The sequence below is a fragment of the Rosa chinensis genome, chromosome 1 (genome assembly GCF_002994745.2).
Source record: "Rosa chinensis cultivar Old Blush chromosome 1, RchiOBHm-V2, whole genome shotgun sequence".
NCBI lineage: Eukaryota > Viridiplantae > Streptophyta > Magnoliopsida > Rosales > Rosaceae > Rosa > Rosa chinensis.
In genome coordinates this window covers 2,155,164-2,226,490 of record NC_037088.1, presented here as the reverse complement: position 1 = coordinate 2,226,490, position 71,327 = coordinate 2,155,164, and the positions used below count along the sequence as shown (strand labels likewise).

Here is a 71,327-nt window from a genome sequence, read left to right as displayed (position 1 = left end):
GCGGCTCGTGACACTTGTGGCTGAAGTGGATAAAAAGCAGATTCCATATATTTTTTTTTTTCGATTTGAGGATGATGTAATTGGATTAAGAGTCATAAACAAACAAGCATTGAGTTTGGTACTTTGAAAAGTATGAGAACAAACTTTATAATTTGGATTCAGTTGGGTGAAGGTGATTACCTGGGAAACATATTCTTTGTCTAATAATACAGGTCTTTTTACTTACTAAACGTATTATTTTTCCTTCATTTATAGGTAAAAAAAAAGAAAGAGGTAAACACCAATAACTACAATAGTTATTGATTTTTTACCATATGCAAGATTTAGAACGTGAAGCCCACGCGGTCTATTAAAATTAACGGGCCGTCAACCATTATAAGGCCCAGTGACAGAAAGCGCAATATAGTTTTCAACAAATTACGTCAAATGCCATCGACGTTGGCTCGACCCATTTCATTTCAGTTAATCTCATTTCAATTTCAATCACAAGGAAGCTAGGGCTTGGTCACGGTAGCGAAGCAAGAGAGTGAGGCTTTGGCGGCGAAGTAAGATAGCGAGGCTCCAGCGGTGAAGCAATAGAGTGAAACTTCGGCGGTGAGGCTCCTGCGAAGTTAGGGCTTGAAGGTCAGTAGAGAAATTTCTAGTTATTGAGGGTCAGTAGCTATAGTCTGAATTTTTGTACTTTTTTTGTTGAATTTTGTATAGGTGAGTATAGCAACATGAAGTAGGGCTTCGATCACAATCATCGGTTCTCCGCCTTCGTCAAAATCAACGGCCTTGCATTCAACACTGTCAAATCCTTCAGATCCTCCAGTTTCTTTCAGTTTCATCTTGTCACACTCTCTCCCTTAGGTAAAGGATTTTGGTTTAGAAATTTGATTATGCTCAGTTTGGTTGTGAATTCTGTTATTGTTTTTCTTAGTGTGAACTATTTGATTTGTATTTGGAAATCCTTTGTTTGATTCTTGTCTATTTAATTTGATGGTGAAATTGAGAGTTCTGCAAATTTTTTGCTTGAAAATTTATGCAAATCCTTTATGTATCATTTTATTTATGGAGATATTTATCTCTGTTAGTAGGGTATTAAGGGTCAGTAGCCTTAATCAATGGGCTTTTGAGTGAAGGTCATAAATATGAAGAATCCTGTTTTTGTTGCTTGCTGCTCTTTATGAATGCTATGGTCTGTCTATTACTGAATTGGTTTTTCTTTACTTAGTGAACCACTTTTTTTTTTATGTGCTTCTTCATAGACAATAATTACTTTCCTCCATGTAATACCCTTTGCCATTCTAGTTTGCAAATTCCATTGTTATCTAGTTCTTGTTGTAACATTTTAATATTTTATTTATTATTGAAATTAAATTTGGGTGAATTTATTTTGTGTTTAATTTATGAATTTATTTGTGTGTTTAAATTCAGAATTTATTTTGAATTTTATTTTGTAACTCATGGTGTTTTATTTTGATTTATTTTGGGTTTTAATTTTTGTAACCTATGGCATTTGGTTACTACCCTATTAATTGTAGGGAGTGTCCTAAGAGCCTATAAATAGCACCATTTGTTGCATGCTAAAACACATCAAACTTTTACTCAACTATTCACCCATCAACTTTCTTTCCAAAATCCCCCAAAGAGTCTTGTGTATTTTTTGGCCAGAGAAAGGTGTTCTTTTGGTGGAGCTTTGGGTTCCTCCAATTTGTGCAGATTGCTGTGAGCCACACAACTTGTTGTTGGGCTGTTGTATCCTGGAGGGGACAAGTCAAGAGATTTCTGGTGCACCGGCATTGTTCCGCAGAGGGCTTGAATCTCCTTAAAGAGAGCGAGATACCCGCGCCTCAGCCTTTTGTCAACGAGTTTCTCATATAGAAATTATAATTTTATTGTAATTTCACCAACAGTTCTCTTTTGCTATATTAAATGTGATTCTAATTCTATGATTTCTTGTTCTTTTTAGTTGCTTGCATGGCTTTTTAGGTGCTCTAGTTTCTTAGTTTTGACTTCTCAATCATTGCATCTTAAGTTAGGTGAATAGCTTGTACTCTTTTGCAATATGATTGGCAAAAACTACTATTTAGCCTGATGGTAACGAAACTAGTGGTTGGTAATGGAATTAGGTGAAAAATATCTGTTCTCTTTAAGCTACCACTTTCCAGTATGGAAGTCATTCTTATAAGCGATAATGGTTTATTAATCCCATTGAGTGTCAGCAAACTATTGAGGGTCAGTATCCTATTGAGGGTCAGTAACCTCATTTTTATGTTTATTTATGAGGATCAATAGGTTTAGCTTCATGATTGCATTCGCTTGATTGCATGAGGCATTCAACTCAAATCTATTATCGGTTCAATTGAGCTTGCATTTTTAGACAGATTTCTTAGCTTTACTTTATGGGAGGGTCATTGCAATTATGTTTACCTATAGGCTATGTGGATATTTGATTTTATTACTATTGTTAGTCTTTATTTTGTGCTTGAAATTCTGGTCATTGATCTGCTGCAACTCTAAGGATCTTTTGATTAGGTCTTTTACATTCTTATAAGCTATGATGGTTTCTTAATCAAATTGAGGGTTAGTAAACTACTGAGGGTCAATACTCATATACTTGCATTTATCATATACACAAATTAATCGCAATGGCAAAGAGGAAGGTAGCTACAATAGATAAAGAGCATGGGCTTGGTTGAGCTGTGCAACGAAGTTGTGCGTCTTCAATTTTGCTGGAGTTGTCAGAAACTCTGAATTGATCTTTCAATTAGTTAAATTGTGAAAAAGGCAATTTAGTAATTACTTGTTAACTGAAAGAAATTCAAAAATGAATGAACTAGGCCGCATGAGCTTAGGCGTGAAGCAGAAACTATACCGCATGAGAAAGCAAGAAAACAGGCTTGTTAGAGCATTTTTAGCAGACTCTCTATTTTGACTTCTTAGCTATTTTGGAGAGCATATTTAGCTTTTTTATCTATTTTAACAGATGCACCAGACTCCTAAGTGGCTCTCCATTATAACTTTTAGCTATCTCGCTCCTAAATATAGAGAGCGAGATGAAGTTCTGTATAATTTAAAATATTCATTTTGTGATATTTTATGTAATTATAAATACATTTAAACTATTTAATCTCCATGTAAAAAAAATATAAATTCAAAATTCACTCAAATAGAGAGTACTGATGCAGACGTATTTCTAAAATGGCTTGCCAAAATGACTTTTTAGCTATTTTGGCTAAAATTTGACTCAAAAATGGCTCCATTGCTAAAAATGCTCTTAGTGGTAAAATGTGGGCTAAAAATGTATTTAATGGTAATTTACTAAAAAAAAATTGAATTATTGTATAATGATGTTTGATTCATGATTAAATTGCCAAATAGAAAAAAAAAAAAAAGATTTACAAGGGAGGGTAGTTAGGGTAATTTATAAAAAAGATTGAATTAAAGTAATAGAAAATTAAAAGGGGTGTGTGAATAGAGAAAAAAGGTATGTAAATAGCACCACCCTAAATGATAGTTTAAATAGTGATTAAGAAAATAATTGGTTTCAATCATTACGTTATTGTATGAAATATTTTAAATTTTATAATTTGGCGTACACCTTTCGAAAATATCAGAAATAATATGTGATCAAAATACACATTGGGCGTAGGGCCCAAACACAACCACCACCTCACTCTTTAATCGCCATTCTCGTCACCTGGTCTAGAGTTGAACTTCCTATATAAGAATTTTTCAAGTTATAGTTCATGACAATGTCAATTCTTGTTTTTGGAATTTAGCATTGTTAATTAAGTCTATTGTACTAATGAGAGTGCTACATGCTTTCTTAGATGTGTTTGCTGTTCTCGTACCACAATTGCATGTATGCCTAAACAGAGTACTAAGTAGACTAGTATTTCTTTTCAAGGCGATTTTCTTCTCTATTAGGTTCACTAAATGATCGATTTAGGATCACTTGGTGAGCAAGATAGGCTTATTTGTTTGAGCATCAATACTTTTGTAATGAGTAGTCTTTCTACTATTTTAACATTTGGTCTTTTTTTATTTTATTATTTTTTATTTTATTTTTTTATATTTTTTAAAGGAAGCGGAAATAGGACTAACTCCACGTCCTACCCTGAAAAATTATTAATAAAAATAATAAGGTTACAAAGGAGCTGGCGGACCAAACCAAACCAAGCTCAAGAGAAAGAGAACAAAAGCAAAAGGAAGCGGGGGACTAGGCCAAAACTGCAGCCGATACAAACAAAGTAACAATAATACAAAAAAATAACAGGCAATACAAAGTGGGACTCAAACCAAGAGACAAATAAAGTAACTAAGAAAACCGATAGCTAGTATGTGAAGAGTAATCATGACCAAACTCGGAAGTAATAAAGGACGGGAGGGCAATCCACCATACTGCTCCATCATGCAAAGCACCATAATTAGCCAGCTTGTCTGCTACTCTGTTCCCTTCCCTAAAGATGTATGATACATGGAAAGTCATTTGCCGAGACTTGAGTACACAATTAAACCAACGAGTTCTGAGCCTCCAAGGAATAAGATTTGGGTTTTTGAAATATGTAATTATTAGGGTGCAGTCTGTCCTTTGGTCATTTTCATTAATACAATGAATCTTTCACCCATAAAATATATATATATATATATATATATAAATAAATAAAAACTGAAAATTAAAGAAGTAATATACAAACAGAAGAGTACATACATTTCTATATAAATGACTTATTCTCCACAAATTTACATACCTAAAGTTAGGCTCTTGGGACGTGATTAGATATTGAAAACACCAGATGGAACAAAAACTCAATGACGTGAATAAATGACAAGACTAGATAATCAACCTGTTTGGACCCAAAATGAGCATTTTGGCCTGACAAGGCACGTCTTGGAGAAATTGAGCCAATGTCAGTGACTCAAGCTATATATTGTCGACAAGTTCAAAATATATATTTAGAGGCTAAACAAAGCCTACTGTGGAAGCATGGAAATGGAAAGTCAACTTTAGCACATTTTCCTACTTCGGCTAGGAGAAACCGAGCTAAACAGAAGGAGCGGCCGCCTGACCAAATGAACTCTAAATGGGCTGAAACTCTGCAGATCCATTCTAGACATCCTAAGAAACATTTCTTATGAAGAGTGCAAGATCCAGATAGAAGTGAAAGGCCTTCAAAAGATCAGTCCAATGTTCTGCAGAAGTAAAATTGGAAAACTGGACCTGTAAGGGGTCCAACAGCATTTCCGGCCCAACCACTATACTAAAAGCTCTGAAATTTTACCAACATGATCTACACTCATATTGGAACATTTGTTATGAAGACATCACGGCCAAAATATGAATTCCTGATGGAGATATACATGAAGGAATAAAGGAGCCGAAAGTGCTTCCTTATCTCCAAAATTCATCATTCCTTATCTCCTTATCTCCCAAATTCATCATTCCTTATCTCCTTATCTCCGAAATTCATCATTTCTATCTCCATTAATGCTCCATCTCCACCTCCCTTATCTCCAATTAGTGCTCCACTTTCATTTGTTTAATGCCAAAGTAGTTGGCATGGTAGCCTATAAATAGAGGTTACATTGAAACACCAAAACACACATTCACAACAACAACATCTCTAAGATGATCTAAGTTCTCTCTAGAGCAACCTCTATAAGAGCAACTCCTCTCCTTCTCTTTCTCTTACCGGTGATCACACTCCTAGTCCTAGTCTTCCCAGAAGCCGACTTTCAGTGCCACCAAACCCTCTGTCAACGTACTTCGATCCTAATCTCCTCGGGAGCCGACGGTAGTGCCGCGACCACAACGGTTACAGAACCAGCCAAGCAAGGGTAACGCCCTAGCAACCCAGCCAAGCTAAAGTCACGCTTTAGCAAGTTCTCCTCATTTCCCAGTGGTTCTCGCTCTGCTCGATCTACAACATCGAGTATCGATTGTGATTTTCAAGAAGCTCAGCAAAAGTCCTCGCCACGAGGCACAAAGAATCCCATGATGAGGTTGGTGCTCTCCTCGTCCACAATCTCTTGAAAGAAGTCAGGTCAAGGGACACCCCCGACGATCGCACCAGAACGGTGCTGGCACGCCCGCGCAGAAAAGAGACTGTTGACCAGCTGCAACAAAATTGGAGCCAAACATTTTGGCACGCCCAGTGGGACATACCGTGAGCTGTAAATCACACCACTATTAAGAAATTGAGGTTAGTAAGGAGTTGTGAATCATAACGGAATAGGTGAAGTCTCTTTTGTTAATATTGACCTAAACTCCTTATTGGTGCCTAGTTCAGGTCCCTTAAGGTTAAGGGCGGTTTTTATTAACACTTGTTGAACTGTCTTCACACTTATGATCTTTCTCATCTTAGTAAGTATAGCCTATGTGAAATGGTGTCTAGAAAGGGGACAACGTTCATAACAGGTTATTGAATCCAGAAGTGCGTGCAAATGGGCCTAAAACCACTATGTGGAAGTAGTTCATGCCAAAATGGATTCTGCCTCTTTTGTTCGCCCTCCCCCATCTGGCCATTTCAGTAAGGTTGCCCAAAGGATTTGAAAGAAAGTTTGTGTCTAGGCGACTATACTTGGGCCGCAAGTCTAAACCTTGATTCACAGTGTCTTATTGAATTTAGCTACTTTTAATTCAGACTTCCAGAAGTCATTGGGAAGTCAAGCGCAAACCCTTATCAAAAGGTTTACGTTAACTGCCCAAAACATAAGACCTCCAGTTACAAACTGCACTCGCGTGCAGATTGTCGTGGTCTTTCTGAAGAAGAAGTAATCCAAAGATTTTCTCCCCACCCTCCATCGACAGGGATGTCAACTGAACGAGGAGGAAATCAACATCCTACTACTAAAGGCGAGAAAGTTCCTACCGCCCAGCCTAATCAGGCTGGCGATACATCTAGCATCACCCAGGTAGCCGCGAGCGCAGTTACAACTATTGACTTGGTGCCTATTCTCGTTCCAGAAAATGTGACCATAGAAGAGCGGCTTAATATCCTTCAACAGAATTCTGCTGCATACCATGAGAAGATGGAAAAAGCCCTTGCGGAGGACCGTCGACGGCTTGATGAGTTCACGATCTCGGTCAAGAGGCTTGAGATAGGGGCACAACAAACACAAGGTCAATTAGATGGCATGAACCAAAAAATGCAGAAGAACCATGAAGAGCTGTTGATCGCAAGCAAACACATCGCTTCAGAAGTCGCGACGATTCGCAAAGAAGGATCCAACGTCGTGACCCAGGTGGCCATGCAGAAGGCTGACCTTGATCAGGCTAGAGAGGTTCTACATAAAACACTGGGAGATCCTAGTGCCATTCTAGGCTCTCTAGCTCAGTCCCCCATATCTGGCAAGTACATACCACCAAATGCTCGAGAAAAAGCAAGCGGCGGTAGTACAGCCACATCCGTTCCTGCTGTATCAGTCAGAGGTAAAGAGACTACTGTGGCAACAGGTGGGAAGAACAATGCCGCGTCATCAGTCACGCAAGGGACCTGGACTTTGAAAATCAATGAAGGGCCTCTGTTGATCATAGCCTGTTTCCCCAATATGACAGCGACGGAGATGAATACGTGCACCACGATCCACCTCCAGCAAGTCATTATGGTATCGACGGGGTTGAAAGTCCAGCAAAGGTCACCGCAGCCACAAAGGGTCAGCTAGCAGTGGGTTTTACGTCGCAGACGTCAACCCGACACAAAACGACCCATGGAGGCGGCATATCTTTGGTTAATCAGGCTTCACAGGCGCCACCGCTGATCTGGCCAGTTGATGATACAGTGGTTCACCCACCTCCTCCTGATCCAAGATATATAAGAAGAGAGGAGGTAGAAGCAATGATCAGGGCCGCGAACCAGAGGCCTAACCTGGAGGAGGCCTACCAAGGGCCCTTCCCACAGCATATTACACAGACACCTTATCCTAGGGGATATAAGAACATTACGTTCTCTACTTTCTCGGGAGAGGAAGTCGAAAATGCCGCGGCCCATTTGGTTAGGTTTCGAGTACAGTGTGGCCAGTACCAGAACGATGACAATCTAAAGTGTAACATCTTCGCTACTTCTTTATCGGGGTCTGCCTTCACCTGGTTCACTAAGCTGCAACCGGGATCAACTGCGAGTTGGCCCGCGATGGAGAAGCTGTTCAAGGAAACCTTCGGGACTATCGAGCCGGAAGTAGATCTGGCTTCACTCACTCAGATGGCTCAGTAGTCAACTGAATCCGCTGTCATGTACCTTCAGCGCTTTCAGATCCAGAAAGGAAAGTTGAACGTGATTCTGCCAGAGAAAGAACTGGTGAAATTGGCAATCAAAGGCTTAGAACCACGCCAACGCAAAAAACAGCATGGAAGCATGTTCAATTCCATGGGGGAACTGATCACAGAAGTAGGAAGTTTCGAGCACTTGCTCAGGGAGATGGACGCTTTGAAAAATGCCTCGAAGGGGACATACATCCCAGGGAAACGCCGAATAGTGGCTGTACTCAGCCATCAATCCAGTTCCTTTGATCCTTACTACAAGAGTGAGGAATCTAGTACAACAGAGGCTGATGAGTCTGAAGAAGATGAAATAGCTGCCCTGGAGCTCACCGGGAAAAAGGCTTCAACGTTAAAGCAACTGAAGTTGTGCAAAGAGCCGGTGAAGCTCAAGTCGGTGGTTTTCACCAAACCAGAATTCGCAAGTTATACTTACGATGCGAACAAAGCGCATGAAATCTTGGATGAAATGATTGCCGCGAAGATGGTGAAAACCGACTTCGGCCCATTTCCCAAACCAGAGCAGCTAAGGGGGAAGAAATACTGCAAACTCCATAATATGTGGAATCATAATACAGCCGATTGTGTTAAGCTGAAGGATCAGATCCAAATCTGGTTAAATAATGGTAGTTTGCAAGTAGAGGCACCGACAACAGCGACAGCATTGGTGGACCTAGATCCCTTCCCAGATACCGGCATCAACATGGTGGATGTGGCATGGGGTGAAAAAGATCAGCAGAATCAAAGTCCAGACCATGCTGCTAAGGATTTAAAATCCAAGACTCGTTTACCCATCGTCCTATGCTCGCGGTGCAAGGAAGAGTGTGACACTCAAGCCTTAGATGAGGAAACATACCAAACTGTTCACTTTGGATCTCTGCCTCCAATACGGTTAGCATCATCCTCTAGAAACTTCCAACCATGCAGCCCAAGAGTATACAGTGGTTCAAAAACTCTTTCTCCAAGGGACTCAAACTTATTCAAAAAGTTGAAGACCACGAGGGAAGAAGCGCAAGTAGATAAGCGGCAAGGGGTTTTGACTAGACCTTACATTCCACCAGTGTCAACATCCTCCATCAAAGAAGGGAGATGGTATACACAGAAGAAGGGCAAGGCGGTGGAGATGAGCTCTTCAAGGAAGAGAAAACTCCAGCGGAGGTTTGGAGAAGCAAAGCGAACCTTGGAAGCACTAGATCAAGGACTGATCAAACCATCGCAATTACTGAAACCTCCAGAAGAGTATCAGAGACAATTGGAGGTACTGGCTTCCAAGAGATTCGTTTCCCCGCAACTTTAGAAACAGCAGCCTAAAGTATGGCACAAAGAGCAAAAGCCACGTGCCCCCAAGAGCAGCGCTCAGGAGAAGTCCCTAGTTCCAGCGAGGCTAGAACCGCCGCCAGCTCGTAAAGTCAATATTTGGCGGAGAGTATCTCGTGAAGAAAGAAATAGCGAGCCTTCCATCTTTGACAGGCTGGGGGGCAAAGACAATCGGTCCGCAATTGTGAAGAAAGTTCAAAGCTTGGTGGTCGCTCTCCCAGAGGAAGTGCCAGCGGCAAAACAAATTTTTGAATCACTGAACCAGGTTTCCATGGTACAGGAGCACGAACAAGCCAAGGTGGTGATCCCCGCAGAGGAATCATTGGTTGCTTTCATGGTTAAACGGTTCAACGCCGATATCCCAGCAGATGAACCCAAGCTCAATCTTGATGATGACATGGACGAAACAGAAATGGTGGATACCTCTTGCAATATGGTTTATGTGCTCCCTGCTAAGTATGCCTTACCAGTCGCTGCGCAAGAATGTGTAGAAACTGACGCGATTGGAGAACAGCAGTTGCAGATCACTTCAGTCGCAACAACGCAGGTGAAAGAAACAGTGTTCCTTGAGACTAAAGATGCTAACAATAAGGGTTTCTTCATGAGCTTCACAAGACCCACACCCGCCATGGTGCAACACATGCGACCTTTGTATATCACAGCAGAAATTAATGGGACTAAGGTCCGCAAGATAATGGTTGATACCGGCGCGGCTGTGAATGTCATTACTACCAGAACCATGCATCTACTAGGGATCAAGAAAGAGAAGATCCAATCCACTTCCCTTACGCTAAAGAACTTCGCGGGGACTGTGACCAAAACATTGGGTTTGATTTTCTTACGAGTCAAGGTGGGTCCGGCAGAAGGGGTTTACACTTTCTTTGTTACAGATTGCTATGCGGCATATAGTGCAATTATGGGCCGCGACTGGATCCACAGGAGTTATTGTGTCCCATCCACCCTTCATCAGGAGCTAATCATATGGGACAGAGTCGCGGATAAGGCAGAAATTATTAAAGCAGATCCCCGACCTTTTTCAGTGTCTGCCAACTACTTGGATGCAAGGTATTACCTAGAACCAATCTCTCCTTTACAAGTCGTTGGTATTGATGATAAGGGCCGCCCCACAGGGGTGACGACCTCTGATTGGCACAATGGGGGCTCGCGGTCGCAAAAAAGGACCTCGAAAGGCCTGGATATGCAGTGTCATCTCCAAGTGTTAATTAATGGATCACGAACTCATGGAGGAAGAGGTAGAGGCCGTCCATTCCTTGTACGAGAAGCTATCCTCATACTTGGTGGAAAAAGAGGCCTATGATAGAATCGCGACCTTAGAAATTGTTAATGAAGAGTTCACGGACCAAGAAGAGGAGGAAGAAGAGATTCAGCTTGCTCCAGCAGCATTGGATGACACACCTCCGAAGGTTAGGGACCCTACTGAAAAGGTTAATCTGGGAACAACTGATGAGCCTATAGAAGTGGCTATCAGCACTTACTTAGAGCCTAGAGAGAAACAGAGGCTCGTCGAATTATTGTTGGAATTCAAGGACTGCTTTGCGGAAAAATATGAGGACATGCCAGGCCTATCATCAGACTTGGTATGCCACCAACTACCAACGTTTCATGATAAGAGGCCTGTGAAGCAAGAACCGCGAAGAATGAACTCGGAAACCCAAGTTCTTGTCAAAGAGGAAGTTGAAAAGATGCACAAGTCAGGCATTATAAAAGTAGCCAAGTACAATCAGTGGCTATCCAATAGAGTGCCTGTTCGCAAGAAGAATGGCAAGATGAGGGTTTGTGTAGATTACAGAGACCTTAATTTGGCTACACCTAAAGACGTCTACCCCATGGCGGTTGCGGACATGTTGGTAGACGCAGTTGCAGGGCACGAATTGTTGTCTTTCATGGATGGCACAGCGGGATATCACCAGATTCCGGTCGCTGAGGAAGATAGACACAAGACCGCATTCCGCTGCCCTGGGTTTGCAGGAGTTTTCGAATATATGGTCATGCCTTTTGGACTGAAGAATGCCGGAGCAACATATCAAAGAGCCATGAACTTGATCTTCCACGACATACTTGGGAAGATCTTAGAGGTTTACATTGATGACGTCGTCGTGAAGTCTAAGAAGAGTGGAGATCATTTCACGGATCTCAGAAAAGTTTTCGAGCGCATGCAGCTACACAAGCTTAAGATGAATCCCGCCAAGTGCGTTTTTGGAGTTCAGGCAGGAGATTTCCTGGGATTCATTGTCCATCAAAGAGGCATTGAGGTCCCTGAGGATAAAGCAAATGCGGTCATCAATGCATCTCCCCCGCGAACGAAGAAAGAATTACAGCGACTATTGGGTAGGATCAACTTTTTGCGATGATTCATTTCTAACTCTTCAGGCAAAATCCATCCGTTTTCCCCACTGTTGAAGTTGCAAGGACAGAACGAGTTTGTGTGGGAACCTAAACACCAAGAGGCTTTCGACAAAATCAAGGCCTATCTGGCAAGCCCGCCAGTGCTTGTTCCTCCTAGAGCGGGATTTCCATTAAAGTTGTATGTTTCAGCAGCTGAGGCTTCCATTGGCAGCCTCCTCGCTCAGGATGATGAAAATGGTGTTGAACATGCCATCTTTTACCTCAGTAGGACACTCACAGATTGCGAAACAAGGTACACTCCAATGGAAAAGCTGTGTCTTACATTATACTTCTCAGCATGCAAGTTGCGGCATTACATGTTGTCCTTTACTACTTGCATCATTGCTCAAACCGATCTAGTCAAATATATGCTATCGCGACCTATCTTGAGAGGCCGTATTGGCAAGTGGGTGCTCGCCCTATCAGAATTCTCACTACAGTATGTGCCACAGAAAGCAGTAAAGGGGCAGGCCATCGCAGACTTTCTGGCACATCACCCTATGCTGGATGTCCCCGCGGTTAGAGATTTAGAGGTCGCTGCCACAACTTTAGATCGCCCGGATTTAGCGTGCTTGCCAGAGTACGCCACGCTTTATCAAGCCACAGTCTCACTCCAGCCTTGGGTGTTATATTTTGACGGGTCAAGAACAGATACGCTAGCAGGAGCAGGGGTTGTCTTGGAAAACCCGGCCGGCGATCAATTTTCCTACTCTTTCCAGTTGGAGTTCCGGTGTACCAATAACCAAGCAGAGTATGAGGCCCTCATTATAGGCCTAGAGGTACTACTGGAAATGGGAATCAGAGATGTACAAATACTTGGCGATTCTCTCTTGGTTATCAATCAGTTGTGCAACGAGTTCAGATGCAATAGCTTCACGTTGGTTCCTTATTGGAACAGGGCATTAGACTTGTTGGACCAGTTTGATAACATGCATCTTGAGCACATTCCTCGTGAGCGAAATTTTGCAGCGAACGAGTTGGCCCAGCTGGCAACAGGGGTAACATTGAGATATGGCGTGCGGGAGAGAATCCTTAAAGTCGAGCGTCGCACGCTTCCTTCATGGATGGCGAGAAGAGATCCTCCAGATGATACCTCAGTCGCGACCCTGGAACCTATTGACGTAGATTGGCACATCCCTTTGATCGCTTATCTCAAGCAGCCAGATCCCACTGCCGAAAGGAAGATTCGTTTTCTTGCACTAAATTACTTTCTTAGAGGTGACGAGCTGCGACGATGCGGCCAAGATGGCATAGACTTCAGATGTGTTTATGGCTGCAAAGCGAAACAACCCATGCGCGAAGTTCATTCCGGCATTTGCGGTGCTCACCAAGCAGGTCCAAAGATGCGATGGTTGCTCAGACGACATGGATATTTTTGGCCCAGTATCTTGAAGGATTGCATCGCATTCGCTAAAGGTTATTTGGACTGCCAAGCTCATGGGCCGGTCCAGCATGTCCCTAATGTTCCAATGCAACCCATTATTAAGCCTTGGCCCGCAAGAGGATGGGCGCTAGATTTAATTGGGATGATTCACCCACATTCATCACTTCAGCACAAGTTCATCATTGTCGCGACCGATTTCTTTACAAAATGGGTCGAAGCAGAACCTTTGAAAGAAGCATCTGGTGGTACGTTGCGACAATTCCTATTTAGGAACATCATATGCAGATTTGGTATCCCAGAAGTTTTTGTTTCGGACCGGGGGGCAGCTTTCATGGGTGGTGAAGTTGATAAACTGGCAAAGGAATGGGGAATACAGTTCGTCCATTCCAGTCCTTATTATGCTCAGTCTAATGGTCAAGCGGAGGCCAGCAACAAAATCATCATCACTTTGCTGAAGAAAATGTTGGAAGCTAATCCGCGACAATGGCATGAGACCCTTTATGAGACTCTTTGGGCCTACCGCACATCAAAGTGAAATCCCACCGCGACTACACCTTATGCTTTGATGTTTGGCCATGACGCAGTCTTACCTTTGGAAGTCAACGTCCAATCATTACGAGTCCAAGAGCAACATCATCTCATTGGAGAAGACTACGTTCAAGCTATGTGGCAGGAACATGAAGACCTTAGCGAACAGCGATTGGAAGCTTTAGATAGTTTGGTCATGGAAAAGCAACGAGTTGCTCGAGCCTATGACAAGCGAACAAGGGGAAGGAATTACAGTGAAGGAGAGTTGGTTTGGAAAGCAGTTCTCCCGCTTGGAGAAAAATTAGATGGTCGCGGCAAATGGACTCCAAGATGGGAAGGCCCGTACATCATTTATAAAATCTTAGGGAAATGAGCTTTTCATCTCAAGGACCTGGATGGAGATGTCCATCATAACCCTATCAATGGGAGATACTTGAAGAAATACTTTCTCAATGTTTGGGACTCAGAGGAGTCGTAGATAGTTTATTCGCATAAGACATGGGGGACAATTCTAGTGTTCCTACTCTTGCAAAGCCCATTCATGAAGGCCTGTTTTTGAGGCCCATAATCATTTCTTCGCTATGCTTAGCAACACTAGGGGGGCAACACTATGCAATACTAAGCCCATTTACCCTAACAAAAACAAAAAAAACAAAAAAAGTCATAAATACAACTCTTCGGGGGCAATTCTAAGTGTCCCTACACTCGCGAAGCTACTAAGCCGAGTCAGCGGCTCCGGAAACTTTTTCCAGCTTTGCCCTCACAGGAAAGGCTGAGCTCAAGGGAAATGTGAGAGCCACCACCGTGACCGCCACCTCCATCGGAAGTAGTCTTCATGTTGCCACAGATGTCCTCACCATGCACGGGAAACAGTGAGAGGGTGTCAATCTCCTGGTGATCTTCTCCTCTTTGTTCCATGAAAGTTTGTTCTACATTCATGTCAAAGAAAGTAGAACTAGTTTCCCCTCCAGCTGAGATTGAACAATCCCTAGCACTCTTCTCCATGTTCATGGATCCATAACCGCCATAGTTCCCCATCTGCCCGTTAAAAGCAATCATCACACCAGCAGAAGAAGCAGAAGCAGGTGCAGAAGATCCAAAGTTAATATACTGATCCTCATGTTTCCAATTGGTAACATTGTCATCACCAACAAGCCCTGATCTTTGCATGGGAACATGAACATCCGAAGTGGACCTCTTCTTCTTCTTCTCCCGAGCCCTTTGGTTCACGAACCAAAAATAGACGTTCTTGAACTCGATCTTGCCGTACCATTTCAGCTGGAGACAGATCCTCTGAGTCTGCTCTATAGTTGGGGATCTAACTCCCTTGTTGTAGAAAAGCTCCTTGAGGATTCTTATATGATCTGTAGTGGGAATCCACCTAGTACAGCTCTTCCTGCGAAGCATGTTAGCACTACTCCCGACTGCTTTGTTACTTCCATCCTCGGTTGGTTGCTGGGTTTGTGGTTCCATTGGTGAAGGGTTGAGAGAGTGCGAGAATTGAAGAATGGTGATGACAAGTAATTAAGAAAGATTGTTGTTGATGAATTGGTTTTGGGATTGGAAATTTGAGTTTATAATATGGAGGAAGATATAGGCATGCAAATATCCACCCTTTGATGAAGCTCAATTTCAAAACCGATGTCAGTAAATCGAGATTAGTGATTCCAAATCTCGGGAAAAAAGGGACTAGCAGCATGTGAGGAGCGGTTTTTGAGGAGTTAGCTATTATTAGAGGACTAGCAGCATGTGAGGAGACCGAACGATTTTCGAGGAGGTAACTGTTCTATTCACGAGATTATTTTTCATGACCGTTGTTTTTCAACGAGTGATTAGTGCCTTAAAGCTCGGAAAAGAAGGAATTATTGGCGCTAAGAGTTTTGAGTTGGGAGCCAGCAAGTGGATCCAAAAGATACATATGTCCTCAAAAACCTCGCCGCAAGGCTCTTTTTGATGAGGAGCATATTTTAAAAGTTCATATTATTTTCAATGTACAACTATGGGGGCCTATATTTGAGGCTTTGCGGGAAACAATTATTGGCTTCTCACGGATATTGGAATATCAGGATAAGAAAATATTATTGTATTCATAAAGTGGCTGTGCGGCCAAAAGCAGTACATTCATTACAAAGCCAAAAGTGGCTAGAATACAAAACAGGAATCTTCGGATATCTTCTGAATCTTTTCTCAAGTGGAAGCAGCTATGGAATCCAACGTCGGGTTGAGCCGCGCCATTATCTCAAGGAGGGCAGACTTCAAGGAAGGAAAAAGAGGAGTAACGGAGCCCCTGCGCCCCCTTTACATGGAAACGGCAGAGGAATACAAACATAGGCTTGGCCAACGCCAGTATCCATGAGAAGGGGAGACACCTATAAAAGAAAATGGAGCCTCCAAGCCCCCTCAATTTGAAGCAGCTATGGAATCCAACGTCGGGTTGAGCCGCGCCATTATCTCCTGGAGGGGCAGAGAGTGAAGGAACCGAATATCAGCTTGAGTCTCTGCACCCCCTCTAGCCTTGGTAACCACCATTAGATGGACGTGAAGTACAGGAACAGCCATTTTGTAGCTTGAACCCATTCCTTCAAAGAGTCCATCCCTTCTTATCCCTCCAAGATTCTATCAAGAAGAGAAAGGGGGAGAAGGAGGTGAGAACCAAAGCCCCTTCCATCTGGAGGGCACAACACAGGCCGGGTTCAGAAGGAAGGAAATAGAGGAGGAAAGACGAACCTCAATTTGGCTTCCCTCCCTTCCCCTATTTGCTCCAAGTGGGGGATCCTAATAAAGATGATCTCGCATGATCGTGGATCTCACACTCGGAGCCCCCTCGTGTTTCTAAACCAATCTGAAGCCTGGCATTGTTGTTGCAAAATTCCAGAAAGGCGAAACAAGGGGTTGCCTAAGATTACGCCATAAGGCCTAACCCAGGCTTAAGATTACGCCATAAAGCCTAAAATTTAGAGGCTAAAGGTCATTTCATGAGGGGAAGATTTGTGAAGAAGGAGAAAGAGAAGCAAGGACTGAAAGGCCATTTCTTGAATGTTTCAGAAAATTTGTTGTGAGTATTCCTTGCCCAAAATACAACTATTTAAAGGGACTTCAGGAAAATCCCCACCCTTGGATGGATGGTCAAAAGTCAAACCGATATCAGTAAATCAAGATTAGTGATTCCAAATCTCGGGAAAAAAAGGGACTAATAGCATGTGAGGAGACCGAACTATTTTCGAGGAGGTAACTGTTCTTTTCACAAGATTATTTTTCACGACCGTTGTTTTTCAACGAGTGATTAATGCCTTAAATCTCGGAAAAGAAGGGATTAACAGCATGTGAGGAGACTGAACGGTTTTCGAGGGGGCCTACAGAGATTGGCCCGCAAAGCTCAATTTCAAACAAAGTTCCTCCACGTGGCGTTTCGCCGCAATGGCACCAGCTTCGGCCTGAGTGGCCCGATCTCTGATACGGGCCAGGTTGCGGCCCATTTCTTCAGAAGCAGCCAAAGGTTCATCGAGTTGAGCTTCTTCTGCAACAATCGCCTTCTCAACAAAGGCTAAACAGGCTTGGAGATCCTGGATCCGAAGTTTGAAGTCGGACCTTTGGATTTGTAGTTCCCGCAGACGGATGGCTCGCTCATTTAAAATACCGCGGGGGATGTCCATTTCTCGGGAAAGGTTATTGAAAGCCTCTCGAGCGTCGTGAGCCTGGGTGTTCGCGGCTGATTGATGGCGGCGAGCCCTATCAAGTTCATTCAGCAGATCGTCAATAGCACTAAATTGTTGCAGGGTCAATACCTTCTCCTGGCGAAGATACCTTAGAGCTTCCAAGACTCGCGGGAGGATGTCAGTCTCCAATACCCGAGGACCCAGATGTTCATGAAGCACCATCTTAGCCTCATCCACAGCAGAAGGAGGAGTTACCTCCAACACCCTCATCAATCTCTCGAATCTGGTAGGAGGAGGAGGCGGCAGAGGCGCCACAGGATCACGAACCACCAATGCAAAAGGGTGGACAGCTTCCTCAGTTTCTTCATCTTCAACAGGTTGGTCTGTCCCTTCAGCCTCAGGGGAATCTGGAAACTCAACTCGCGGCTCACCATGGGCAAGTGGAGCAGATTCAAGCACAGAGCCCTCAGCTTCGACGGTTGTCTCATTTGTTCGCGAGACTTGGGGGGCACCACCACCATTAGTATCATTTTCCATCTCTGGGACGACTGTCCCGCCGATAAGACCAGCAGCGTTTGCAGCCACCTCCTTGGTACAAACAGAATCCTGGTCAAGTTCAGAAATGTCAGAGAGCAGGGTTGGATCTAAAGGGAAATGGAAAGTATTGGCCAAACAGTGGCTTACCTCTCGAGTTGTCGGGTCAATATCTGGTACGTGGTCAAGAGGAAGAGGCCCCGCCTCATTCACCTCTTGAACCTCTAGTGCAGCGAGAATCTCTGTCGTCATCAGTTCCTCATAAGCGGCAGAAGTCTCAGAGTGGCTTTCCACGCTTTCATCCTCCGAGTAGTCGTCATCAGAGATCGTTATTAGAATGGTAGGACCTTGCAGATGCTCTGTAGTGGGAGATGGGAGAGTTGCCACAGGGTTAGTTGATGCTTGAACTAGCGAGAGAATTGGCTTTTCTGCAGTGGCTGAGGGTCCAGCCTCGCTCAGGCGAGAGGGATCAGTGGTCCTTTGACGGACCTGTCAAAAGATACATAGTGAAAATCCTGCCCAGATTTTAAAATTTAAATAGGATAAGACGGGGTCGGAGTTTACCAGTTGCATTCCCAGAGGTTCATCATCTTCAAAACTCTCTTCGACGAATTGATCTCGATCGCGTTTGCAAGCAAAGACAGCAGTGGCCTGTACGAGAAAAGAATCATAACTCAAAAAGGGGGGAAGCACCAAATATACAAGTTTGGGATCGTTCTTAACCAAATTACCTCAGCAGGATCTTTATCATGCGAAGACTTTCCCTCAGAAGTCTCCTCTGCTATTGCCTTTTGTTTCCCGGCCTGAACAGAGGCTGTCCTGCTCCGGGTAGTTTGCTGCAAAACACACTCAGGAATAAGAGTGGGAAAATCAACACAAGGAAATGGAATGGTGAAGAAAGACAAAAACTTACTATTGCCCTAGGCTCGTGGATTTGTATCCCTGGACGCAATGAGCGAGAAGGTAGAATAGGCTGCGGGGGTTGTTCTGCAGGTTTGGAGAAGCGCTCAAGAATCTCGCGGTCCTCCGGACCAGGGCTACTCATGCCACGAAAGATCAGGACGAAGAGTTCGTCATGTAGCAGGTCCCAACAGTTCACTGACACTTCTTTCCACCAATCAACATAGTCATCATCGACATCGTTGAGGGGGTATAGCGCTCTGACCCAAGGGGGAATCACTATCAAAGTAAACTGACTCTGAAAGGGGGCAGACCCAGGCGGGGCTAATCTCCGCCAAGAGGTGTAGTAATTGGCAGAATCAACCAGAGGCCAGGGTACCAACTGGGCCAACCCAAATTGGCGGGCAAAGTGGTTAGGGGCGTAGAGCTCGTAACTTACGCGATCAGTGGCAAGACGAATATCCAAGCAGGAGATGGCGCGACAAAAGGCCAGGAGGGCTCTTTCACTATGATCCCGTCCACTGGGCAGAAATCCATCATCAAGGGGAGGAGGGAATCGCCTAGAAAGGACTATTTTTGGGTCCGGCATCTCTCCCAGCAAGTACAAGTAAATAAAACACTCGGAGTAGGGTGGAGCTCGATACCTTACGTTGCGGCAAAGCCAGTTCCCCAAAAGGGAATCAACTGGAGGTTCCTTTGGAATATCGCCGCGACGAAAGAGAGGGAAATAAATCTGCAGCCAAAAGGCAAGGATCCAAAAGGGGCCACTAATGTCGGTATCAAATGGGCGCATTACGGCTCTATAAAGGGAGCGATATAACGCACCCAATATAGGTTGCCCAAGGCCAACGCAAATACCATTGTAGAGAGCAGTGGCCAGAGAATTCCAGGGCCCAGTAGGTTTGTTGGAAGAAGTGCAAAAGATAAATTTGCAAAGCCAGAATTCCAGGAATGCGATACCTCATGTATGGTCTCGTTGGGTGCAGTAATAGTCGCACTAGAATGGGTAGGATTTTCTGTGATGCCCTCGACCAGCCATATCCATTCTCAAAGAAAATTGAATGCCATCAAATTGACCATGCACATAGGGGTCAAAGTCAATGGGCAACCCCGTGATGGTAAGAACATCCAGCAGAGTTATGCTCATCTGCCCAAACCGGAAATCGAATGTATTGCTGGAGGTGTTCCAGAAGCAAAGAGCGGCGGCTAGCGGTGTAGGGCTAGTATTATGGGGAAGACAGAAGCATAGATCGATGGTTTGGGTGATACCCACCGCGTCCCATCGGGCCAAATCTCTCGCTCGGACCTCCTGATACCAAACCTTTTCCTCGGGAGTGACAGTAGGCAAGAAGCCCACTTTCCTCCTTGGTCCCCAACTACTAAAATCACCAGGCACCTGCCGAAGAGCCGCTATGGGACGGCGGATGGGAAGCCCATAATAGGCCATAACATCATCTGGCAAACGATCGCGAGGTGTGGGACCCAGACTCGCTTGACTATCACCGCCACCAAAGCCCATCAGTCGGCTTCTCTCCTCTCCGGTCTGACGTCTACATCGAATACTCATGTTAGTCCGCCAGTTGAATGCGGCTTTCTCAGTGATTTCATCTGCCTGATCGATAACGAATGGTTTCTTGGATGCCATTTCTAGGTCGCAAGGATTACTTCTCTATTACACCTCGATTTATAGCTCAGATATTTTGGAGATTAATTATTAGTTGGGCCAGTGAGTGGCCCTGGTTGATAATTAATGAATCATTATTCCATCTTGAGAATCGCATCTAAGGTGATAGTGAAGATACTTCTCCATTACACCTCGATTTATAGCTCAGATATTTTGGAGATTAATTTATTAGTTGGGCTAGTGAGTGGCCCTGGTTGATAATTAATGAATCATTATTCCATCTTGAGGATCGCATCTAAGGCGACAGTGAAGATATTCCACCTTTTCTTACCACCGCAGGGCCAGCATAGTGGCCTGATGTTTTTTAATTAAAACATGATTAAAACCGATGCGGTTTTAGATGCTAAAGTTGCAGCAAGTATGGTGATTTCGCTTGGTCATATGTCATGATGTCGATAGCCATGATCCAATCATCCTCTTCAGCATAAGACTCGCGAAGGATTAAATGATAGCAAACAGTTTGCTATTCTGCATCTTATTTCACCAAGTACTATAGGCCTTGATCAAGCCAGGAAAGCGGCTCCAACCCCTACATTTGAGAAAATCAACAGAGAGCTAGCGAACAAGGCAGATACTTGTTGCTATACACATGGCGAAGCAACCACCAAGGAAGAGAAGGATCCTCATTCGCGATCAAAAGCAGTCTCCTTCGCATAGGGTGGCACGCTAAAGTTCTGATCTCCTACAACCTGTTCAAGTTTCATCAATTTATTGCATACCAGACATCAGATCCATGGGGGGGGCAATAAAGTTGGCAAAGAAAGCGTCAGTTCATAACAAAGGCAATTCAGATTACGGCATTCAAGCTTTATGGCCTATTTAGAGGCCTACATGAAAACAGTCAAGCCAATACAAGTGGCTTTGGAGCAACAACATTATAAGAGTAGTACTGATTCAAGACCTCTTCAGTCAAGACGAAGACCTTTGACTTCGAGGTCTGGGGGGCAATGTTTGGACCCAAAATGAGCATTTTGGCCTGACAAGGCACGTCTTGGAGAAATTGAGCCAATGTCAGTGACTCAAGCTATATATTGTCGACAAGTTCAAAATATATATTTAGAGGCTAAATAAAGCCTACTGTGGAAGCATGGAAATGGAAAGTCAACTTTAGCACATTTTCCTACTTCGGCTAGGAGAAACCGAGCTAAACAGAAGGAGCGGCCGCCTGACCAAATGAACTCGAAATGGGCTGAAACTCTGCAGATCCATTTTAGACATCCTAAGAAACATTTCTTATGAAGAGTTCAAGATCCAGATAGAAGTGAAAGGCCTTCAAAAGATCAGTCCAATGTTCTGCAGAAGCAAAATTGGAAAACTGGACCTGTAAGGGGTCCAACAGCATTTCCGGCCCAACCACTATACTAAAAGCTCTGAAATTTTACCAACATGATCTACACTCATAGTGGAACATTTGTTATGAAGACATCACGGCCAAAATATGAATTCCTGATGGAGATATACATGAAGGAATAAAGGAGCCGAAAGTGCTTCCTTATCTCCAAAATTCATCATTCCTTATCTCCTTATCTCCGAAATTCATCATTTCTATCTCCATTAATGCTCCATCTCCACCTCCCTTATCTCCAATTAGTGCTCCACTTTCATTTGTTTAATGCCAAAGTAGTTGGCATGGTAGCCTATAAATAGAGGTTACATTGAAACACCAAAACACACATTCACAACAACAACATCTCTAAGTGATCTAAGTTCTCTCTAGAGCAACCTCTCTAAGAGCAACTCCTCTCCTTCTCTTTCTCTTACCGGTGATCACATTCCTAGTCCTAGTCTTCCCAGAAGCCGACTTTCAGTGCCACCAAACCCTCTGTCAACGTACTTCGATCCTAATCTCCTCGGGAGCCGACGGTAGTGCCGCGACCACAACGGTTACAGAACCAGCCAAGTAAGGGTAACGCCCTAGCAACCCAGCCAAGCTAAAGTCACGCTTTAGCAAGTTCTCCTCATTTCCCAGTGGTTCTCGCTCTGCTCGATCTACAACATCGAGTATCGATTGTGATTTTCAAGAAGCTCAGCAAAAGTCCTCGCCACGAGGCACAAAGAATCCCATGACGAGGTTGGTGCTCTCCTCGTCCACAATCTCTTGAAAGAAGTCAGGTCAAGGGACACCCCTGACGACCGCACCAGAACGGTGCTGGCACGCCCGCGCAGAAAAGAGACTGTTGACCAGCTGCAACAAAATTGGAGCCAAACACAACCAGCTCAAGTAAAAAGAACACAATTTTTGCTGACACAGTGTAAACCTCTCAACTGAGGAAACTTCACTGCGAGGCTATTTACGTAGCCTACACGAAGGATAAATCCACTATATGTAAAGAGAATACAATTACAAGTAGTGATGTTGATCACAATCACTTTACTAGCACACAATGCTAACTTGTTTATAATTGCAGAAGCTATCCTACACACGTAGCCAATGCTTAGTGTATTCTCTATACTATAGATCTCCCCCTCAGTTGCTTGTATCACGAACTCACTGATCTCAAATATGACTCATGATGTGTATGTAGTGAGAAAGCAAACTATATAAGAAACAAATAGAGTTTTGGCATGAAACAGTTGGTGAAGACTAAGCAACACACAAAGAAAACAATTATTTTGGAAGCCAAAAACCTTACATCAGAAAACTGTTTCAAAACGTTTTCTAGAGGAGCAAGACTCCCCCTCAATCAAATCTCTTATTGCATCACCAAATAAGATATGTATGTAAAGGTTTTAAAAACAGTAAATAACTTTTCTTATTTTTGTGCATATCCAATCTCCATGTGATATGCAAGATAAAAGCACTTGAATGAAGATAAGCATATCACATCATCTATCCGATATGCAAATCAAATTAAATAATGTAAAATGATATGCATGAGTCCTACCTTAAACGCAAGATCAGTGAGGCGATCCTCCTTGATTTTCGCTGCAATATTTGATTCTGCAATCTTCTTCTTGTTCCCTTGATTTACCTAGAATGCAGGAGAAGTATTCTCCTAAAGTTCTGTAATCTCTGATCTCCTAGAGGCAATAGGAAAGTGTGTGTTGAATGGCATTGACCCAAATACTTACAATCTCCCCCTTTGGGCATTCCTATTCAACACATGATGTTTTTCTTGTTTGAACCCCTGCATGTTAAATTATTACAGATAATAATAGAGAACAAAGAGTAGCTTCTCGGATCAAGGAATCAGTTTCCATCCTTTTCCAGATCCAAGTTGCCAAAAATAAATCTCACATAATATAGTAAAAATAAGCATCCTAGTTAGTTTGTGCTTATGCACTTACAACCCCAAAAGCAAAAATAAATATTGTCCAACAGAATTTAAAATGCAGAAAACAGAAATTTCAAAATAAAATAAAATAAAGAAAAATGTCACTTCTCCCCCTTTGAAGGGGAAGGCCCGTCGACTTCCTCCAAAAGCTTGGTGACATGGTCCTGAAATTCCTCGCTATCCATTGAAGTTGAGCTCTCCGCAGGTGCGACTGCCTCAGGAACAGCGATGGATGGACCGGGAGCGTCAAACCCGGGAGGGTGGCGCTGCATGTTCCGGATCTCCTTGGTGAGGTTGGTCACAGCATGATGAGTACGAACCAGAAGAGAGTGCATGTCGTCCATGTCGGTAGTGAGACAGGCAAGCCTCTAGTCAGCCACCAGGATGGTGTCGCGAAGGCTATCCAGAGAAACAGGAGGAGGAGGAGGAACAACAAAGGGGGACGAAGAGGAGGGCTCCGGCTGCGTTCACGGTGCATGCCGGGATGAAGGATGCTAACTCTGACAGCGGCATGTCGGCCCTCCTCTGGAGGAGGAAGACGCCGATGTCCACCAAGTCGAGTAGTGATCTTTGTGCGAACCATGATGATAGAACCGGCACACTGAGAAAAACAAGAGTAAAATCCGAGAGACAGTAGAGACCAGATATATAGAACCGGTAGGGTTAGAGAAAACCAAAGGACACACCGATTGGGATAGCGTCGCAAAGGGGAGAAGAGTTATGACAATTTATTTCTCCGAGATACACGCATGCAAATTTCTTCCCCCCCTTAATATAGGCGTAAACAATAAGAGAATTAAGTGCAACCAGATGGCAATTAAGTCAGGACTCGAAGAGACAACCAGAAGCACAAAATCATCAAATTTATCACACAATCTGTTCTTGTGCTAAGTATCAAGGTAATGAATGCAGTTGTCATATTGAACAGAGAAAATATAGCATAGTTGAAACACAAGGAGCACGAATCAATTAATGAAAGGAACATATTTCCATGTAGCAACCACGATGTATTCCATCAACAAATAGAGTTTGTACTCATTATTAGACATGACCTAGTAAATCGGTGAAGAATGTGAACATGAGCAGTACATGGGGCTTAGAGACATGTTCAGTGAAAGAGATAAGAAGTGAAGGGGAAAAACTTCACACATAGACTGAGCTCAGGAGATCTCCTAGAAGAAGTGGGACACATTTTTCCCAGATACTTATGTGATTTGAGTCAGAGACTTCTTTATGATGTAAACAAGAACTCATGTAACAAGACCCGTCTTAGCAACTCCCAGACCAGACGATCTTAGGGTACCGAGCATAACAAGGATGCTCCAAGAAGAGAGTCTCAAGTTGTTGTTTGAATTTTCACAATTTACGTACACGTTGCACCTACCAACTTGTTTATTGCAAATCTTGGAAAGTTCACCACAACCAAGGCCTGATTACTTTGAGTGATAGGATACATAGAACCATTCTCGTTTCTTACAAATGATAGGAGCATTTTAATGCGACGTTTTAACTGTTTTTCCCTACATTTTCTGCGCCATTTCCTTGAAAAATCCCTGTTTGGGAAAGTTTCCATTCTTTGATTGGGAAAGTTCCTTATTGTAGAAAGTTTCCATTTTTGTAGTTTTCATTTCTCATTTCTGGCAAGTTTCCATTTTCAGTTTAGGAAAGTTTCTATTTCTCACTTTTAGTAAGTTTCCATTTTTCATTTTTAGAAAGTTTCTATTTTTCAAAAGTTTCTATTTTTCATACTAGTTTCTATTTTCAGGACCTCCGAGCTAAAATGTGGAAATGAACGCACGAATGGAAAGAGGAGCTTGCGAACATCAAGACGAACGAATATGAGAGAAATCGGGCCACAGAAATGAGCAGAAATGAAGAAACAAGCTTTCCTAATCCAACTAGGAAACCCTGCGAAATGGAGGAAGGCTTCCCTAGCAAGTTTCCAATGCAACCATGAAAAAGAAATGGAAAAATAATGTGCTTTGCGTTGGAAAATGAGAAGGCTTGAAGATGAAGCAACGAAGCCCAAGAACTCTATGGATTTTCGGCAAATGGATCAAAGGCCCACAAAAGCCCATGCAATTAGGGTTTGTGACACAATGAAGAAACCCTAGAGATGTTTGCCGTCCAAAAGGAGAGAGAAACAAGGAAAATGACGTGAAAAATCAGAAATTAAAAGGAGATTTTCTAGGGAGATTTTCTAGGGCTATTTTTATGGAAATTCATCAAGAGATAAACCCTAGAATATCTTTTGCCGTCCAAGCCAAGAGGAAAAGAAGGAATTGCCGTGCACCATGAAGAAGAAACCCTAGAGAATTCGGCAAGAGAGATTCAAGGGAGAAATAAAAGGAAAGAGAAAAAGGTGGAAACCAAGAAAAGCTCAAATGAAGTCTAGATACGTTCCTACATTCCCTAAAGAATTTTGGCCGAATTGGGAAGCTTAAAATCAGAAATTATCTCTTTATTTCGGCAAGATTATTTAGGGAATTAATTCTGGAATTTTGTGATTGGTTGCTCCACCTCATAGGGCTTATGTGGCAAGAATTCATTGGAGGAAATTATGTGGAAGAAGCAAGCAATAGCCGTGAGCTTTTCTAGGGTTTTGGACGGCATGGAGACCTAGGGGCCGTCCCCTATATATTCTCACACACTCTAAACGTCAGGGGGTTCCAACTTTTTGACGTTTACACTTTGAAAAAAATCAGAAAAACTCTCTCTAGCTAGCCGTGCTCTTCTCCATCCTCTAGGGCAACCACGAAGTTCAAGCAAGGCCAAGGAAGAAGAGGACAAGCCGTGCACATCATCCATCACCATCCTTGAAGATTGCTTTCGAAATTCAAGAGACCATTCATCACTTCATTCATCTCATCTTCATCACGGTGTAATCCGATTCTCCTTGTAACCTTTGCTTTGTAATTTTCGTTGGTTATGCCTTAGTTGACACAATTGTTTGAACAAATATTGATTTCTGAAATTTTATGATTGATTGTTAATTTTCAGATTCATATATTGCGATTTATGGTTGCTTTTGTGTGAGTGTTTGATTAAATTTGCATGATAGAAATCTTTTGTAGGATAATCTTGAATGGTTCGAAACATTTAGGGTTTTTATATGATTGTTGCTATGAATTTGAGAACATGGATCAACTTTTTGGTTTCGTGTTCTTGAATCAATAAGTAGTAAAGGTTTTGTGCAAAAACCGAATTTAATCAAAGAAGATTGCAATTAGGTGGACTTTTTCATACTAAGTTGCACATTTGAGTTGATAGCCTTTCTAGGTGCTTAATGCGTTAAACATGACATGATTGACTAGCTTTCTAGGGTTTGATTGCATGTTTGATAGGATTAATCTAGGTGCTTTCGCTTAGGTTAATTAGCATTGAAAGTAAAATATGGGAAATTGTTTGCTTTTGAACGTTTCACATGATCAACTCCTCTTGCATGACTATGATGAACAATGATGAACTTGAATCAATTTTAATCATGAGTTTCGACTTTGATCTTTGTTCTCACATCCCATTTGTATTTTTTATGTTTTTGCATTTTAATTATTTTCTTAACTTAGTTTAATTTTCGAAAACCAAAATCAAAAACAAAATCCCCCCTATTTTCGTAAATAATGTTTATAATTGTAAATACCTTTGTGAATATTATACTTTGTTTTAATTTTAATTGTTTGTTTGTCCTACATTGACAGGTGTACCCTCAATCCCCGGAATAGAACGATCCCTATTTACTTTATACTACTAATGACATTTCAGGGTTAAATTGGTCGCTTCCCAAAAGCGACATCAACAAATCCTTGAAAGTTCACCACAACAAGGACCTGATTACTTTGAGAAGAGAAAATTAGCCATATGAGCATATTAAGCATTTTGCCTACTTCATCTATTCTCCCATGACAAGGAACACGAAACATGCCACCACTTAAAGCAATAAGTGAACTACATAGTAACGTGACGTGAGGCAATGACTAATCATGAGTACATAAGCATTTGTCCATAATAAGGCATGGTCATAGAATGTACATAGCCGAAAATATATGCATTTCACGAGTGATAGTGGTCAAAGTGTACTAAGATCATGAATTTCTCAATCAACAGTGGACAGACATTCTAGTACCTTATTGCTTAGAACATATCCCAAGTGCATTTCTCAACATCTCAAACCTAGCAGTGCCAAGAGGCTTAGTGAACAGATCAGCAAGTTGACTCTCAGTGGGCACAAAGCTTAATTCAAGTATATTTTGCTCAACCAAATCCCTAATGAAATGATATCGAAGATCAATATGCTTTGTTCTAGAATGTTGAACAGGATTCTTTGTGATGTTAATAGCACTTGTGTTGTCACAGAAGATAGACAACTTACCTTGAGAAATGCCATAATCATGAAGCATTTGCTTCATCCACAACATTTGTGTACAATAACTCCCAGCTGCAACATATTCAGCTTCTGCAGTAGATAGGGAAATGCAATTTTGTTTCTTGCTATGCCAAGCTACAAGATTGTTTCCAATAAAAAAACAGCCTCCAGAAGTGCTTTTTTTTTATCTTTTAGGTTTCCTCCCCAGTCAACATCAGAATACCCTGCAATTTCCACGTTAGTATCGAATGTATAGAAAATACCACAGTTAACTGTACCTGAAATATATCGGATGATTCTTTTGATAGGTTCCAAGTGGGATTCTTTGGGATTTGCTTGAAAGCGAGCACACACTCCCACACTGTAGGAAATATCAGGTCGACTGGCAGTGAGATACAGTAAGCTTCTAATCATGCTACGAAAGAGTGTTGGATTAACTGATTTCCCTTCCTGGTCTTCGTGCAGCTTAGTAGTGGTACTCATGGGAATGCTCACTGTCTTCTTAGATTCAAGACCAAATTTCTTGATCAAATTCTCAGCGTATTTGGTTTGAGAGAGAAACAACCCTGTATCCATCTGCCTTACTTGCAATCCAAGAAAGAAAGTTAGTTCACCACACACGCTCATTTCAAATTCACTTTCCATGATGGATTGAAACTCTTTGACAAGGTATTTGGATGTGGAACCAAAAACAATATCGTCAACATACACTTGGGCAATGATAAGATCATTTTTAGTTTGTTTTACAAACAATGTTTTATCAATGGACCCTTTAGTATATCCTTTTTCCACAAGATGAGTAAAAAGCCTCTCATACCAGGCTCTAGGAGCCTGCTTCAGACCATACAGGGCTTTCTTGAGTCGGTAGACATGATCTAAGTTATGTGGATCTTTGAAACCTGGAGGTTGTTCCACATAAACTTCTTCCTGAAGAATCGCATTCAAAAAGGCAGTTTTGACGTCCATTTGAAATAATGTAAACCTGAGATGACATGCTACAGAAAGAAGTAACCGAACTGATTCTAGTCTAGCTACAGGAGCAAAGGTCTCGTCAAAGTCAAGACCTTCAACCTAAGAGTATCCCTTAGCAACTAGTCTGGCTTTATTTCTAATCACATTCCCTTTTTCATCACTTTTGTTTCTGAAAATCCACTTGGTTCCTATAACATTGCATTTACTAGGTCGAGGTACTAAGTACCACACATCATTCCTAGTAAACTGATTTAGCTCATCCTGCATAGCACTAATCCAGTTATCATCCAACAAAGCTTCCTTAATATTTTTTGGTTCAATAATGGACACAAAACCAAAATGGGATATAATATTCATGCTTAGCAGATTTTGGGTAACAAAACACAGTAACACATTCTCTTGGCTTACCTCGGAGGGGCTTACCTGTGCTGCAGCTTTTCTCCTAGTGGTCGTTCCATCTGTTAGATTTCTGATGATATCTTGACTGGAGTGGTCTTTTTGAACTTTCTTGAACCCTCTCCTCAGAGTTGGAGCTGGTTCAAAAATGATGTCAGGGATTTCCTCTCCTTCTTCCTCAGTTGGATGTTCTGTGTTCAGAGGTTGTATAACAGAAGAGGGAGATGGATCTGCAAATGATTCTTCCTATTTCACACATTGATCATCAATAGAGACATTAATAGATTCCATAACAATTCGAGTTCTTTTATTATAAACTCGATAAGCTCTACTGTTCGGAGAATATCCCAAGAACACGCCATCATCACTTCTAGCATCAAATTTACCGAGGTGTTCTCTATCTCGTAAAATGTAGCAAGGACTTCCAAAAACATGAAAGTATCCCACATTTGGTTTCTTACCTTTCCACAGCTCATATGCTGTTTGATCAATACCTGGTTTGAGAAAGACTCTATTTATTGTATAGCACGCAGTGCTGACAGCTTCAGCCCAAAAATTTGTGCTAAGACCTGCAACATGTAGCATCACTCGAGCCATGTCTAGCAATACCCTATTTTTCCTTTCCACAATGCCATTTTGCTGTGGAGTGATTGGAGCTGAGAATTCATGTGACACACCAAGCTCATGAAAATAGTTAGAAAAAGCGGCGTTTTTAAATTCAGTACCATTATCCGACCTTACTCTTACTATACTGATATTAGATGATTGCTTCTCAACGATCAATTTTTGACTCAAGTTTTTAAAAGACTCAAACGTTTCAGTCTTGTCTTTTAAGAAATTTACCCAAGTGTATCTTGAGAAATCATCTACAACTACTAGCATATAGCTCTTACCTCCAATACTTTCAGATTGAGCTGGTCCCATGAGGTCCATGTGTAATAGCTCCAATACCGTTGTGGTTGTTGTAGAATTTATCACCCTGTGAAGTGCCTTTGTTTGCTTTCCCATTTTGCATTCCCCACATATCTTGTCAGTTTTGCCCCTTAAATTGGGCAAGCCTCTGACACATTGCTTGGAAGATAATTTCAGCAAGTCCTGATAGTTGACATGTCCTATCTTCCTGTGCCAAAGTTTAAAGGTCTCCTCTGTAGATTTTATAGACAAACAAGACTGCAAGCTGGAAGATTCATTAGCTTGAATATGATAACATTTATCAACAGATCTCTTACCTCCCATTATGCCTTCTCCTTTCTGATTTAAGACCAAACATCTTTGTTTGTTAAACCACACGTCTTCATAGTCATCAGCCAAATGACTGACGCCAATCAGATTTGCAGTTAAGCCTTCAACGAATAAAACATTTTTAAGGTTAGGTATACCTGGAGTGTTTACTGTGCCTCGAGCCAGAATATTTTCTTTCCTTCCATCTCCAAATGTGACTGATCCAGTTGTGTTTTCATCCTCAAAAGATGTTAACCAAGATTTGTCTCCAGTCATGTGTCTAGAGCAACCACTGTCAACATACCAGAAATCTCGTCGCTTGTCAGCTAATGCAGTCAAGGCTACCAAACAAGTTGCCTTAATGTGAGAGCTTTGTTGAGCTTTGCTTGTACACGCGAAAAGACATGTATCATTAGTTTCATAAGAATGAAGACACTTACTTTCATTTTTCTTGGTCCAGACCTCTTTTCTTCTTTCAGTTTGAAAGTTCTTCTTAGAAACAATTTCAGCTAGTCTGTTAATGAGTTCTTTTTGTTCTTTAAGCTCAAACTGTAGGGATTCAACCGTACATTTTTCTTAAGAAAACTGTGAGTTTGAAAGCCTTTCATTACACCTAGGTCTGATATGGCCTATCTTACCACAATGATGACAAATAGGAATAAAAGTTCTAGAGTTTGCGTACCTGTTTTTACCAGTGGGGAACTCTTGGTCAATTTTTACTTGGCAGTTTGGGTTTGGTTTGCCTTCCTTCACAATCTTTACATGATCATTAGTGGAGACTTCTTCTTTTTCTACAGAAGGTCTTGATGCTCTTACGAATTTGGTACTTTTGGAATTCTCTCCAGTGTATCCTAACCCACAAGAGCTAGAGCTTTTCCCGATCCGAGCAATTTTGACATAGAGCTAGAGCTGATATCAAACTTGGTGAATCTTTCTTCAATCAATTTTAATTCATCTTGCAGAGACTCATTTTTAGCCGATAATTCCAAGTTCAATGCTTGTTGTCCTTTAACATCCAGTTCTAGTAGTTTGATCCTGTTGAGGCACTCATCTTTTTCAGTCTTCCATGTCAATAACTCTTGGTCATCTTGTAGATCACTCACATGTTTGCTTTTCTCTGATTTCCATGCAGATTGTGAGGATTCCAATAGACGCTCCATCTTTTCTTTTTCAGTTCTCAGAAATTCAACTTCTTTTTCCAAATTCAAGTTTCTAAGTAGAGTTGCCTTTGAAGCTTTGTAGAGTTGTCTGCAGCGGATATTTGTTTCATCATCAGAGAAGGTCTCATCACTTTCTGAATCAGGTAGAAGTGATGATACAAGAGCTAGATTTTCAACTTCTTGAGACTCATCATCACTCCAAGTTGAAAGAAGAGACTTGTTGTTGCTGTTTCCATGCTTCCTATTTCCACAGTCAGTAGAGATATGACCATAGCCACCACACTCATAACATTTAGGCTTTCCTGAGAGGTTTCCCTTGAAGCTCCCTTTTCCACTCTTGCCGTTGTAGTCACTGCTGCTACTGCTTCCTCCGTAAGAGTTTTTCCTAGGAGCATTGGGATTTCTAGAGGAGTTCTTGCCTTTGAGAAATTTTTTGAATTCCTTCGTCAGTAGAGCAAGATCCAATGTTTCTTCTTCTTCTTCTACTCCTTTTACTGCCTTGAAGGCTACTCCCTTATTTTTCTTCTCAGGTTTTAACCTCATCTCATAGGTTTTGAGATTGCCGATGAGCTCATCGAGTGGATACTCATCAATGTCAAATGAGTCCTCTATACTAGTGACTTTTGAATGAAACTTTTCTGGCAAGGCCCTGAGGATTTTTTTTGACAATCTTATCTTCATCGAAAGGTGCTCCCAGACTACGACACTGATCGAAAATATTAAGAATTCTACCATGGAAGTCATCAACGATGATGAAACCGCCCATAGTCATAGTTTCGAACTCAAAGATCAGTGCTTGTAATTTCTGTGCACGTACCTTTTTTATTTCCTTCATATGTAGTCTGTAGAAGGTCTCATGCCTGCTTGGCAGTATCACAGTGACTAATCCTCAGTTTTTCCCGTCAGATAAGGCTGTGAAAATACTATTCTTAGCCTTGAAATCTGCTTGCAAATCACGAACTTCTTCCTCAGTCCAGTCCTTCCTTGGTTTGGGATTAGCAGTGGAAGAGCTTTCTCCTTTTGCTTTTACCATAGGTATAGTCCAGCCATTTTCTACAATATTCCACACATGTTCATCTTGAGCATAGAGATATGATTTCATGTATATCTTTCACTGAGTATATTTTTCACATCCACCATCGAACCATGGAGGACTATTTATAGATCCACCAGCAGCCCTATCACGTGAATGTTCCATCTTTCCTGGTATCACTAGAAAGTTCTAGAACCCGCTCTGATGCCAATTGAAAACACCAGATGGAACAAAAACTCAATGATGTGAATAAATGACAAGACTAGATAATCAACCAGCTCAAGTAAAAAGAACACAAGCTTTTGCTGACGCAGTGTAAACCTCTCCACTAAGGAAACTTCACTGCGAGGCTGTTTACGTAGCCTACACGAAGGATAAATCCACTATATGTAAAGAGAATACAATTACAAGTAGTGATGTTGATCACAATCACTTTACTAGCACACAATGCTAACTTGTTTACAATTACAGAAACTATCCTACACATGTAGCCAATGCTTAGTGTATTCTCTATACTATAGATCTCCCCCTCAGTTGCTTGTATCACGAACTCACTGATCTCATATATGACTCATGATGTGTATGTAGTGAGAAAGCAAACTATATAAGAAACAAATAGAGTTTTGGCATGAAACAGTTGGTGAAGACTAAGCAACACACAAAGAAAACAATTATTTTGAAAGCCAAAAACCTTACATCAGAAAACTGTTTCAAAACCTTTTATAGAGGAGCAAGACTCCCCCTCAATCAAATCTCTTATTGCATCACCGAATAAGATATGTATGTAAAGGTTTTAAAAATAGTAAATAACTTTTCTTATTTTTGTGCATATCCAATCTCCATGTGATATGCAAGATAAAAGCACTTTAATGAAGATAAGCATATCAGATCATCTATCCAATATGCAAATCAAATTAAATCATGTAAAATGATATGCATGAGTCCTGCCTTAAACGCAAGATCAGTGAGGCGATCCTCCTTGATTTTCGCTGCAATATTTGATTCTGCAATCTTCTTCTTGTTCCCTTGATTTACCTAGAATGTAGGAGAAGTATTCTCCTAAAGTTCTGTAATCTCTGATCTCCTAGAGGCAATAGGAAAGTGTGTGTTGAATGGCATTGACCCATACTTACAGATATCACATGGGTTATTTCGTCTTTATAAGAATATATTCAAAGGTGACAGTGGTCAGCCCCTTCAACTCTTTTTTCTTCTTCATCTTATATTAGGAACAATGGCATGAGGCTTAATTAGAACACCAAGCTTTGGATAATTATCGTTACCCTAATTCTAACTTAACAATGAGTTGAATCCCTTCACGTGGGTGATGAATTCTGAAGTTGGCATGATCCAAGTAGTTAATGTATGAGACTGACCCTCTTTTAGGTCTTAATCGATTTTTGTTGCTATTGAATTTCTCTGCCCAGGTATGGGTAAAAAAAAAAAAAAAAACAGGATTAATTTTACACAAATTCTTTGTTGAGTTGTGGAGTATCTTAGAGCAAGTCCACCCGTTGGGTTACTAGGCCACTTACTATTCACTGCTTTTTATATTTATTTTCACCATCTGAGTCACGGGCACAATTTTCAAACTGACCTGGGTCAATTTCGTGACCTTCCAGGTCAGTTTGAAAACTGTGCCCGTGACCTAGAGGGTGGAAATAAACATTAAAAAGCAGTGAATAGTAACTGACTCAGTGACCCGACAGGTGAATTTAGGCCACTTACTATTTACAGTTTTTTTATATTTATTCTCACCCTCTGAGTTACAGGCATAGTTTTCAAACTAACCTGGATCAATTTCGTGACCTGCAAACTGACCCGGTGACCCAAGTAAGTTTGAAACTGTGCCCGTGACTCAGAGGGTGGAAATAAACACTAAAAGTAGTGAATAGTAACTGACCCGATGGGTGAATTTGCTCTTCCGCTACATGCATGCAAGGTAGAAGTGTGACCGTGATTGTCTAGAATACATCATATTTATTTCATTAACTGAAATTTAATTGGTATGTATGTTCAGCCATTCTTATAGTGTATGGATTGAAGATCTAATAGGAGGTGCCCATGTGTTTGGTCTTCACGAGTATCTACATTCTACAGGAGCAGTTGATGAAGAAAAGTAGAAAACGAGTCGTAGGTTTGCTAAAAGCTCAGTTCGCTCCTAGTTTCATTTCTAGGATTCGGGTGTTGTTCTTGTTGCTTTTCAAGGGTTGTATTCTTTAAAAATATAACAATCTTAAAGTGTGTTAGGGTTACAAGAGTCGTTTGGATATAAAATCCTATTTCTCTCGACTATTTCTACGTAGCCATCACATCAGTTTATCCGATCTCTTCCATTTGCTTTACTCCCATGTCCCTCCTCCCAGGGGCGGAACCAGGAATAAGAGTTTGGGGGGGTCCAAATGTAGAAGTAGTTTTCTTTTTTGTCATCTTAACTATAAGCTTGAAGTATATATTAAAATAAACAAAGAATTAATGATAGTTAATGTCTTTTTACAACTATATTAAAGGTGTTGCCAGATAAAATTTAATGTTTGATACATATTTCCCTAATGGAGGTTTTGAAAATATTAAATATAAACCAGAAGCAAAAGGAAAGACTAAAATTAAGGGTTGAAGTGTAGTATGAAACTATGAAATGAGAAAATGATTAATGAATGATTAATGCACAGGGGGTTCTAATACAGTATATACATAGACAAATAAGGAAGCTATTCAAACTGGCAGGGGTCTGGAACCCACCCCCCCAAAAGACCTTAACACAGGTCCGCCACTGCCTCCTCCTCTGTTCATTCTCCTGGCCCCATATATGTTCCTCGATACAGAGACGGTTCCAATTTTCTTGTATATGTTCATCGGTCTCTCTGATATTCCCTTGTTGTGGCATGGCGGGCTACTGCCATGGTGGTGACACCTTTATGTTCATGGTGGCAGCAGATCGCTTTTGATTAGGCTACAAGCTGGGTTGCTTCTGTGGGCCTATGCGTCTGGATCCTAGGCCATGTGAATATGGGGTCTGATACTTAGACTACAAGACCACCTGGCCGCCACATCGTACTTCTCCTTTGTAGAAGCGTAGAACCACAAGCCTACAAGGGTAAGAAGCGAACACTCGTAATTGATAATTCACGGTCCATCTGCCCTAAGTTGCACCCAATAGGTAAGTGCTTGGCTCTATTTCGCATTTCTTCCATTTCAGAATCATTTACCTTCCTGTCTGTTGTTTCTCTGCATCTCCACCACATCCTTCAACCCAAGACATCAACACTTAACTCGTTCAACACCTCCAACTCTTTGCAACAATCTTCAACATCTGAGAGGTAGCACGGTTCTGATTCGCATGACCTCGTCACTCGTCAGTAATATCCAACAGGCTACAGTGCAAGAGTTACCTGCCTCTGATGGCGCAATTAGTTGGTACTGGTACTAGTGCTAATTCATCAAACTTGATGGCTGTGATGGTAGCTTTATTAGGGCAAGTGCCAAACAGCAATACTAGGAGTGTGAAGCTAATTGCTCGTTGATGATCTGCTCTTGAGAACTTTGCCATTTCTTTCTTATATTCACTTTCAAGTGCACAATGCTTTGGTGGGTACGCTCTTGCAGAACTAGAAACATTCAGGCAGTGTATATATAACTCGTAATCTCTGTGTGCGTGTGTCTATCTAGGTTGAAAATGGTCAAGGCTTGGCTTTTAAAGGAAGCGAACTGATATTCGACATAGCATTTGACTCTACTACCATGCAAATGCCCAAGAATTTAAAACTCATAATCATTCCTGGTGACCATTAGCAGAGAGACTGGTAAACAATTTGGGGTCTTATCTGTACTCAGAATTTAAACATTTTTCAATCCTTATGTGAACATATCACAAGTGTAATAGTTAAATATAACTCCCAATCTGAATACTTACTAAAGCCTAGATACTGATAGTGCCAAAGATGCGCACGTGTTATATCCTCTTTTGTGTTAGAAGCATAAGTTTTTGACAAAGTGAAGAGCCGTCTGTCCGTCTGTTTAAACCTGAATTAATCTACTGGTCCATCCTGACAACTTCACATCTTGTACATTCTCCAGGGAAAGTCTAATCTACATTAACCTATTAGTACATCAATGGTAGACGAGCTCCCTACAACAATAGAATAGTTGGGTGCAGTCATAGACTAGCTTGAAACCAAGCCGACCTAGTCTACCATATGGAGTCGATCTACCTTTGTATAGAGGTGGTCTACTTAATGTAAACCCCATACTCTGTTTCTCAAGTTCTTGTTGCTAGTAAAACATTAACTTCCATTACAATTTGCATTATGCAAAAATGTCCTCTGTGACAATTGATTTTTCACTATCAATACAATTTTCAAGTGGAAATTGAAGCTGCTCATAATTTAACTGTCTCGAAGCTTCATATAAAGCAATGCCAACACTTACAGAGAGATTGAGACATCTTACATACGTTTCAACCATTGGAATCCTAAGTGTTCCACCGCCAAATGTTCCACTCTTGCAGTCTTGGAGGGCTTCAGGTGGTAGGCCGCTGGTTTCTGACCCAAATACGAGAAAATCACCTCTTCTGTAAGAAAAATCCTGAAAATAGAACTTTGTTTAGTCATTTTCAAATGCCAAGTATGAATAGCCTCTAATATTCTTTCACGCTTCAGTGTGGGAGGGTGAAAACACTTCCGTATGCTAAGAGGGTATAAATACAGCACTAGAGTATGAGAGGCTTTATAGTAATCCCATAAGAGAATAAATAAAAGAAAAGACTAAGCCTTCATGAAAGTTCATGAATTATTGTCAAAATGAAGCATCATTTTGAGACATTTTCAGCCTACAGTTCATACACTGTAATTCACGATCTCTCTAGCAGATATATTATTGTTTGAACGAGTGAACGGTTCAAAGTTGGTGCATATGAGAAACAAATATTACAGAAATTTGTTTTGAAGCATGTATAACAGCAAAATGACTGCTTATCACAAAAGTGATCTCATGTCAGTTATAGGATTTCAAATGTCTCCATGAATGACTACCAAGCATCATGAGGCCTTGTATCTCTTTCTATGTGCCGGGCCATGACCAAATATTAAGATCAACCAGCCAAATTGCTCATGAGCATATGCTGCATCTCTAGTTTATAACTCTCCTTCTAAAAGTGTAATGCAATAATAGTCGGATATAAAACACAAAAGAAAAAATTAAGTGTAGGTAATGCACTAACAAAAAGATTTCATGACATATTAGATTCACAGCTCAATGCCACAAATAAAAGATAAATAAATAAAATATTCTACGTTGTACAAAGGGTATCTTCGCAGATTTCATTACTGTAAAATCTAATGGAGAGACTAAAACAACAGGAACTTACTGAATGAAATTTTGTCGCTCTCTTTGTAAATGCTAGCAACCGCTTTTCACCATCCTGTAGACATAAAGGAAAAAAGTGAAAAGCTATGTAAAAAGGCCTCCAAATCTCTTCTTTCAATATGGAAATCAGACAAACCTGTTGCCTGAAATAGTCTTGAAACTCTGCCCATGAGCTGTGAACTTTGACAACCACATATCTAACGTTGGAAGTTAATTGTTGAAAACAGACAAGATTTATGTGAAGTTTGAATAACATAAATTCGTTAACTGACTAGGCAAGATTATTTCAGTATTGTGAAGACACAAACACATACTAGCCAAATCATTTCAGTATTGTTAAGACACAAACACATGCATGCAAAAGCATCATATCCTGCCTTGAACCCTATTTTGGGAAAATGGCATGCAACTTTACACTCTTGATATAAAAATTCATATCTTGAATTTCATAAGCAATGTGGATGTCTTTGCATCGCTAATTCACAAGTAAATTTATCAATCTGAAACTCCAATATTCAACAAGTACCCATAAATTTACAGGTGAAACAATAGATCCTAATATAGATTAAAAATTATAAGGATACGGCCAATAGTCCAATCCAGCACGCTTTAATTTTGCATCATCAATCTGAAAGCCCAAGGGCTAATGAAGAATAAAAACATGTTCAGTTGAGGAGAGACATTCTTTTTCTTGCTCTGTAAATGCATAATCTAAAAAGAGAAATGGAGCACAAACTGGCAATATCTACCCCAACCAGATGAAGCCCAACTGCTGATGCTGCACATGTTCTGGCAATGCAACCTGTATTTCCAGGAATCTGCCAAGGACAATAGATATCTCAGAACCAGCCTCGAGAAATTGAGAGATTCATGACCATTAAAAGATACAAAAACAATACTCTCTGAGTCACTAGCTACTGCATTCTTCAGCACCGAAATTCTTTATCTTTTTTTGAAAGAAAAGGTACAATGTGGAAGTACCATGTACAGCTAGGAGTTCAGCATAAGGTACCTGCAGATGAAATTCTTTTTCTTTTTACGTAAGAGCTTTGAGTTTCAAGTATCCTTAGTATTCTTTATTTCTAAAAGGCAAAGATTTTGTAATAATCAGACCTCCACACTGCAGTGGTTAATCACTCCAAGAAATTTAAGGATGTTAAGCTTATGACTCGTGAAGCAACGATAGCATCTAAAACCGAGGACGACTCAATCCTGGCATTTAGTCATGCAGTGCATGATTAAACCACCAAGGTTACCGCTTTGCAGGCAAAATTACACACCCACAAGAATCGATGATACTCAATCTGTCAAGTTTAGTATTGTTTTCAGTTAGACACCAACTTCGAAAGTCAAACACAGACTCGTCGCGCCTATCAAATTTGGGTAAACACACAATTCTTTCACAATTTGATAAAAATTAAAATAAAGTAAAAAAAATCCATAAGAGCAGAACAAAAGGACTTGTGTGTAACTAGCAAGTACCAATCGTACGAGAAAAGAAAATGTGAGTAGTTGAAATAGAATGAAGTAGATTAAAGTTGTTGTTTACCTGAGGAGACACGAGAACGACTTGAAGAATCTTAGTTTGTGAGACTTGCTTGAGTGCCTCCCCTGCCCCATGAGCCAAAGAACAACACTCTTTGCCCCTCTCAGCTGCAACATCATTCACTTCACGTGTTAAAGCAGTTACACACACTCAGACACAGAGAGAGAGAGAGAGAGAGAGAGAGAGAGAGAGAGAGAGAGAGAGAGAGAGAGAGAGAGAGAGTACAGAGTGAGCAGCGAGTGGAGGAGAGAGAGAGGCGGGATTTGCGGTTGAGATGAGCCAAGTATAGAGAAGCAAAGAGAGGAGGTCCTCCTCCTCTGGAGCGAAATGGATTTAAAGCAGAGAAAGGGGTTAGGGTTTTCAAGCCGCTGCTGTCCATTGCCGGCAGCATTTTTACTTATCTCCCTGCCTCACTCACTCTTCTCCAATAAAATCTATATTGCAGCTCCTTGCTTGCTTTGCCCCCTCTTTTGCTCCCCCTATTTACTTATCAAAAACTTTAAAATGATTTTTTATATGTAAATACTTGTTGTATGCTTAATGTTTTCATATGGTTTGAATGAATTATACTACTAATTATAGTTTTTCATTTTAATTTTAGTTATTTATATGTTCTAAAAAAAAAATTACAATAAAATAAACATCTCCTTAAGTGCTAGGTTCCTTTTCACTGTCTGCTTACTGTTTAGCGATTTTAAAACTAGATTAAAATGCAACTAAACTCCACTTTAAAGGGTTACTAAAAGCAGGTATGTTCTCTTATTCCTTCAAGATTCAGTTACATGGTTCGAAATTTGGATACCTTCAAATCATGAGCATTATAGTGTGTGGTTTAGTAGTTACCAAAAGCAGCTAAGTTCTCTTATTCCTTGTTCTATTATTTGAACTTCGATACCTTCATGAGTCTACTCCAATCAAAGATCTCAATTTTATATAAGTAAACGCACCTTTTCAAGTTTAAGCAATTATAAGGTTATTTGTATTCGCATAGCGTACAATACACATCATTTGCTTATTATTCCCCCACAATAGGGGTTATAGTACGTGATTAAGAATGTGTCTGTATTGGGTTAAGATTTTCAATTTTGTTGAAAATGTGCAGAAATAATCAATTCATGAATATCTAAACATCTAACAGTTGATTTGCCAAAATGTGATAAAAAAAGTTAATCTTCAATCGTTGATTAGAAACTCCTCACGAAGTCCTTATTATAATAGTCTTTATTAGGGCCTTGCCCTATATACATATATCTCACAATATCATGCTCAATTTAAAAAGCACAGACCAATATCCCCCTCCAATTCTCCATTATCCTCTTCATCCCTAAATTTCCCAATTAGGTTCTCCATCAAAGACCTGCCCCATTGGGAATATTTGACATCCATTAGGCAGAACAACCTTATCTCCAAAAAAATTGAGGTACCAAATCTAGTCAAGAAAGATTAATAATTATTTTAAGGGCTAATTTTATTTTACCTTCATGATTTTTACACCTTACATCAATTGTGCTCATGAACTTCTAATTTCATCACATATACCTCTGTCATTTGCAATTTTAATCAATCTTGTCCAATCATTAGGCTTTTACTCAAATATTTTTTTTAAATAGAAAACGTGGCTTTTCATCATGTATAATGATGATTCACTAACATGACATGCAAAATTATATCGTAAGTGACAAAAATTTCAAAATATATTACTTTATAGTTTGCAAAAAAAAAAAAGAAGTAAAAGATATGATGAGATTGATTGAAATTGGCAAGTACAAAGACACCCGTGATGAAATTAGAAGTGCATGGGCTAGATATCCAAAAAGTTTATGAGTCGTAGGGCATATCGAAATCATTAAATCATTGCAAGTCAAATAACATTAAAAGTGTTGGTTTCAGAAGATGAAATGTCTAATATTTCTTCACCTGGAAAACTCATTGGATTGCTGCGAGTTGAATGAATGGGCGGCGCTTTAGAAGAAGCGATTTGTTACCAAGTCATATATTATTAGGAATAACGAAAGCATCTCTAAATACTCAAAGTTTCATATCTGAAGCAAGTTTTCAAGAACTGTCGGAAAGTGACTTCGATGTAAATGTTAGGAAAGTAAAATAAATTTTAATTTTAATGTCAAAAAAAGAAAAAAAAGAAAAAAGTTATAAATGTAAACTTCCCCGTTTAAAACGACCCAAAAGCCAAGCGGGTCTCGTCCTCAAAACACAGAGAGAGATACAGAGAGAGAGAGAGAGACAGAGATAGAGAGACGGTATCGGATTACAATCCCTAATTAGGGCCAAACGTCTCCAATCCACCACTCGACCACCAACATCAATAATTTCACTTCTGGTTAGTTTCCCACTTGGATACTTCATTATCAATTTCTCTGCGTTTCGACTTTTGCGGTTCTTGATTTTCGTTTGATTTGTGGCGATGCTCAAATTAGGATCTGAGATTTGTGTTTTGGATACATATCAATTGATTTCAAATTGTTCAATTTGATTGGGGTATTAGGTTTGTGTTTGACTATTTCAGTTTCTTTGTCTAGCAGAAGGAATTTATTTCACGATTCTTTTCCTGTTTTCTGGAATTTAGTTATTCTTGTTTTCGATGAAAAAAGAAAATAATATGTTGTGGATAATATGTTGTGGAGAGGCTGACGAAAACTGAATTGAATTCTGATTGAGGTGGTAGTTTATGTTATGGATTGTGTCAAAAGTTGCACCACTAATTCTGTTTCTGGTTTTATAATTTGCCACTCCTAGAAGTTATTCTGATTAATCGTGTCAACTAACCATTTATGTTTTATACCAAAAGCTATAAACTGATTTCCTTTGTTTATACACTAAACATATCACTTATACATTTACTTTTAGACAATAAAATCCCGGTAAGAACAAGAAAGATTAATCAATATTTTCATGTTATAGCCACTCTTATTTGCCGTTTTAAAATGTTTGACACTAGTCTGACCAGTTATTGGTAGCCTTAATTTTCATATATGAGTCTTTGTCAAGCAATGTTCATCAACCGCTCGGACCAACTTTGTGTGGTCGCGTTATTGTGGCATGTTAAAAAACATCACTCCTAGTTTTGTCTCTGTTTTGAAAACCCGCTTGCTATAGTGGTCTGTAAGAGATAGATAGCTGAAGATTACAGAAGATTTTCTCATGGTACCACAAATTGAATCCTTTCTATGTTTTCTAAGATGAACTTTTATAATCTTCCTTTTAAATTTCTTATGTGATTATAGCTGATAAAAAAAATGTAATCTGAATATCGTAATGTTTTCAACTAATCTAATCAAAGTAGTTTAAGTTTAGTTCTGAATGGTGTCATTGGAGGCCCATGTGCTCATAATTAATTGGGAATTATATATCAAAATGCCATCTTTTCATGAAATGTTGGGAGTTGGCCCTTCACTTTCTTAAAGACCACACTGAGTATATACATTAATTTTATTATGTAAATCCAGTAATGTATATTAATTGTAACCACTGGGCACTCTTTTTAACTAAATCTTATGGAGTATTCTCTGTTTTTAAACTAAATTCAGATGTGTAAAGCTGTGTGGATGTACATGAGATGTAATCATCCTGGAAAACAAGGGCCATCCACACCATTTCACAAATACACGGGATTCTTTCTCTTTTTAATTTTAGGTGATAAGTTTTTCTGTCAACAGAAAAATTATCTCAATAATGGTGCATATTGATAAAGAAACATTTTTACATGGTGCATATTGAAAAAGAAACATTTTTACAAAGATCAGATTTAAGTGTCACTTCAATGTCTAAATAGCTTGAAAGCTGCTTGTCAAACAGTGGATTCCTGTAAACAGCCTAAGCAAACTTGTCACTTTGCAAATGGACAAAGGAGTGACTCCTAGCCTCTTTGTTAATGATGGTTCATTCCTGGAAAGGTTCAAACAACTTCAACAAGAGAAGGAAAATGAGAGGGGCGCTTCAGTAGAGGATTCTAAGCTAGGTAAAGCTGTTTCACGGAACCTTACCATTGGTAAAACCAGTACTGAATCGAAGGCTAATGATACACGCAAGACCACGCATGCTGCTTCGGGTGGTAAACTTGCTTTCAGCTTGAAACAGAAGTCAAAGATTGTGGCCCCTCCTGTTAAGTTAGGAGCAGATGAGGATGAAGATGGAGCAGATATTGTAAATGTTTCTGGTGATGCACCAACTAAACGACAAAAGTTGGGTCAGCCAGATGCGGCAGAGGAATCTTCTGGACAAGTGGATGTTGGTAATTACCGCTTTTATGCCTATTCTCTAGTCTGGTTGAGTCACAATGAAGTTCTTTGTTTCAATAGTAAAATTTTCTGCATTAACATTATGCATGCGATAATTAATTTTCTTTTATGTCATATGATACTGAAACAGAAATTTATATGTCCACTCTTGCTGTTTTAACTCTTGAATTTGTCTCGGTTTATCATTCAATTCTTCCGCTTTTTTTTTTTTGTTTTATTTAAACTTTTACATCCTCGTAAATATTTGTTCTATTCTGCATTTTTTATCTTAAATGTTTTACTTGACATAATGTTTTTGGCATCTTCAATTAATTTTCTACACACTTCCCCAGGAAGAGATTTTGATTTATGTTTCTCACATATGTAAGGCAAGTTGGAGTCTAGCTAAAGTTCTTAGTTCAATGAATTTCTACATATCCAGATAGAGTTCTTTCTTCATGGGTGGTTTCTGGAGCCGCAGTTGTCACCCTTTTTTGCTGCCTAGTTACTTAGTTGAGAAAGGGAGCTCTTAGATGTTATTTCCTACCTTTGGCCAAAATAATAACAGCTAAAGTAACCTGAAACTGGCCCCTTTCGTTAGGATGCTGTTATTGAGAAAATCATCTCAGTAATTGTCTTCTCTACTGATGAAGTAGTCTGGCTGAAGAGGACAAAACATTCTTGAATATTTCTCATCTCATGAATGCAGCTTATTCCTTAAGTTCCTATCAACATTGGTGGAAAGAGATGTTCAATGAAAGAATTGGCATATTTGGCACGCCTGCTACAAGAGTAATTTGCATTCCCTAGTTCATGCTCTCGGTATTAATCAGTTTTATAAGTGATATGCAGCACCACCTTCCCCAACTGATTCTACAGTGAAGATAGTTGCTGACAAACTAGCAAGTTTTGTGGCTAAACATGGAAGGCAATTTGAGCATATTACACGACAAAAAAATCCAGGAGATAACCCCTTCAAGTAAGTAGTCTATGAAGTTTTGACTTATTATTCTTATCTTTTGCAGTCTCAAATCTATCTGTTGGCATTTATAGACGAGCATTTTTAAAACCTAAGGGAATAATTTGGAGTATATAGCAACTTTGTTATTACATTGCTTAATTTCCCCATTGCCTGGTTCTGTTTTCATTGTTACCTAATGCTGGCTCATAAGCACTTTGTTTTGCCATTGTGATTCGTTTGCAGATTTTTATTTGATGAGAGCTGTGCTGATTACAAGTATTATGAATATCGGCTTGCTGATGAGGAGAAAGCCCTCAGACAGACCAGGGAGTTTGAATCATCACGTAATGGTATATTTAAAAAATATTTTCTAGTTTACTTATATTAAACCATGTTCATTCAAATATGTTTGCATCTGCTTAAGTAGGTTGAAGCATCAAAATTTGGTGTTCTAAGTTTTTGTGGGTGTGAAAGAGATAGAAAATACAAGACTTGTTTCTCTTCTATGTCCTGCTTGGTCGATAGGGTATCTTTCACATTTTTCGTGAATTGCTGAACAGTAGTCTTAAAATTGTAACTACAATAAATAGTGATGAACCAAAAGTTTGAGATGGTATATTATTTTTTTGCTGACTGAAATTGATTGTTTAAAGTTTTTTTTTTTTATCGGGAATTCTTAAAGAGTTTCCTTGATTAGGCAACACAAGTGACTTTCCACGGATGAAAAGTTATATATGTTGTGTGAAACGTCCCATTTTGTTTTGTTCTTCTTTATTTGTGTGCCCTTGGCTAGGATTCAGTTCCTTGGGGCGGTGGTCGTCTTTGAGGCCTCTTTTGTGCTAGGACTCATGATATTCTCCAATGCTGCAGTTTTATGCGTATTTTGGTGATTCATGATATATAAAACCGCAGCAAAAAGCTTGATACATTAACAACAACCAAGATTGTCATTGTCATCTTTTCCTGGAAGTTTACCTCTGTTTTCTTTTTGCGAGACTGAGTTTTTTTTTTTGGGGTGCCATTTGTGTAGGAGGTTCAAGCATGTCAGCTTCTAAATCCACAAGTGGTTCCCAAAGGTCTACTTTGAAGCATCCAAGTTATCAAACTCCTGCCTCTGCATTGTATGAAGCCACCGAGGATCCAACATATGGGACTTCATTGGGAAGGACAGGTGTGTGGTGTAACATTTTCTGTTGCTTTAGCCAGATTCTTCGTTGGAGACATAAATTATGCCGTTGGGGGCATATTGCTCCTGTAATGTACTTCAATAAACCTTAATTTCTGCCTGTGTGTTTTCGTGCTGCTTGCTCCAAGGCTTCTCTTTTATTGCTTGCCATACCTAATAACTTCAGGCTCTATCAGTAGTGTCACTTAGCTGTGTTCATTTGTGTTGGTACCTTCATTTATCTCGATGTTTTGGAGGCTTTATTGAGTACACTCTGCTTCTCTTTTTTCCCCCTCGATTTTCCTGAACTTATGGTTTATATTTCCACTTATAGGTGAGTCTAGTGGGCCAACAGGTGCAGATCCTATTGCCATGATGGAATTCTATGTGAAAAAGGCAGCACAAGAAGAGAGGAAGAGACAACCTAAACAGTCAAAAGATGAAATGCCCCCACCTGCGTCTCTTCAAGGTTCATATATACTAGTGATTGACACCAGAAGTTTGCCTATTGTTATCAGAAACATGTTCCATTTCTGGTCCGTTGATATTGGTTTCTTTTATAATAAATATCTTTTATCTTCAATTTTTGGCACAGCGCCTTCGCTTAAAAAAGGTCACCACATGGGCGATTACATCCCACAAGAAGAGCTGGAGAGGTTCATGGCTGCTTGTAATGATGCAGCTGCGCAGAAAGCCTCCAAAGAAGCTGCAGATAGGGCCAAAATACAGGCTGATAATGTGGGTCATAAACTCTTGTCTAAAATGGGTTGGAAAGAAGGTAAATCACATTGCATTGGTTTCTAGTATTTGTACCATGCTGTAGTGTCCTTTCACAAGGAGAAACCTGATGGATGACCGGACTTCAGGTGAGGGTCTGGGAAGCTCCAGAAGAGGAATTTCAGATCCCATTATGGCAGGTAACGTCAAGAAGGACAATTTGGGGGTTGGTGCTCAACAACCTGGAGAGGTGACTCCTGAAGATGATATATACGAGCAGTACAAGAAGCGGATGATGCTTGGTTACCGTTACAGACCTAATCCTCTGGTATTACCCTTTTTAGTTTTCTCGTTCTCCTTTTGTTTGTGATTTTTATTTTTATTGATTTATGTTTCATATGACCTTCTGACATGATATTTTGGGTTGCAGAACAATCCGCGTAAAGCATACTATTGAATGCTGATGGGTTTAGAAGTTCATTGGGAGTTGAACTTATGGAGTAAAAGGAAATTGGATTGGTAAATTAGTGAAGGAACAAATTTGTATTTGAAGTCAACGTTTTGTGAAGTTGAGTGTTAATCAAAAGAAAGTCTGATTATTTTTCTTATGGGTAATGTTTATTATTCTTTTTGTGAAAATTTTCTTTTGGGTAATGTTTTATTATTCTTTTTGTGAATACGTTTCTTCAGAACTACAAGTTGAGTTGTGTATCTCGTGTAATTGCCTAGACTTCCACTATGGATTCCGCCGACGGTTCCATCGCACTAGAACGGAAGGACACAGGTGACACTATTGTCATCCAAAGGTTATACATTAGGCACCTACAGGAGTGAAAATGGGAATTTGCATTGCCCTCTTTGCGATTTGGCCTAGGCTAATCACTGCTGTTCATATGTTGCAAGTTTTGGATTACCTCAGAATAGATGGTTATTCAGTGGTGATGTTCGTTCAGCATGGGAAGGGCTAATACCGCTTAAAGAGGACACGAAACATCGGGCAGCAGAGAACTCTATTACTATCCTTACCAGGTTTTGCGAGGCATACATGAGGAATGCCTATAAATCTCGTTTGGTTTGCGGAAAGTGGACATCGGGAAATGAAAGTTGTTTATTTCTTGCGTCTGAGATGCAAAAACAAAAGAAATGCTTGCTTGAAGCAAATGAAATTAAGAGGAAAAATGGTTATTTTCGTACTCTAATGCCAAAGTAAACATCGGGAAAGGAAAGTCGTTCATTTCTTGCGTTTGGGATGCAAAAGAAAATGAAATGATTTTCTGAAGCAAAGGAAAATAGAGTGGAAAATCATTCTTTACATACTCTAAATGAATAACTTTCTCCATTCATTTCCTTGATTTATTACTCACAATACATTATTATATTACATTATTTACAAATTTTTTAACAACTTTTCAAATAACTTTTCTTATAGTACCAAACATTGAAATAGAAAGTTCTTCAGAAATTTCATTTCCCTTTCTATGGGAAAGACAAAGGAATTATTTTTCTTTCCACGAACCAAACGAGGCTAAAGGAATAGGTTCCCCCATTCTTTCATTGCATTTATTACTCACAACACATTATTTTATTTTATTAAATACAAACTTTTTAACAACTTTCCCTATGTCACCAAACATCAGAATGAAAAATTCTTCGAAAATTTAATTTCCTTTATAACAGGGAAGACAAAGTAATTACTTTTCTTTCCGCAAATCAAATGAGGCCACAGAGTATAGAGCAAAGTTTGGCGACCTGTGTGTGATATGGACACAACAATTTCCCAAACTCATATGGACAACAACAGTTTCCCAAACTCATATGGACAACAACAGTTTCCCAAACTCGATTAAACATTGAACTCGAGTGCTTATTCTGCCAAATGTTCCATGGCGCATCGTTAGTTTATGGTTTTTTACAACCTAAACCCTAAATCTCTAAATGACGACTTGTAATTCAATTTTTTTTTTGGCAAGAAGGACTTGTGATTCTAGTGATTTATATATTAAATGGCTCAGAGTTCAGATATTGTCAGTTCTCACATGAATAGAAACACTGATTTTCTTGAGCAGTCAAATTGAGCTATCTTAAAGAAAAAAAAAAAAAAAACAAATTTAAGCCAGAAAATCTACTTCCCGAGTTTCATGTAGTGAAAGATTTTGATGAAGCCTCCCATAACTAATTTTGTTTTTTGTCTCCACCTCGCTCAAGTCAGGCGGGCTAACTAGTCACGGCTCACTGCCAGCCCACCTAAATACCCATATGAGAACTTTGATTATTCGTTTTTTTTTTTTTTACCCTTAGCCCACTGCTCACTCGACCCTTACATATGCCAGTGAGAATTGAACCCATGACCTTTACAATGTTGGAATTATAACTTACCAACATGTCACAGTTCACCAGCAGTACTTTAATTATTTAATGAAATTATTTCTTAATAAAATAAATAAGGAAAAATCCAAATTGCTAAGTTCCTAGTAAATAAATGTGTAATTATTTTGATGCAAACCCTTGAAATCCTACATTAACTGAAGCCATATGCGATCAAGCTAACTCGAAATAGATTGAAATTTCCACATCCACACCAACATATGCTACCGTTCTCCTATTATGTCACTGAAATAGCAAAGGAATTTACAAAACAAAAAGAACTTGCTTTCTTCTTCCTTTCCCATTTTCCTACTGCTAGCTTTACATGAACAAGTCAGGGAGAAGGTTTTGAATTAATTGTGTTTCTGTTTACTTGAACAACTGCACTTCGCCTTTGTATCCCTGAGTGTCTGCACCAAAAATTGAAGACATTTTAGAGGAAATATATAGGTGGTTGGCTTTCATGTGGATTGCATTCAAGTTCATTTATACCTTAACCTGTTTCTGCAGGTCTTTAATGTGCTCAACTGCCAACTCCAACATTTCGGCTGTGTTTATTTGCTGCCAGGGATTCAACATTCAAAATGTAAAGTTACCCATTCAAGAAAACATGCACTTACTACAGTTGTGGTTAATGTGGAAAATTTTTTCCTACCTTGTCCATGTTTGGGAAAAGATCTTGCAGTTTCCTCATTCTCTCACTAATCCGCGTTCTTCTCATCTGAAATACGATATCGACGGTCAAGGATTGATACAACAGTCTGGCTAATACAATAATGTAATGCTAATGAAGCAATGTGATCAAAGAGATTTACCCTCTCTGCAATGCTTCGTGGGTGAGTCGCGAAGCCTCTTTTGGCACGAATTTTACATGGAATGGAATCTTGAAAATGTAGAAGCTTCTCCATAGCAGGCATCTCAAAATGTTTAGGCAAGCTCAAATGATGAGTAAGAGCGTAACTGCGGTGTCCAAAATCCACATTCTGCTGGAAAAAAAAAAAAGTACTAACGTGAATAACAGATTGCCAAGCAAGAGGATTAAAGTAGTAGGTTCACGGGGAGTGAAGAAAAAAAAGTTCAAAACTTACCTGGGTGTCCAATGCAGTCGTAGTAGAAAACTTGTTCCCATCATTATCTCTGCCTCTTTTGAGGTCAGGAAATGCAGAATTGTCCCACGTATCATTTGAATAGTCAGGTATGTAATGTGAAATGCTACCATTAGTAGCATTTCCTAAGCTTTGATCCGGTTCACTAACGTCTCCTATGTTTCCATTCCCAATTTCAGCAATTCGAGGCAAACGTCTGGACTCTCTTGAGTATGGAGTTGATGCAGCAGAGGAGAAACTAAATTGGGTATTCAACCTAGAAGTTGATGGACTAGCTTCTCCAATTGTACCATTGCCTACTCCAAAACTTGAAGCATCTTTCATCAGATTGAAGCCTGTTTGTCATTGTATAGGAATGATATTTAGCAAACAAACAGAAGATGTTTCCAAGATATTTCCAGTGACAATAACCATCCAAATTGAACCTTTTAATGACCCATACTGTTTCCTCACACATGCGCTCTGCAATATCTTTTGGTGACTAGATACGCAATTAGAAAATGGAAAGTGGGAAATATTGGAAAGGGAAAGCCCATATATAAAGATTAGTACTGAAAAGGGAATATAAAAAGGAAAAACCAAACAAAACAGAACTCATGTGATTGACAATCAATTCCACTTTCCAGCTAAGAAAAGATGGTTTCGGAGTTAAAAGGTTTTTAACCATTTACAAATTGAGTAAACACTGCTAGATTTAGTTGAAGCCTAAATGAATTTGCAGCCAAGTTTACACAAGTTGGGAACCAAAGCAGCATAGATCACAATTTTCTCAACTTGTTAAATGCTTTAAAAGTTGAAAGTCATGTGAGCAAGCAATAAAGAAATAAGCAATAAAAAGTTCATACCATTGTCAACGTTTAAGTTGGGGAAGAATCCAGCTGGAGAGCTAGTTTGCCTAACAAGATTAGAGCGATTTCCAACACCCATTTTCGATTCCATCGAGTTCTCCAAGACGGTAGATTTGAAAGCACCAAAGGAGGAGGCATTATCCAAAGGATGAACTTGTTGAGTCTGGTACATCATCTGAGGAGAATTTGAGTAACCGCTCTGTTTCGAAACACAGTCCCCTGCTTCTTGCTTCACAGGCCTTCCTTGGAACAGATGGTGCGCATTATTATTGGAACCATTGTCAGTTTCAGGTGCATTACATGATGAAATGAACCTTGCCAAGACGGTTTCCACTTCGGGGCTGGAAGGTCGAGGATATCGAAAATCTCGAAAATCCTCACATACAGCATCACCATTGTTGTCAACAAGGTCCAGCAAAACTGAGGTCGGAGCAGACCGATACCGCATTAGGCCAGAGCTCTGTTGCTGTTGTGACTGTTGTTGTTGGAAACTATTTGATGAATCCAAGAATTCTGCGTGGTTCTTCCTCAACTCTGCTTCGGAAGACTTAAAGTTTGGACTGTACAAAAGGCTACTCATAGTATTTTGCAGATTCTGAACAGCACCCACAATTTCTTCTTTCCTTGCTTCAAGCTTAATCTCTCGAAAACTCAAAGACAATAAAACAATTGGGTGGTCGGTTTCAGCTTCATATGCTTGGGAACAAGATCTTGATTTTGAGAAAGGCCCAGATAAGATCTGCATGAAAAAATAAGAGATAAGCAAGAGGATTCCAAATGAAAAAGCTTCAAACCTGAAAACATGACATTACGTACCAGAGTCTAACTGTGTAGATGGGAACAAGCTCTGAGGTCTTAGTGAATAGAGAGGCCAAATGAGCAGAGTTGCACTGCCGAGCAAAATAAAACCAGGTCTGGTAAGAACAGTGAGAAGTCAGAATCTTTATGGAGTTTTGGTCCTATGCAATGATCGAAACTAGCTTCGATCAAGACAAGAGATTCCTCTTTGAGAAACAAAAACAACATGAATTGTACAACTATAGCTATTAAAGGAAAAACACCCATTTTGAGCTGTAAAAGATTGAGTTTCAATAATTGTTCAAGTACCTCCTTTCCTTTCCTTTTTCTGGGTCTGAATCTGAGTCAGCAACCAACAGTCTCCTTTGGGAAAGAAAGCTTGGGAGTGACCGCAAAATATTGTGCAGTGTGTTGATTGATGTGCGTTGTGTGATATATGTACTAGAATGCTCCATCACCGCCCCCCATTTCTGATTTTATTACCCTAATGCCATTGACCATGATGGCATCCATGGCACGTCAGCACGGCAGTTTTGACCACACTAACCCTCTCCTCTCAAACTGGGATTTGGTTTGCTCTGGAAGAAACAGGCAGATGTTTTGTTCTTCTTTATTATGTGATTGTTTTTCTTTTCTTCTTTTCTTTCTTGTTTATCTTTTTGATGGGATAGATGTAGATAGAGTTTTGTTTTCTTTATTTCTGCATGAAAACAACTTTTTTTGAGAAGATAATGGTATAGGGTGCTTTGCTTATGGACCAAGCGACTCCCCAGTCTGAACAAGGCTAGTCTACTCTATAAAGCTGGCTGCTTATGATTGGAGTAAAACTAAAACTAAATGCGGCTTCTGTTTAGAAACCAGAAAATGGTTTTGGTATTTGGTATTTGGTTGAAGGGAAGAGACACTGATAGGTGCATGCATATACTCTTGCTTAGCCAAGCACTAACGATAACAACAACCATTTAAGAAGAGATTAAGATGCATGCACTTTTGGGTGCCAGAAAGTAGCTGCTCAAATTTCATTTGTAAAAATGAGTTTCAGATAGGAATACGAATCAAAAGAACATATATATGCTATCGCCGTAAATATTCCCAGTTATAATCGAATGATTGGAAAGGTGGATCACTAAGTTACAAGATGCTCAAAATTTTTAGAGTTTATCTCTTAGTATATATGGATTGAACATAGCTCCAATTATCGAGTATTTACCACGCTCACCCACCTTCAACCTCCCTCGTAACACACCACCTAGCTATCCCATAAGTTCCATGGTAGATGGAACAATTTATATATGGAACACCTGTTGGTTAATTTACTGATAATATTATAGTAAGTAGCTAGTTATTACTGTGTCACATGATCACGAAGACATGAATTATTGAAGATCATGAAACGCCACTGTGGCCGCATTAGTTTGGAGGTATGAGGTAAAAGGCTCGGACCGAGGAACATGAAGTTGACCTTTTATTGACATATTCAAGTATATATGAATGCAAACATAAACGTCCAAAGACCAAGACCTTCATTATCAGTATGTCCCCGGCCAGTAGCGAACGAAACTGTTACCTCACTTGCACACAGCAATGGGAGAAAAAGAAGGCTAGTGTCAACTAGTTATAAATCTCCTCAGAGATTCTTAGATAGGGCAGCCGTGTCTGGCGGTACGTTCAGGTCGATTAATATATAGGGTTCTTGACCAAAAGCCCCAAAATGAGCCAAAGTTAACCCACTTACCCCATCAACAGATTTTTATTCCCACTAACCCAATTTCACATCAAATAACCATTTTACCCTCAACTCAATTAAATAATTACAACCACTGCCACCATTACCACTGCGCGGATCTCTCTCTCTCTCTCTCTCTCTCTCTCTCTCTAGATGCCGGACACCGGAGCCGGCTTTCTCCCTCTCTCTCTCTCTCTCCTCGTCGCTCCACTCTTCGTCAACGATAGTGTCGAAGGTCCAGAAGGCCACTCGTCGCCCTGATGGCACCGACAACCGCCGTCTTCTAAAACTCATCGGCCTCAAGGTTTCACCGGATTTCGAGACTCCGGACCATCAAGTTGGCTAGGTTGATAGGTTTTCAACCTTTCTTCTGCGGCGAGGAGCGGACAGAGTCTGAGATCCGACTTGAGAAGAATTCGCTGCTGCTGGTGGCCCTAACCAACTGGATGTCAGAAGGCGTTTTTGCCGGCCGGGTCGACCCGGGACCATCAGGTGGTGAATGTGAGTCGAGCGAACGTGGTGGAGCTCCGGTCGAAGCTACCTGAAGGCGACGAAGAAGCTCTGCTTGAAGCTACCTCTCCGATCAAAGCTCCGGTTGGACCACCGGTGAGAAAAGCAGCTCTGGACGTGGGTGCCTAGAGCATTTTCGGCTTCGGATTGCAGTTGGGGTGATTAAAGGGCTTCAGTATCTTCATGCATATGTGCCTCAAATTATGCATAACAACTTGAAGCCGAGAAATGTCATGTTGGATGCTAAGTTTGAACCGAGATTGGTAGATACCAGATAGAATCAAAGACGTCTATTGGGGCAATAGACGTCTATTGGGGGGCAATACATGGCTGATAATCGTCTCTTGGGAGGGCAATACATGGTTAATAGACGTCTATTGGGGGGCAATACATGGTTGATAGTCGTCTATTGGGGGCAATACATAGCTGATAGTCATCTATTGGGGGGCAATACATGGCTGATAGTCGTCTATTGGAGGGTAATAGACGTCTATTAGGGGGCAATAGACGTCTATTGGGGGGGCAATAGACGTCTATTGGGGGGCAATAGACGTCTATTGGGGGGCAATAGACGTCTATTGGGGGCAATAGACGTCTATTGGGGGGCAATAGACGTCTATTGGGGGGCAATAGACGTCTATTGGGGGGCAATAGACGTCTATTGGGGGGCAATAGACGTCTATTGGGGGGCAATAGATGTCTATTGGGTGACCGAAATCCGGCGACAGGATTCCGGCGAAAGTTGGCCGGAATCCGGCGAGGTTGGCCGGAATCCGGCGAGGTTGGCCGGAATCCGGCGGCCGGTGACCGGATTCCGGCAGCCGGTGACCGGCTCCGGCGAAGTCTCCCATGGTTTCTCTCTCTTCTATTTTTTTTTTCTCTCTCTCTCTAAGTAACAAGGGGGTGAGGGTAAAATGGTATTAAAAAAAAATTAAAAACAAAAAAAAAGGTATTAGGGAAGACTCCCTTAGAGTGTATTGGGTAAGAGAGAATTAAAAAAACTTAATGGGGTAAGTGGGAAAAAAATCCCTAAAAATGGGGTAAGTGGACAAAATCCCTAATATATATGCATGAGATGTTATGGATATTTCACTTTAATTATACATGGGTAGTTTAAGAATGTAATTAAAAAATAGAGAAACATGATTGGTTGAGCGTACTACGTGGCTGACACGTTTGCCCTACCTAAGAACTATAGTTAACTTTTATTTTCTGGTGATCAGTGACATTTGGGTTGACATTATAACCTTGAAATATTTAGAACTTAATGCAGATTAATGAAAACAACCCCCCAAGAAAGTCGTCATTATCTTGGACCTATATATCCATGTGTGACCGGAACAAGTATACCACTAAATTCTAAAATCATGAAGAAGAAAAAAACAACTAAATATCAAATTTATGTTCAACAACTTGGACCTATATATCCATGTGTTACCGGAACAAGTATATCCCTAAATTCTAAAATCATGAAGAAGAAAAAACAACTAAATATCAAATTTATGTTCAACAATTATTTATTTTTCAAATTTTCATATAAGAATGTACATGATGCTTGTTAAGTTAAATTCATGTAAAGAGGTAGACGTCTGGTGACATAAACAAAACTAGAAGCCTCTAGCTTCGTCATCGATCCCACGTCCATAGGAAAAAATATTTTGAACGATGATTAATTGAAGGGGACCAAGAAGAATAGGACCAGAAATGAGGTAAGGTTGTTGGTCAAAGAACCCAGCTGTGTAAACCCTAATCCCAACAAAGAGATGATGATCCTAACCATACGATGAACAAAAAATGTTGACCAGTGGTCGCTGAAACTAATCGAGGATTAATTAATTAGTTAAAAAAACTAATAAATTAGAGATGGGTGTTCGTTGGTTTGTTGCTGTTGGTGAAAGCAATGGATGTACTTTGTTCACTTAAACAAATTCATCACGTGTTGCTCGTGAATCCAAGTCAAATATGTGTCCGATTGTCGAATCCATTGACTTAATTACAAAAGTCAATCCTCTTGATCCAACTCAACAAAGTCATAATTGTGTTGATTTGGTAAAACCCCTTGTCCATCCTTGCAAGAAATTAGGTTTTACCGATAAAAAAAAAAAAAAATTTGTTTTTTTTGTTTTGACCTTTGATAGGGAAAAGAAAACTCTTGTTTTACATTCATTCCGGAAACAAGAGTGTCTTGTTTTCACATTACTTGACCATCTTTGCTTTTCAATTCAAAGGGAATTTATGTTTACTAATTTTTCACTTGTAAAGATTTCGTTGAAATTGTTCGTTTGAAAACAAAATGTTGTCTGAATAATCTGATTCACAATTCAAAACCTGACTTTTCGCACGAGCAACCTGAAAATACCTGAATATTCCTACAGCTTGTAACCTCACAGACGTCAAATTTATTTATTCCTTACAGGCCCAAAAAAACTATTATGAGCAGCTGTGATGCCCCGGAAATTCGTATTTATTTTCCGGAATTTAAATTGTGGGTATCGGACGGTTTCATGGCTCGTGGACGGAGCAGAAGTGTTTCGGACGAATTTTTATTCGTAAAGTGTGACTTTAGGGGGGGTTCAAGGTTGACTTTTGATACGTTGGGATTCTCCAAAAACTTCCTTCACGAAAGTTGTAGAGCGCGTCGATACAAGTTCGTGGACATGTGGAATGAGGAAATCGGAGTTCGTATGAGAAAGTTATGAGTGTTTGAAAAATTTGGAAAGTTACTATATATAGGGGTTTCCCTTTCGGGAAAGTTACTATTCTCATTTGGTAAGTTTCCATTTTCAGAAACTCTCATTTCTCTCCGTTCTCTCTCCTGATTTTCGACTGACCCGACCCAGACCCGGTGGATCCGACCCGGATTTTCCGACGAGCTCCGGCGACGGTGGACCACCAGACGAGCCCAGATCTGTTCGCCTCCTCCGTGCGCTCCTCCATGTGGTGTTGGTTTGCACCGCGGTTCACCGGAAGGTAGTGATCGGAGCCGCTACAGTAGACGAATCGGGACCCGACCGGAAATCCACTTTTCCGGTGACGTCTCGGCCGATCCTTCTTGGTTTTGGAATCTCCTCCTCCTTCTGATCATCCTCATGCCCGCCTTGAAGGACGATTTTGCGTGTGGAGTGGAAGATCTAGGTTTGAAAATCTGCGGTGCACAACGAATCTGGGGTTTGATCAGATGGCTGCGATTGGCCGATCTTGCAAGCTTGATCTAGGACGATCTAGGCCGAACCAGACTTAGCTCCAGGTATCAAAGTTGCTCTACTCTTCATGATGAACATTTCTGGTTGGCTTGATTTTTGTGGTTTTGAGTTTTGGTCGGTGGTGGTTGTGGTGGTTGCACCGCCGACTGTGGCGGCGTTATGGTGGCCTTCCGGCCATGTGATGGTTATTTTCTGGTATTGTATATCATCCACTCGTCGATACGAGCGTTTTGATATATAATACGCAATTTTTGGAGATCGTATGAATATATTGTGATTTTTACGGTTTCTGACCGTTTGATGCTTCGATCCGTGAGGATCCGAGCGTCCGATCGAATTGTGGTTTGGACATATCGATCGTAGAAGTGTTCCAGAGATATTGGGTGGTCTCGGATGTGGTTTCGCCTCGATTGGCGTCACTTTGGGGATTTAGTTCAAAACAGGGGTTTCGGACTTAAATTGTTTGTGAATCGTTACTGATTTAAGGTCATTGGTGATTAGGTGCTTCTAAAGGTGAATTGGACGAGTTGTTGGTGATAGTTTTGGTTCGGTTCTGTATAGAAGACGCAGCGGGAGTCTCAAGGTGAGTAATCTCACAAGGTTCATCAATGAACAGAATTACCGTTATCGTTTTGGCGTTAATTATTTAACTGCAAACTATAGTTGGTATTAGTAGGCATTCCTGAGCGAATGACTACGTATATATATATATTTACATGAAATATATATATATATATATATATATATTCTTGTGGTTGATGTGTGATGAATAATATGCATAATGGGTTCATATTATTGTTGAATGAGACTTTTCATAGAATCAATATTGTGGAAAAGATGTTTTCTATTGTTTGAAAAGTATTGAGTTTGAGGTTACATTTTGGAGTCAAGAGTGACTCATTTTAAATGTATTGGTCCTTGTACCAAGGGTCACAGATGGTGAGCAGAGATAGGGAAAGCCGGAACTAGATGGTCGTAACGTTTTTAGGTCAGGTGTGACTTACTTAACGTTGACTTGAGACCAGATGGGGTCTGAAAAGCATGGGTAGCAGATGGTGACCAACGGTTGGTTCTAAGACTAGACGGGGTATGAAAACCAAGAGTCATAGACGGTGATAGGTTGCAGATGGTGACCAATGATTTATCTGTGTTATGAGTCTAGTTACCATGTTGTCTTTGAGTTATGAAATTAACTGTGACTATAGATGATATTAATGGCATTTCTGAGTGAATGATTACGTGTGTGCATATATATATATATACATATGTATTCATGTATTGGTGGCATTTCTGAGTGATTGACTATGTGTGTACATATATATATTATGGGATATATATATACATACATATGTATTCATGTATTGGTGGCTTCGTGGTGAATCTGTGTTGTTGTGTTGTGTGTCTAGGTTGGATTGATTTGTTGTTGGTACATCATGGGGGGTAGCGGGGAGCTATCTGATGCTCATGAGTGCGTGTTTTTAAAAGGGAGTTTCGGGGATTCTTTCTTTTAAATGTCCTGGGAGGACTTGTTTATCATATTTAATTGTCAGAGTTTCAATTATTATGATTTTGTCACGGGGTGACTTGTGTTGATTTGAGAACGTGTTTTGAAAGGGAGTTTCGGGGATTCTTTCTTTTAAATGTCCTGGGAGGACTTGTTTATCATATTCAATTGTCAGAGTTTCAATTTATATGATTTGGTCACGGTGTGACCTTTATTGTTTCTTTTGGGAAAAGAATGTACTGTTTTGGGAAAATATGGTATGTTTTCCTTATTCTCGAGTTGAAAGGTTTTCCTCGTGTTTGGCGTGAGTTGTGCGGGCTTTCATCTCGTGAATTGGTGTGAGTTGTTTTGAGTTACTCATACGGGCTTGCAAAAGCTTACCGGGTTTGTTGTGTGACAACCCGGTACACCATTCCAACGGTGTAGGGGTTATTCTGCAGGTCAGGTTGATCGTGGCTGATGCTGAGGTAGCGTGCTTGCAGCTTAACGGTAATAAGTCAATTTTGTGACCTTACCGTTATAGAGAATTCCGTTTGTAGTGAGCTTTGAGGAGTATTTACGTTTTATTTTGTTGTTGACAATTTAATTCGTAAACTCATGTGTTGTGTGACTCTGTGGGGCGAGTCAATATAGAATTTGTGGGTTCAGGGCATCAATATGTACTTGGGTTAAAAGGAAATAAGTTTCTAAGTATTTTGTATTGATGGCTGAACATTTCACGCATATATAATTATGGGGTTATATATCGATTTATTGTGTATAAAATCAGGGGCGTGACAGCAGCTTTGCTAGTGTAGATATCATAATTTTGGTAATTTTTTTTTTCAATATAAAATTGGACAAATTCTAATGTAAAAATTGATATTTTTATAATAATTTAGATATGATTGATTTTTAGTGGTTTATGATATTTCTCGATGTCACAAATGTTTTTCGTAAATGATGTCTTTTATTTTCTCACAAAGGGATCTCGAAATTGAATCCTAATCATCTCCTTGGCTAATTTCACCCTTTGATTATCCTTGCCTAAACGATGAGATTAGAAGTCTCGATAATCAAGGCTGAAATTAGCCAAGAAGAGGATTGGGATCACTCGAAATTTCAAGTTTGGCGGCCTTGTACATTTGGAGAGCAAGTTATGGTCACATGGAAATTTACATTTAAAATAGAAAGCTAATCATCGATTGACCAAGAAGAACTAATAGTAGACTGTAGACGGATTGGAGAAAATTTAACCATCTGCAGCTAACGTGATCCGACGGTTATATAATTGGAAAAGTAAAATCAATAGAAGCCACAAACAATAAAGTCATCATGCTAGCTACACCATTTCAACACAATGATCATATTATTCAAACCCGATTAAGTTAAGCCAACTATATACAACTCCCCAAATTAATTCATTAATTAATAACTAGGACTTTTAGTTAATTACCACTTGCATTAATTAATCTTATCGAGACTGTCTTTATTACATTCGGCACACAAATGACCTTTCAAATTTCGAATGATGAATGATCTCAATTAGCTATGCTGTCTACGGTCTACCTCAAAAGAGAAATTTTTAGGTATGTCAGAGGTACAAGCCACGTGGTACGCCCGGCCCGGCTAATCATGTTTATTTATTTTTTAATTATATTTTGAAATTACTCATGTTTAATTAAAATAAAATATTCAAAACACCTCCATGTATAAACACTGATTGGTTGGGCGTACCGCGCGGTACGCTTGCTCTATCTAAGAATCGTTCACCCCATAATTGTTCCTTCAACACAGAAGATGGTTCGTTCGTTCTTTTTATAATTTCGTTCTTTTTATAATTAATTAAAGCATATATGTAGATCGGACAATCATGAGTCGTGATTTATTGATTGTTTAAATTATTTAAAATAGAAAAGTACATAATAACATCAGACAATAGTTGGAAAAATAGAAAAATCAATTTATGTAAGTTTCATACAAATCAGGATACAATGCTTAGGCGCAAAGAGAATGGAGTAGGCATAATCCTTGATCTATCATGTGCAATTATGAATTAAAACATTTTTTTGTTAAAATTATCGAGGTGCCACTACAGCAAAACCAAAATCCAGAAAAACCACTTCATCTCCCACCCACAAATCCAATGACATTGGTGCACCAAGTGCACCTTGGATTGAGTCGATGACAGTGACAGAGTGGTCATGGTGGTGCAAAGTTATGCAGTAAACCCCAAGCAAGCTCATCCGGTCAGAGGCCCCAGCCCAACACCACCAAACCCCCACACGCCATTGTCTAATCCCAGGCTCCAGATTTCAATAGAGAACGAGAACAACCTCCTACTCCTCAAGTTTAGGGTGGATTATGCCGTTGTCAGAGTCAGAGATTAGGTGGTTGTAGAGGATGGTCTTGTCGTGGTCGACGTGGGCGAGGATGCAGATGTTTCAGAGTAGTAGCAGCTAACCTTCAATATTATCTCGATCTTTAAGTAGTAGAAAAAGTTTGCCATTTCTTCTCCATCCTCAAAGCAGTAGCAAAGCTCTCCTTCTCGAAGTAGTATTAGCTAACCTTTAAAATTGTCTCGATCTTCAATCAATAGAAAAAATTTGTTAGTTCTTCTCCATCCCCAAAAGCAGTAGTAGAGTTAACATTAATATCATTTCCATGTCGAAGCAGTAGCAGGTGACCTTCAATATTGTCTTGATCTTCAAGCAATAGCAGAACTGGACGAGGGTCTGATGTGGTCTCTCTCTCTCTCTCTCTCTCTCTCTGGTCTGATGCAGTTTCTCTCTCTTCATTTGAAGAGAAAAAAGTTTGAATTAAAGAAAATAATTAAGATGTATATATATTTAGTTATTCATGTCTAAATATTACAATTGTAAATATGTAAATATGTTGCTGACACATGGTAACAACATTACAACTTGTTTTTATGTGCAAAAGTTTGTCCTTATGAGCATGATTTGAAATTTTATGGATATAATAGCAAAATGATAATTTATCAAGGATTTTTCTACAATGTGCTATATATGAAATAACCAATACGGTGGAAGTCAAGAATACTGAAATTAATAGTCACTTCTAACACAATAAGCGGAGACATATAATTAAAGTTACGGGATACAATTATTTGGTAACATCAGTCTTCTAAGTGAAGCATATACTCTCAACAAATACAAAGGAATTATGTACAAGTCCAAAAACTGCCAAGCAAACGAGCATCTGCAAAGCATTTGTTCCAAATAATTATTCCAAGCAAAATTGAGGAGTTGTCTATTTCCCTATATGTTTTCTTTAGTCGGATATACGTACATTCCTATAAATTAGAACCAGCCAACCTGCAGGGGTGTAGTCACGAAGAAGTTTAAGGTGACTCTATACTCTATATAACTTAATTCTTATAACTTTTGTTTCAAAAATTTATGTTAATAGTTAGATTCATAACCCTTGTAATGCCCCATGCCCCCATCCTGATTTGCAATCTGAAGCCGATTAAGTTAGAAGTTGATTCTAACTAGACTGTGTTTCCACCGCAAGCAGTTAATTTCTAGCTAGAGAAATTCCCCGGCGCGCGTGCTTACACACAGATATACGCGCGGGCGCATATATATATATATATATATATAATATTTATTGAAGTATTCTAACCAATTATAGAAAGTAACAACATGATGATCAAATTGAAGATTACAATTAATCGTTTTCGACCAATGTCAGTAGATGTAATAAAAATAATCCTTACCACTGGCACCAGTAACCACCAAGTTTTTGGCATCTTTTCTCCCTGCTAGAAAATTGCTGACATTCCACGTGCTCAACAGCTCTACCACTCAGTGGCTTAATTGATTGGAAAATAGAATGTTAGATGCCATGTAGGTACAACGTGGGACTGCAGCTGCCACATAGGCCTTACTGTAAGGGTATGCATCACCCTCAATCTCTAGTACTGCATGAGTTAATTCTTTGTTTGCTACGAGGTCGACGATGAGGTTAAGTTGGCATGAATTTATATAACGCAGACAAATCTAACATGGAATCATGGATGCAGATATTATACATATGATCCTCATAAAGGATATATACAGAAAATTGAGTTCATAGGATTCATAGCTGTCCCTTCGGTAAAAAGAAATGGATCGGATGTATATATGTTGGGAAATCAAGCATCATTTGATATCATGGGAAGGAGTTTTTAAACCTAAAGTCCACTGTTAGATCTGTAGACATGCACGATCTTTGTAATGCAATTAACTATATATTAACATGTTTATTAATGGTTTTGAAGTACGTAGAAACAGATTAATATTGTTTCTGCAGGCCCGCATCTGCAGTATTATCTGTAACCAAATCTAAAGCAATCTATATGTTTGTTTCCCTTTTATTTTTCAGTAATGCTAGGAAGAGAGTGTTAGGAAATTCGGGTTACCCAAGACCGAAACCGAATCAAGACGCACTACAACAAAAATGCTAATTTGTGAGGAACAAATTTGTCGCTGAAAACTGAGATTTCCTCGCCGTATTGTTTTCGCGAGGAAAATATTTTGGTCGCCAGTTCCTCACGGTAGGGTGGTCAAGAAAAGTTTCAGCGAGAAAAATAATGCTTCCTCGCCAATCCCTTTTCACGATGAAAATATTTTTTTCTCGCCGTTATTCTTTAGCTATAATTTTTTTCCTCGCCTAAACTCATACTTTTTTCTCACTGAAAATTTTTGAAGGCTAGAAAATAATAGTTAAATATATTTCCCTATAAAATAAATTTCATCGCTAAAGTATTATTTCCTCCCTAATGATATGTAAATAATTTAGAAATTATAAATAATAAAAAACTAAAAAAAAAACATTTTCGTCGTTGTAGGTATCTTTTGGCAAGGAAGTCTTTTCTCACTATAAGCAATCTTTAACGAGGAAATTTATTTTCTTTCTTATATGACGAGAAAATTTACATTTGTCGATATAGGTTATATGGTTTATAGCGAGGAAATTTACTTTTGTCGTTGTAGGTTGTATTTGCTATAGCGAGGAAATTTACTTTTGTCGTTGTAGGTTGTATAGTCTATAGCGAGGAAATTTACTTTTGTCGTTATAGGTTGTATAGTGTATAATAAGGAAATTTACTTTTTGTCGTAGTAAGTTGTATAACCTATAACGATGAAATTTACTTTCATCGTCGTACATATTATAATCTATAACGAGGAAATTTATTTTTGTCTTCATAAGTTGTGTATTGTATAGTGATGAAATTTACTTTCGTCGTTGTACATTCTATAGCCTATAGCAAGGAAATTCTTTTTCGTTACAATTGATTGCTTGTTACGAGGAAAATGTTGACAATACAGATGGTTTTGTCACCGATTGTTCTCTACCATGCATATTACATCAAAATATATAAAACTAATTGAAATAGTCAAACCAATAATAAATCTCATAATAATAAAACGAAAATAACAATCAAAGTGTTCTCTAACATAAGGAGTAACAAAAATAGTCTAAAACCAATAACAAAATCAAGATGATCTAAAAATCATTTCTCCATGTTTAAGTTCTCTAATAAAGATACTAACTTGATGGATGTTGCCTGGAAAAGTTAGCCATAAACTCCTCAAACTTTTTGGCTTGCTCCTCCAATCTTTGGATCACCTCATTTTGTGCATCAATCTTTTGTTGTTGAGTCCCTACAAGGTGTTGGGTCTCCTGAAACTGTTCTTGCAACTCTTTGTTCTTTTCAGACAATGCATTTATCGACAAATGAGAGACCCTTAATGGTGGAGGTCTAGGGCCAAAACCACAACCCTTGATGTAGCTTGATTTGACTCCGAGGACTTTTGCATAAATTTCATCATCTGTTATTGTCCGAGTTCCATCAGGTTGAGTTGTCTCAGTTCGCATCTTAATCATTTCATCCTACAAATAAAAAATATATACAATTAGATAATTTCACCTATAGTCATGGTCAACATATATACATTATAGAGTTTTTGTCCATATGTATGCATCGTTAACAAGCTACTTAACCACTTTGCTTTTGCTCCCAAGTCCCAACCTTTTTTAGTGCTTTTGTACTCTGTTTCAAAGCGATCAATTGCACCTTGCATCTCTCCAGTCTGTGCTGCCTATTACGTTCAAACACATTCTTTTAACATCTACAAATACATATTGAAGCTATAAATTTATTAATAAAATTTATAAGTATCTTACAATTTGCTCTTGGTGAGACATAAATGACTTTGACCCAGCTTTGTGGTGAAGTGTCAACTTTAACCTATTTATAGCATTCTTCTCTGAACGAATCTGAAAATTATTATGAAATATCAAACAGTTAGTTGGAATCTGAATGAAAAAGAAAACTAATATAACAAAAAAGTAAACTGTGTTGAAAAATAGTAAAAAAAAAAAAACAATATTGTACCTGAAACTTTTCACTAGAAAAACGAGCACAGAGAAACTCCCATTCTTCCTGAGTCTTGACATCATCGTGTTTGTTTTCAATTACTTCCTCAATTGTTGAAAATTTCTCAAAATATTTTTTCAACTTATAACAAATATTACAAAATATAGTCTGACATGTTGTAATTACATATCTCTCGACCCAAGGAAGAGACATGTCAATGTCAAACTTGTTCTACATATAAATAATTTCATGTCAAACAAAATATTAATTAAAGCAATCAATGTAAACTTACATTTTAGAAAAACAAACCATCACTCACCGTTATTCTTTTAATCAACTTATCAACTTCAGTTTTCGAAATTTTCTTCCATTTTTCCACATTTAGTGGGGCATGGTTTCGAACTGTGAAACCAATTTCATTGGCCAACATTTCAGCATATGGGTCTGTAGGTCTGCCATTTTGTTCAGTCAGAGCGACAGGTATTTTAGCATTCAATTGAGAAAACACCTTATCTGCATTCACTCCTCTTGTCTTTCCTCGGACCTTTTTTGTTGGACCTTTAACATAATTCTTAATTAATGAAGTACACACATATATTTAGTTTTCAAAATATAACAATATATATAATATTGTATATACCTGTAGGAGGCTCTTGATTACTGGCTGACATCACATTATCATTTCGCTCATCAGTCGTAACATTTATCAATAGCTGATTATTTGCAGTTTGATGCTGAAGACGTGAACTAATTCTGATTCCTGTCATTATACATATAATTTAGGTATAACCTTCTAATTTGCAATTCATGAAAACAAAATTACATTCCGCTCTCTTTTCTCTACACTTCTTAGTACATAAATAATTAAAGTGATAAAAATTGAATTCAAGAAGATTGCAAAACTAACTTACCCGTAGTAGTTCGTTCTATAGTGGTACCAATAGCAAAATTAAGTGCATCTTCTACAGAATTTTCGCATGGCTGATCAGTAGTTTGCACACGAGAGCGTTTACTCATTACACTACCTGTTATTACACACACATGTTAAATTAATCAATATGAATCAAATCAATAAGTTAAATCTAACTTTCTGTAAATATTGTTGTAGCAAAACAAAAATTGAAAAATTACCTGAAGTAGAACGGGATCCATTTGGGCATGGCAGATCAGTAGTTGCTACACGAAAGCGTATCTACTTCATGCAAACCATCCGATGGTAACAACAATTCTACAGTATCTTCCACAAATGGTAACAACAATTCTACTTCATGCAAACCATCCAATGTGCATAGATCATTGTGCACAACCTAAAATTTTATGCAAGACAGAAACACATATATAAGAGTTGAGGTTAGTACGTAAAGTCAACCTAGAAATCGATGACTGATTATTCTGGCAAGTAAAAGGGAAAAAACACGATAATTAATTTATGCCTAAGGTAAGAATTAGAGCCCAGTTTCTCACACTTTTGATTTTGGTTCTAGATTTCAACTGTTAGTTAGAGATAAAGGCTTCCCTGGCACCCTCTTGATGTAGTAACTCTGCACCTTTGGAAATAGCCCTATAACCGAACCAAACAAATTTGGCAACCCAGACCCAAATAACTTCTCAATCCCAATTCGATCGAAACCTTTTTTTTTTTTTTTTTTTTCATTTTCTTTTTTCAATTTTAATAAAAGAGGATCAAAGGGTTTCACTCCTGCCCTCATGGTGACTCGAACCCATGACTTCGATCGAAAACTTTGTTCTGTTATGTTCTTGAAAATAAGATTTTTGTTAATCAAACTATACAATAATGATGTATAAGGAGGAAGAAAGATGAATATAGTCTTACCTGCAGAGATGAGAGCTTCAAAGATGGGAGATGTAGAGAGGGAGGCTCAAAGACGTATTATGAAGGACGAGGTCGCCGTGAGAGAAAGAATTGAGTTTTGTTTCTTTTAGGTTTTATCTCTAATTATTTTCCTTTTTAGATTAGCGCTTCTTCTTCTTTTTTTTTCCCTCCCCCCTGCGGTAAATGAAACCAAAACGTCCCGCTTCTTTATTTTTAATTTTTTAATTTTCTTCTTCTTTCTAATCCTTCAATATGTCATTTATAAAAATAAAAATGTGTTTGTAAAAATAAAAATGGGTTTAGGGTATCTTTATGATTGTGAATATCTTAACGGTTTTTAATTGTGAAGAAGTCTATGATATTTTAATCATAATTTTAAAAGCATAAACATGAATAATTTTAAAGTAGTGGTCTTATACAATTTTTCGCCAACCTAGGCCTCGTCAACGGGCCGGGCCGGGCCTTACTATATTTTTAAATAATTGCGGGTGGGGCCGGGCCGGGCTTTATTGTAAATCGAAGGATCCAATCCCGTACAGATAAAGCGGGCCTTGCAGACTTTTTCTGGCCGGACCTTGCGGGCTTTTTCGGGACGGGCCTTGTGGGCTTTATTTATAATAAATATTTAAATAAACTAATTTTTTTTAAAAAATCTATATTTATATATCATACATTCCAAGGAGCAACCTCTATCAATTCAAAGAAAATGGGAAAACAGACCGTTGGATGTGGTTATTATATAATGGGTATTCGTTAGAAAGCGTGATGAGAAAAAGAGATAGTAATCTCGCCTTATGGTGCAAGGCTTCTCACAAAATACCTTAGAATCAACTACGATGAGGTATATTCTCTCATAATGAATGTCATTGCACTCCACTACCTTGTCAGTTTGGTAGTTTCCAAATAACTAAACATGCAGCTTACAAATGTGGTCACTATGTATATCTATGGGGATCTAGATACGGAATATACATGAAGGTTCATGGTGAACTTCATTTACCCAAGTCAAGTGACTCTAGACCACGGAGCGTGTTTGCAATGAGGTTGAAACACTCAGTAAAGTGACTACTTGGTTGGGAAGGGATATGTGAATGCTCTCGCGTTTCTATGACAAGTTCTGAATTTTATCGCAGTTCATGTTGGTGACATGATCTTCATTGGAAGCCCTTAAAGAGTTAAAGGATACCGATGAACACTTGAAATCCGAGTTTGAGATGAAATGGTCTTGGGAGAACATGATTATGTCTCGGTTTGGAAATTAAGCATCATGTTGATGGATGCTTAGGCATTTTGACAAGGTCAAGCCTTCAAGCACGCCATGATTGTCTGTAGTCTTGATCCTACAAAGGGTCCTCTTCGTTTGAAGGATGATGCCAAAGATGTGCTAGAGGCAGAAGCGCCCTACTTGAGTGCAATAGGCGCATCATTGTACTTAGCTCAATGCACAAGACCGGACATCTCAATGCACACGACGCTATTGGATTGGTGTAAAAGATATATTTCGATACTAGAGATGTACGATTGATATGGGCTTGTTCTATCCCTATAGAGAGATGATGGATTCGGACTCATCACACACCAGGAATGCCGCCAACACTGGCTTGCGTCCTTTATCTCCATCCCAAAATGACATTAGTGTTTTGGAAGGTTTTGCTGATACTGGGTATCTCTTTGACCCAGACAAAGGTCATTCCCAAATTAGTTATGTGTTCACTATAGGTAGGACCGCGATATCTTGGAAGTCTACAAAACAGACCTTAGTCGCTATATGTTCGAACCATGCAGAGATTGTCGCTCTTCACGAAGCGGTTCATGAATGTATATGGATTGGATCCATAATTATGCATACGCATGTTCGAAGTAATTGTGGTTTGAAATCTACCACAAGATGAGACTATGAGCATTTTTTAGGATAATACTGATTGCTTTGGACAAATGAAGCAAGGCTACATCAAAGGCGACAACACAAAGCATAATCAGCAACGACAGACTTTCCTCAAGATCATAGTGAACTAGGTTCAATCTGAGGACAGTGTGGCAGACTTGTTCACTAAGTCATTGACTAAATTCACTTTTGAGAAACATGTTGGTAGCATCGTTCGAGGAAGTTATCCGAACTCATATGACCTTAGTCATCAGGGGGGAGATGTAGACCTGTATGGTCTTGAAACGTGAAGGGTGTGTTGTACTCTTTTTCTCCTTCGACCGAGGTTATTTTTGTCCCACTGTATTTTTGTTACTCGATAAGGTTTTTGACGAGGTAAAGAGAGGAGCATCATGTTTGCGCGACACAAAGGGGAATGTTTATGGATACTTAGATTGTGTATATCTGGCCCAAACTATAGTTACTTGTCTGAGTTGTAATATGGTTAGTCTTACAGATATTCTCGAAGATATTCTCGGAGATATCCTAATCATTATACTATTCAGTTTCATTGTAAGACTCTGATTCTATGCTTGTAATCCTCTATATAAAGAGGCCCCTATTATCAATGAAAGCATAACTCATTCTTCTAATTCTCTTTGATGTTCTCTCTGCATCCCAATTTCACTTTTCCTAAAACAATTTTCAGATTGCTCTTCATAATTTACTGAAGGAATAATAAGTATGGATAACTAATGAGGAATCGATTAGTACTGAAGAAAGGTAAATGAGCTCTAGAGATCATCAGTTTTGGAATGAAAAGCCACATAAATAACAACAAAAAGAAACAATAAAAGAAGAAAAAAGAACAAGGCAGTGATGGCAGCAAAACAATGGCGGATGTTGGTGAATCTAACTTTTGGATTTTATTTTCTTATGATTTGTTATTCTTTTCAGAATTTTTTTAAAAGGGTATAATAGAAATATTCAGTTTTATTTTGGGAAAATGTCAATTTACCAAAATTTGAGCTACACTAATCTCATTTACCCAAATGTCTTATAAGATTGCCCACTTACCCAATAAATTACATACTTTTTGCCATAATACCCTATTAAGTTATTTTTATTAATTTTTGGGATAATTTTGCTCTCTCTCCTTTTGTCACTTAAAGAGAGAGACTTCATTGGGCTTCGATCGGTGGAATACTTTCGGCCCTAATACCAATTAAGTTATTTTAATTAATTTTTGTTTATTTTTGGGATAATTTTGCCCTCTCTCCCTTTGTCACTTAAAGAGAGAGACTTCATCGGGCTTCGATTGGTGGAATCCGGTCACCGGCGGCTGAAATCTAGCGACCGATGTCCGGTTTTATTGCCCCCCAAATAAACTTTTTATTACCCCCCAATAATACCCAATAAACTTTATTGTCCCTTAATAAACTTTTTATTGGCCCTAATAAAAAATTTATTGTCCCTAATAAAAAATTTATTGGGGGGTAATAAAAATCTCCAATGACCTCTTTGTGAACTTCCGGTAACCTCCGGATAGGTGACGGAAGTCCGGCGTCCTGTTTTATTGCCCCCCCTCCCAATAATACCCAATAAACATTTTATTGCCCCCAATAAACTTTATAAAAATGTATTGAGGGGTATAATAAAAGTCTCCGGCGACCTTTTTGGAAACCTTCGGCAACCGGTGATCGGATTTCGGCGGTCGGTGACAGAATTTCCACGAAGTCTCCATTGACTTTTTAATTATTTAAAGGGCAAAATTATCTTTTTACATTTAAATTGGGTAAGTGGACATACAAATCTTTTAGTGGAGTAAGTGAGTATTTGTTGGGCCCAAATTAGGTAAATGGTCAAGAGTTGTAGGGTGAACTAAGTAGATGATATGATGGCAATAGCCGCACCCTATATTTTTCATCAATAAAATTTAATCATCAATTTTTTACAGATCAGTAGTATTACCATAGGTGCGTAATCTCTTAGGTTCTAACTCAACAGAAAGTGGAATTGATTAACCAAATAATCTATCTTATTTTTTTTTTTAGAATCACATTTTAGATTAACTTTAAGAAAATTTTCACAAAGCCATGAGGTGTCAAACATGTCAGAGGTACCCAATAAAAGTACGTGTG

The 71,327-nt window shown here is 39.4% G+C and overlaps 4 protein-coding genes across 7 annotated transcripts; 1 reads left to right on the top strand and 3 right to left on the bottom strand.

Annotated features, from left to right (window-relative positions):
• Window positions 1-14,508: 14,508 nt before the first annotated feature.
• On the bottom strand, window positions 14,509-15,678 carry LOC121052731 (protein WUSCHEL-like). The gene is made up of 2 exons (XM_040518416.1): window positions 14,684-15,678; window positions 14,509-14,513 (listed from the first exon to the last, which is right to left on the bottom strand). The coding sequence occupies exons 1-2, from the start codon at window positions 15,351-15,353 to the stop codon at window positions 14,509-14,511; spliced, it is 675 nt and encodes a 224-aa protein (XP_040374350.1). The 5' UTR covers window positions 15,354-15,678.
• A 21,648-nt stretch (window positions 15,679-37,326) lies between these two features.
• Window positions 37,327-40,458, bottom strand: LOC112203341 (putative tRNA (cytidine(34)-2'-O)-methyltransferase). The gene is made up of 7 exons (XM_024344326.2): window positions 40,210-40,458; window positions 39,988-40,091; window positions 39,188-39,256; window positions 39,023-39,081; window positions 38,575-38,635; window positions 38,440-38,493; window positions 37,327-37,658 (listed from the first exon to the last, which is right to left on the bottom strand). The coding sequence occupies exons 1-7, from the start codon at window positions 40,373-40,375 to the stop codon at window positions 37,380-37,382; spliced, it is 792 nt and encodes a 263-aa protein (XP_024200094.1). The 5' UTR covers window positions 40,376-40,458; the 3' UTR covers window positions 37,327-37,379.
• Window positions 40,459-42,170: 1,712 nt separating this feature from the next.
• LOC112192357 (SURP and G-patch domain-containing protein 1-like protein) lies at window positions 42,171-47,677 on the top strand. 2 transcript variants are annotated; one of them, XM_024332044.2, is made up of 9 exons: window positions 42,171-42,322; window positions 43,798-44,233; window positions 45,072-45,198; window positions 45,424-45,530; window positions 46,211-46,351; window positions 46,680-46,814; window positions 46,941-47,123; window positions 47,212-47,390; window positions 47,493-47,677. In XM_024332044.2, exons 2-9 carry the CDS (start codon window positions 43,840-43,842, stop codon window positions 47,517-47,519), a joined length of 1,293 nt encoding a protein of 430 aa, XP_024187812.1. In that variant the 5' UTR covers window positions 42,171-42,322; window positions 43,798-43,839; the 3' UTR covers window positions 47,520-47,677. The 2 variants fall into 2 exon arrangements, with proteins under 2 accessions (XP_024187812.1, XP_040374001.1); XM_040518067.1 differs by having other exon boundaries at window positions 42,175-42,322; window positions 43,775-44,233.
• A 1,850-nt stretch (window positions 47,678-49,527) lies between these two features.
• LOC112193490 (transcription factor bHLH130) lies at window positions 49,528-52,622 on the bottom strand. Of its 3 annotated transcripts, none has more exons than XM_024333665.2 (8): window positions 52,488-52,622; window positions 52,197-52,294; window positions 51,378-52,119; window positions 50,515-50,867; window positions 50,242-50,412; window positions 50,082-50,147; window positions 49,919-49,987; window positions 49,528-49,836 (listed from the first exon to the last, which is right to left on the bottom strand). In XM_024333665.2, the coding sequence occupies exons 3-8, from the start codon at window positions 51,958-51,960 to the stop codon at window positions 49,780-49,782; spliced, it is 1,299 nt and encodes a 432-aa protein (XP_024189433.1). In that variant the 5' UTR covers window positions 51,961-52,119; window positions 52,197-52,294; window positions 52,488-52,622; the 3' UTR covers window positions 49,528-49,779. The 3 variants fall into 3 exon arrangements, with proteins under 3 accessions (XP_024189433.1, XP_024189440.1, XP_040368850.1); XM_024333672.2 differs by having other exon boundaries at window positions 49,764-49,836; window positions 50,242-50,409; XM_040512916.1 differs by having other exon boundaries at window positions 49,764-49,836; window positions 52,197-52,270; window positions 52,488-52,613.
• Between the last annotated feature and the right edge of the window lie 18,705 nt (window positions 52,623-71,327).

Excerpts from the sequence above, each read along its gene's own strand:
- LOC121052731 (XM_040518416.1), bottom strand. The coding sequence starts at position 15,353 with ATGGAACCACAAACCCAGCAACCAACCGAGGATGGAAGTAACAAAGCA.
- LOC112203341 (XM_024344326.2), bottom strand. The coding sequence starts at position 40,375 with ATGCTGCCGGCAATGGACAGCAGCGGCTTGAAAACCCTAACCCCTTTC. Across the intron at positions 39,257-39,987 it reads TCGTTCTCGTGTCTCCTCAG|ATTCCTGGAAATACAGGTTG; the intron begins GTAAACAACAAC and ends TGTCCTTGGCAG. Across the intron at positions 37,659-38,439 it reads GAGCGACAAAATTTCATTCA|GATTTTTCTTACAGAAGAGG; the intron begins GTAAGTTCCTGT and ends TTCTATTTTCAG.
- LOC112192357 (XM_024332044.2), top strand. The coding sequence starts at position 43,840 with ATGGACAAAGGAGTGACTCCTAGCCTCTTTGTTAATGATGGTTCATTC. Across the intron at positions 45,199-45,423 it reads CCAGGAGATAACCCCTTCAA|ATTTTTATTTGATGAGAGCT; the intron begins GTAAGTAGTCTA and ends ATTCGTTTGCAG. Across the intron at positions 47,391-47,492 it reads GTTACAGACCTAATCCTCTG|AACAATCCGCGTAAAGCATA; the intron begins GTATTACCCTTT and ends TTTGGGTTGCAG.
- LOC112193490 (XM_024333665.2), bottom strand. The coding sequence starts at position 51,960 with ATGAGTAGCCTTTTGTACAGTCCAAACTTTAAGTCTTCCGAAGCAGAG. Across the intron at positions 50,868-51,377 it reads CAACTTAAACGTTGACAATG|GCTTCAATCTGATGAAAGAT; the intron begins GTATGAACTTTT and ends AATGACAAACAG. Across the intron at positions 50,148-50,241 it reads CACGAAGCATTGCAGAGAGG|ATGAGAAGAACGCGGATTAG; the intron begins GTAAATCTCTTT and ends ATCGTATTTCAG.